The 60,948-nt window shown below is 36.1% G+C and overlaps 2 protein-coding genes across 2 annotated transcripts; one reads left to right on the top strand and one right to left on the bottom strand.

Moving 5' to 3' along the window:
• Positions 1 to 645: 645 nt before the first annotated feature.
• LOC130543070 (tyrosine-protein phosphatase non-receptor type 20-like) lies at positions 646 to 32,412 on the bottom strand. Its single transcript, XM_057308823.1, has 7 exons — positions 32,392 to 32,412; positions 31,583 to 31,616; positions 28,252 to 28,355; positions 21,287 to 21,384; positions 18,487 to 18,596; positions 14,562 to 14,564; positions 646 to 830 (listed from the first exon to the last, which is right to left on the bottom strand). The coding sequence occupies exons 1-7, from the start codon at positions 32,410 to 32,412 to the stop codon at positions 646 to 648; spliced, it is 555 nt and encodes a 184-aa protein (XP_057164806.1).
• Positions 8,118 to 8,459, top strand: LOC113243102 (activated RNA polymerase II transcriptional coactivator p15-like). Its single transcript, XM_044378036.2, has one exon. The coding sequence runs from the start codon at positions 8,118 to 8,120 to the stop codon at positions 8,457 to 8,459; it is 342 nt and encodes a 113-aa protein (XP_044233971.1).
• Positions 32,413 to 60,948: the final 28,536 nt, after the last annotated feature.

Below are 60,948 nucleotides of genomic sequence, written 5' to 3'. Positions count from 1 at the left end.
AAATAAGTGTCAATATAAATCAACAAGGAATCATTTGTCATACAAGAGATAAGCAAAGATCCAAAAATTTGACAGCACAAAATACTGGTTGTGTTTCTAGTAACTTGTTATAAGAGTACTCATATATATATATATATATGCATAGGCATATGAAGAGGGGTAACTGCTGTTCATAAATAACAAAGACTAGAACAATCTACATTTTCATCACAGGGGACTACTTAAAGAAAGGAAGGTCTTTATATAATTAACTATACTATGCAACACTTAAAAATAATGAGATAAAAAAAATGAGATAGAGCTATATGTACCAATAATATATTTGGAAATTATTTCCTATGTGAAATATTTCTTAAAAAAAAAAAAAAGGAAAGAAAGGGTAGAATAGTTAGTAAAGTATATGCCCATAGTTTTCTGGACATTTATATGACAAACTTAACAGTGGAAAGGGGGCCTAGGAACTCAAGAGAGAAAAACAAAGAGACTTTATCCATTTTATAACCTTTTATGCTATTTAATTTTTTTCTATATAAACCTATTACTTTAAAAACAAACTTAACATTTAAAAACAAAAACAAAGTACTCAATCTAAAAGAAAGGGGAAAAAAGGAAGAAAAAAAAACCCTCTATTAGTAGTGTGGAAAATCACATATAGACTTTTGTTAAGACCAAAATATTTACCAGAAATTCCTGGAGGATTTCATATTCTGCTACTTTTTTCTCAAGCACTTTAAAATAATCCCTGATGACTGATTGCTCATGAAAATTGAATAGTAATGGTCGAAACTGAGCCAACTGAGCTAGCTCCCTTTCAGAAACAATTTGTAGACCTAAGAAAAAGAAAAAATCATATTTTTAAAGAGTTACTCATATGTATGTGAAGGGAGATTTTATTTTGTCACGTTTTCTCTTAAGTGAAGGCACAGCCACTTAAGGATTAATGAAAATTTATTTTTCCAGAAGTGAAGTCTATTACTTTGAAAGAAAGAATCCTTGTTTTAGAAAAATCATGAACCTTGAAATTACACAAAATCCACTATTCTTAGAAAAAACTCTTCAGTGCTATAAATATAAAAGACGCTATAGACTGAGAAGTGTTCTGCTTTATAGTGTGAATTAAGTATATGTGCTGACAGTTATGCCAAGGCCAGCATCTACAAACAAGACTTGGATGGGAAAAAGTGAGAACTTTTGCCCTCCTCCAGACCAAGTATTTGAAAGTCCCTGGAGTCTGAGAGGAGAGGATATGGAGAGTATAACATCTCTTACTCTAAAACAGATCAAGCACACACATGCACATACCACACACAACACACATACACATACCCACCAAGGATAGAGAGGCTCCATATAATTAATAAGACTAAAAATATATATAATATGCAATATAATTATATATAATAAATATTTTGATATACATTATAGTTACACATGTATAACCAATAATAATAGAAGAGAATACATGCTATTTAATAGTACACACATTATTTTAATGATGATCTTTTAGGTCATGTTGACAGTCTAGATTCCAGATATCTGAAAATTTACAGATCATGTCCACTGACCAAAATGCAATAAATCTAGAAATCAATATTAAAAGAATATTTTTTAAATTTCAGAATTTTGAGGTAATGTGCTCAAGTGAAGCCAGTTCTCAAAATCTCTTTCCAAAGCCAACTAATATGAACAAAAATCAAGTTAATACTGGCAGAAAAAAATATACAAGAAGCAGTTCCACAAAAGGATGGGCATAAAAAAGACGGAAGTTTCTAAAAATATGCACAGCCCTGTAAAACTCTTCTTGTCTTGGAAACCTACTTAACCAAAAGCTCTCTATATGGGTGGGAGTAAGGGACTGTTGGTTGGGAAAGAAAGTCACAGAACTCCTAAAATTTCTCACAAATATCTCTAACCTTAGTATGAGAGGAGCTCTAGGAAGTCCAGAGAGGGAAATAAAATTCCACGAGAGTAGAAGGCATTTTGATCATTTTTGATCCCCAACAGAAAAACCCTTAGAGCTCCCCATGTGTTCCAGCCTTGCTGAAATAGAAGCTGAGAACAGGGAAGGAGGAGAGGAATGAAAAGGTAGAATGACAGTAATGGACACCGTCATTGTCTCCCCAACACTGATTCTACCCTGATGGTTAGTTAGGGCCATATGTGATCACTCCACGATAATTCCCTTGCCAGTGAATAATTCGGCAATATGTAGGTGATCTGAGCCAATGGGAAGTAAAGAGAAGTTTATTCAGGGCTTGTGGGCAAAAGAAGCAAGTCTCTCTCCCATCTCCGTCCACTGCCCAGACGTAAGTCCAGAAGTATAATTATGGCCCTGATTATTACAAGCAGCCCCGCCGTGACATAAAAGGAATGAAATGAATACAGCAAATATGAAAAAAAGAAAACATAAAAAAAACTCTATGATGTTAATGACATCACTGAGCAATTTGATCTTATTGAACTTGGAATACTGCCTACCTCTGTACTTCCACTATGGGAGAAAATATATTTCTTTATTGTTAACATCATTTTCGATTTGGTTTCTTTTTACTGTAGCCTGGCCAAGGATTCCAATCAAGGTGAATGAGTCAGGCTTCAGCTACAGGTCATGGCAATCATCACAGGAAGGGATTTTTGCAGAACGGCAGTTTACAGAGAGGGATTTTACCTAGCAATTTGGCGCTGACATCATTGGACAGGTTAGAAGAGCAGGTGCTTCCCCTCATCGTGGTACAAAAATAACACCACAAAATGGTCTGCCGCAAGAAGAGCTAGCTTTGCCGAAACGAGGAACCTGAGGGAGCTGGACACCACTGCTGTAATCACTAGCTCCTGGATGACACTACTTTAGCAACCACAGAGGAATTAGAAAGTCACCACAACAACTGCTGGCTCTAGTAATGTACCACCTTAGTTACAATGAGACACTAGGAATGCCATGCCTATTATGGTGTGTATCAGCAACATGGATGCTTCCGTTCACACTTCAGTCTTGGCTAAGTGCATAGGATTGGTCAAACCTATACTAACTCCCAGGATTTCTGGGAAATGTAATTTTTAGTTTTCTTGCCTGGACCATACAGAAAGACATGCAGGGAGGAGAATGTGATCAATGTTGTGTAAACCAGTCTATAACATCTGCAACACAACTCATCCACACCATTGAGTTTTCTGTTCTTTTCCCCAACCCTTCCACACACTTGTCATTATCCTCTCAGGCAAAATCCAGCCCTCAAAATGTAGTTTATAATGGAAGATAACTAATCAAACCAAATCAAATAGAATGGGAATCAACAAGAATTCATTCATGATGGGGCACCTGGGTGGCTCAGTCAGTTAAGCATCTGCTTTTGGCTCAGGTCATGATCCCAGGGGCCTGAGACTGAGTCCCACATCAGGCTCCCTGCTCTGCGGGGGGCCTGCTTCTCCCTCTGCCTGCCACTCACCCTGCTTGTGCATGCTCACTCTCTCTCTCTCTGTCAAATAAGTAAAATCTTTAAAAAAAAAAAGCATTCATGCTCTAACAGCAAAATCAAAGAGACGCAGAACTATACATGTTAGCGAACAAGATGGAAATAAAACACAAGATGAAGAAAAAAAATGAGTAAAGCAATATGGTATGCAAAAAAATTCTATCCATTATGAATGGAATATAACCTAAATTATAGATCTATCATCTGTAGGAAGAAGTAATAAGAATATAAATTATTATTTTTTTTTTTTGTAGGATCCACACCCAGCATGGAGCCCAATGCAGGGCTTGAACTCAGGACCCTGAGAACAAGACCTCAGGAGAGATCAAGAGTCAGATGTTTAACTGACTGAGCTACCCAGGTACCCTCAGAATATAAATTATTTTAAATGAGTTTAAAAGTAAGATTAAAAAAAAAAAACAGAATGACCTCTTACACGAGGTTCCCAGAGTAGTCAAATTCATAGATACAGAAAGTAGAATAGTGGTTGTCAAGGGTTGGGGGGAGGGAAAATGCGGAGTTAGTATTTAATGGGTACAGAGTTTCAGTTGAGGAAGAGGAAAGAGTTCTGGGAGATGGATGGTGGGGTTGGCTGCACAACAATAAAAATGTACTTAATACCACTGAACTGGTGAAGATGGTGAATTTCATGTTCTGTATATTTTACCACAATTTTTAAAAATGTCAATAAACCCAGATTCTTTGCATCACTGCAGTCTGTTACCCAGAGATCAGCTGCTGTTATAAGATTAGATTCTCCTCACACTCATGAGAAAATTGTCAACAGCAATCAGAGCCATGCATTTTCCTGCTTACAACCTCTCTCTTAATAAAGCAAAGAGAAAGTTTCCCAAGAGATTCCAACAAACCTTTACCTGAATTTCAGGCAAGGTGTGTATCTGAACCATAACCGGCAAAAGGGATAGGTTTATCCTCAGACCGATGAGGTTCACACCTTGAGTTGAGAGCAACTTCCCAACTTGCTTTGCTGTAACTCCATGGAAATGAGATGATGGGAGTGCTGAAGAATCAGCCACAGTGATCACTACTGTCACTACACAACATCTGCAGCAAACTCGACTCAAATGCAAAATCTGTGTGCAAAATTCAAGCCATTCTTCCAGCTCCTCCACAGCTGCCCCTCCCAGTGCTAGCAATAATCCCCCACATCTCGGTTCTGATGCCTCCCCATGTCTTACCCTACAGTAGTAGGGGAGGTCACATATTTGGGGGACAGGGCAGTAGATGGAGAAGGCATCAGAAAAGAGGCCACATTTACATTTGTATCAATATAACCTAAGAAGTACCTTGAAAACAGGGGTTCCTGCCTCCAACCCAAGAAATGCTGAATCGGAACCTTAAATACAAATTAAATTAAAAAAAAAAAAACAGAATGAGGTGAAAATAAGTTTATAGACCTAAGAAAATAAACGTCAAAAGTACATGATTATAGAATTAATAATTAAATCAAAAACTACAAGAAACAAAGTAGACAGCTGAACATGAGCTTATTCAAAAGACAAAGACATGAATACATAAATTAATGAAGAGAAGACAAGACAAAAAAAAAGATTGTGCATGTAAGGGCCTCATTAGAAGTTCAGAAGAAAAACTTACGATGGGGTAAGGAACTCAAGAAATCTTCCCCTCATGGTACAAGCTTGGAGAGGGAAGCAGCAGCTTCTGTAGGAAAGGTATAATGCCTCATTCAGTTCCTTTTTCTCTATCTCCCCTAAGGATCAAAAGCGTAAGAAGTTGGGAAAGGGGCAGCAAACCCTATTATCCACAAAGCACAGGTTAAGACACAATAGCATTGGGAACTGGGAGGGGAGAAAAGCATCCTCTGCTCAGCCCGTAACATATCCTCTACTCTTAAAGAAAGGACAGGTAATTAAGAAGGTACCATCCCTAAGAACCAGGGACACTGCACCTGCCTACAACTGATGCTGAACAAGGACAACAGAGAATGCACTCCCACCCCCAATTATGTTAGCAAGTAACATAATTACAAATAAGAGCACTCTATTGCTGGGGAATAAACAAGGTCATAGACAGGAACCTTCTCTGAGGTGCACGTGTAATCGGGAGATTTAAAGCAAAGGGTAGATATTGAAATAAACCCTCTGGCATTTTCCATTCTAAGCACAAGGTAACAATACAGGAATTTGAAGCTGGTGATACAGTAAGAGTAAGCACAGCAACATCAAAACCCAAACCCTGCTCAATTCCTGACGAAACTGACTCAACTCATCAGACTGAAGACCTACAAAAGAAAGAGGTATGTCTATTCCTATTTATCTCAGTCTCTTGAACGCAAGACATCCAGATTTCAACAAAGAAATTATATGCACACAAAGAAACAAGGAAAAAAAAAAAAAGTCAAGAGATAAAGCAATCAAAAGAACCAGACAGAGATATGACATAAATGTTAAAACTATCAGACAATTAATTTTAAATAACTAAGATCAAAGCTAAAGGCTTCAGTGGAAAAGTAGACAACATGCATAAACAAATGGGGAATTTCATCAGAGATATGGAAACCACAAAAAATCAAGCAGAAATCCTAAAATGGAAAAACATATAATAGAAATAAAGAATGCTATCAATGGGCTTATCTATAGGCTTGATACAGACAAGAAAAGACTCAGCAAACTTAAAAATAGGTCAATAGGTGTTACTCAAAGTGAAAGAGAAAAAAGAGTCAGGGAAGGCACAGAAGAGAAGATCCAAGAGCTACAGCCCAATATCACACAGACTAATATTCCTATAACTGGAATCCCAAAATAGAACAGAGAGAGGGCGAGGATGGGAATGGAACTGGGCAGAAGAAATATCTGAAATGACAATGGTTAGGAATTTTCCAAAATGAATGAAAGACGCCAAGCATCAGATACAAAAGCTCATCATAAACAATACAAGTCAGAAGACAACCCAGAATCCTATAACCAACAAAAATGTCTTTCAGAAAAAATGAAGAAGAAATAAACACTTTTACAGACAAATACTAAAGGTTCATTAGCAGCACACTTGCACCATAAGAAATGTTCAAGGAAGATCTTTAGGCAAAAGGAATATATTACAGAACAGGAAACTGGATCCACACAAAGATATGAAGACTTCTAAAGATTCCATAAATGTAGCTAAATATAAAATTCATTTTTTTGCTTAATTTTCACTTCTCTGTGGAGGGTAACTGGCTATCTAGAACAAAAGCAGTAAATATGTATTTCATAATTATTGTTATGTAAAATTAAAATGTTTGACAACAATTGCACAAAAAATGGATGGGAGAAATTAGGGAGACACTAACTGGAAGGTCCTTATACCACATGTGAAGTGATATAATGTTATTTGAAGATAGAAAAAACAGACTATGAGAAATTAAAGATGCATACTATAAATCCTAGGGTGACCAAGAGAACATTTTTAAAAGAGGTATAATTAATAAGCCAATTGGGAAAATAAAATGTAATTACAAAATAATCCAAGAGAAGGCAAAAAAAATAGGAAAAAAGATAAAGAATAGAAGAATAAATAGAAAACAATTAGAATGACGGTAGAGTTAAAAGATGGTAGATACAAATTCAAACAGTCTATATATACCCCAATTAAAATCAGAAACTGGGAGACTGGGTGAAAAAGCAAGACCCAACAATACAATGCCCACAAGAAACAACTTTAAATACAAAAATGTAGGCAAGTTAAAAGTAAAGGGATGGCAAAATACATACAATGGGAACACTAATCAAAAGAAGCTGGAGTGGCTATATTAATAGCAGAGAATATCAACAACAAAGTAGACTTCAGACCAAGAACATCGCCAGGTTTAAAAAGGTCATTACTGGGAAGAAGAGGGATGAATGAGGGGAACAAAGAGAATTTTAGAGCAGTAAAACTATTCTGTTTGACACTATAATGGTGGATACATGTCATTACACATTTGTCCCAACCCACAGAATTTACAACACCAACAGCGAACTCTAATATAAATTATGGATTCAGGGTGATAATATGTCGATGCAGATTCATCAATTGTCACAAATATAACACTCTGGTGGGGAAAACTGATAGCGGGGGAGGATACTCATATGTGAAGGCAGTGAGGATATGGGAAATTTCTGTACCTTCTGCTCAGTTTTGCTACAAACTTAAAGCTGCTCTAAAAATTAAACCTATTTTTTAAACAGACAATTACTAATGATAAAGGGGTCAAATCACAGAGAAGACATAACAATGCTAAATGTGTATGCACCTAACAGAATTTCAAAACACACGAAGAAAGAACTGATAGTGCTAAAATTAGAAAGAAAATTCATGATTATAACTGAAGACTTCACTCACAAATCAATGGAACAAGTACACAGAAATTCAGTAATGAACTGAACTGATTTAATTGACCTTTCCAACAACATTATAAAAGTTCTTCTCAAATGCACATGGAACCTTCAACAGATAGACCATATTCTAGGTCAAAAATCAAACCTTAACAAATTAAAAATAATTAATATAAATTATGCCCTTGGACCATAATGAGATTAAACTAAAAATCAATGACATATGTGGAAAATCTTCAAATATTAAGAAAGTTCAAAGCAGAGTTGCAAGTGAGCGATCAGAAGGCAATTCGTCTGCGAGAGTGGAGCAATGCCTAAACCAAAGGAACCTGTTCCTTCAAGCTCTTCCGGCAGTGATTCTGACAGTGAGGCTGACAAAAACTTAAGGAGGAAAAAGCAAGTTACTCCAGAAAAACCTGTGAAGAAGCAAAAGACTGGTGAAACTTCAAGAGCCCTGTCGTCCTCTAAGCACAGGAGCAGCAACAGAGATGATGACATGTTCCAGATTGGGAAAATGAGGTACGTCAGTGTTTGGGACTTTAAAGGGAAAGTCCTAATTGATATTAGAGAATATTGGATGGATCTAGAAGGTGAAATGAAACCTGGAAGAAAAGGTATTTCTTTAAATCCTGAGCAATGGAGCCAGCTATAGGAACAGGTTTTGGACAATGATGATGCAGTAAGAAAACTAAAATCAGCACCATGTGAAATCTGTACTGTCCTAGTTGTTTTAATCTGTCTTTTTACATTGGCTTTTGTTTTCTAAACGCTGTTTTCCAAGCTATTGTATATTTGGATTGCAGAACAATTTGTAAGATGAATACTTTTTTTAATGTGCATTCTTAAAAGTGCTCTGAGTGAAGCTCATTGTGAACTTTATTAGGAGGATTGCTTTGTGCCTGCCACTTAGCGTAAAATAAAATCAAGTAATACAAAAAAAAAAAAAAGAAGAAGAAGAAGAAGAAAGAAAGTTCAAAGCATATTTGTACATAACCCATGGATCAAAGAAGTCACAAGAGAAATCAGAGAATACTTTAAAAAAAAAAAAGAAAACAGACTTTAGATTTATGTTTATCCAAAGAAATAGTAGGAAGTACAGAGGGTTTCCATATATCCCCTGCTATAGTTTCCCCTATTACTAACATTTTACATTAGGATAGTACATTTGTTAGAACTAACAAACCAATATTAATACATTATTGTTAGCTGAAGTCCATAGATCATTCAGATTGCCTTAGGTTTTCCTTAATATCCTTTCACTGTTCCGGGATCCCATCTAGGAGTCCTTATTACCTTTAGTTCTCCTGTCTCCCTAGGCTTCGCTTGGCTGTGATGCTTTCTCAGACTTTCCCTGTGTTTGATGACCTTGGTGGTCTGAGGAGTAATAATCAGATATGTTCTAGGATGCCCCTCTAATGGAATTTGTTTGATGTTTTTCTCATGATTAGCCTAGGGTTATCAGTTTTGGGGAAGATTACAGAGGTAAAGCGCCATATTCATCACAATATATCAAGGGTACCTACTAGCCATGTGATGGATTATTATTGATATTGACCTACATGACCTGCTGTAGCTGTGTATCATGTTTCTCTACTATAAGGTTACTCTTTTTATCCCCCTTTCCATACTGTACTCTTTAGAAAAAAATCACTACATACAACCTTCACTTAAGGGGTGGGGAGCTTTGCTCCATCTACTTTAGAGTGGACTATCAACACAATTTATTTGGAATTTTCCTTCATGGGAGGTTTGTTTCTTCTCCCCATTTATTTACATATTCAATTATTTGTTTATATTACTATGGACTCACAGATATTTATTTTACACTTCGAGTTATAACCCAACGCTACATTGTGTTGGTGCTCAAATTTTTCCAACTGTGGCCAACGGGAATGAGAAAGCATTCTGAATTGAATGTAAATAAAAGCACATCAAAATTTAAGGGATATTGCTAAAGCAGTATTCATAGGGAGATCCGTTATATTAAATACTTATATTAGATCAGAAGAAAGAACTTATAGCAATGAAGAAATCAATAAAATCAATAGGAAAAATACTAAAAATACTAGTGAAACTAAAAGCTATTTCATGGAAAAGATTATAAAAAGACAAATAAAGGTTTCACTCATATGTGGAATTTAAGAAACAAAACAAAAAAGAGAAAAAAATAACAGACTCTTGAATAGAAAGCACAAACTAGTGGTTGACAGAAGGTGTATGGTGAAATAGATAAAGGTGCTTAAGAAGGACAAACTTCCAGTTACAAAATAAATAAGTTATGGAGATAAAAAGTAAGCATAAGGTATATAGTCCAATAAGATGGTAATAATGTTGTATGGAGACAGGTAGTGACTATACTTATTGTTGTGAGCACTGAGTAGTATATAGAACTGTTGAATCATTATATTGTACACCTGAAACTAATATAACATTGTATGTTAAGTATATTTCAATTAAAATAAAAATAAATAAAATTGCATTGAATTTTAAAAATTAATAAGTCTCTAACCAAACTGATCAAAAAACGAAAGAGAAAAAGCACACTTCACCAAATCAAGAATAAAAGAGAGGGCATCAATTCAGATATTACAGACATAACAGTTAATAAGGGAACATTATGAACAATTCTAATTCCATAAATCAGACAACTTATATGAATGAAACAAACTGCCAAAGCTCATTAATAGAGAGATGATCTAATAGTCCTTTATCAATTAAAAACACTGAAGATTGCTATAGGCTGAGTTGTGCCCCCCTAGAATTTTATGTTGAAGTCCTAATCTCATAACTCAAAATATGACTGCATTTGGAGACAGGATCTTTAAAGAGATTATTTGGGTATACCCTAACCCAATATGACTAGTGTCCTTATAAAAAAAAAGAATAGGACCCAGATACCACACAGGGAGAAGATGGCCATCTGCAAGCCAAGAAGAGAGGCCTCAGAGAAATCAAAGTTGCCAACACCTCGATCTTGGACTCTAGCCTGAGGAATTGTGAGAAAATAAATTTGTTGTGTAAGCCAATCAGTCACTAGCTTGACTAGCCAATCAGTCACTTTGTTATGAAAGCCCTAGAAAATGAATACAAATATGTATTTTAAAATTTTAAAACAATCACATTCCAAGACCAGATGGTTTCACTGAATTCTACCAAACATTTAAGAGAGCAATAATAACAATTTTGTACAAACTCTTCCAGAATATAAAATAGGAGGGAACACTTCCAAACTAATTTTATGAGGGCAACTTTACCCTGATACTCAAACCAGAAAAAGACATCACAAAAAAAGAAAACCACAGATCAATATCATCATTAACATAAATGTAAAAATCCTCAATAAAACACCAGCAAATCAAATCAAACAACATATAAAAAGGGTAATATACGAAGTTGGGCTTATCCCAGGAATACAAAGCAGGTTCAACATTTGAAAATCAACCATATCAACAGATCATAACTCACCATATCAACACACAAAAGAAGAAAAACTATGTGATCATCTCGGTAGATACAGAAAAAGCACTGAAAAAAAATTCAACATGCATTCATAATGAAAACTTTCAGGAAACTAGAACTAGAAAGAATTTCCTTAATATGATAAAAGACATTCACAAAAATCCTACAACTAACATTATAGTTAATGATGAAAAACAGAAGTTTTTCCCCTAAAATGGAGTCCACTCTCTCTATTCTTATTCAGCATTGTACCAAAGGTCCCAGCTAGTGCAGTAAGTTAAGAAAAAGAAATGAAAAGCATACACGTTAGAAAAGTTGAAAAATAAAACTGTATCTATTCACAGATAACATGAGTGTCTACATAGGCAAATTCCAAAAAAAGAATATATAAAAACACCCCTAGAATTAAGAGTGAATTTAATAAGGTAAAAGGATAAAAGGGCAATATAAAAAAATCAATCATATTTCTATATACCAGCTGTGAACAATGGAAGTTAAAGTATTTATTTTATTATTTATTTATTTATTTAAGATTTTCTTTATTTGAGAGAGAAAGCAAGAGAAGAGAGCACAGAGGGAGAGGGAGAAGCAGACTCCCCACTGAGCTGAGAGCCTGACTCAGGACCTGATCCCAGGACCCCAAGATCATGACCTGGGCCAAAGGCAGCCGCTTAACCAACTGAGCCACCCAGAAGCCCCAAAGTATTTTTTAAAGTCCCCTTTATAATAGCACCAAAACATAGAAGATACTCAGATAAAAATCTAACAAAATATATACAAGATCTGTATGTTTAAAACTATGAAACGCTAATTACTGATGAAAGAAATCAAAGCAGACCTAAACAGAGTGAGAAATGCTTCCATCAGGAAACACAACAATGATCCCATTGAGTTAGAAGTTGAGAATGCCACCAGGCCATTTTAGGTTCCTCATGCTTACTGAACTGATAGGCAAAGATGGGTTACTATATTGCTCAATAAAACTAATTCTAAATATCAAGGAGAAATTGGGTATCTACTAAATAGTAGGGATAAGAAGGAGTATGTCTAGAATGCAGGTGATCTTCTAGAGTGCCTTTACAGTGATTAAAGTCAATGTAAAACTATAACAACGAAATTTAGACATGACTGCTACTAGCTTAGACCTTTTAGGAATGAAGGATTGTGTCACCCTACCAGACAAGGAACCACAACCAACTCAGGTGCTTGCTGAGGTCAAAGAGAATATGGAATAGGTAGAAGAAGGCAGTTCTACCAGATGCAACCTTGCGACCAGTTGCACAAATGAGGATGTAATAGTTACAATTTTATATCTGATTTTGTATAAATATCTGATTTTATATATATATATATATATATATATATATGACATATATATGTGTAGGCATTATAGATATATATATCATATACATTCAAATATATAAGTTAGCCAAATATTTTTGTTTTCTTTTACAGTTTATTAAAGGGGAGTATTAATCAGCTGAAGAAGAAAGACATCAATCAAAGACCAAAAAGGGGATTTTTATATCCTCTTTTGAGGACAGGGTGAGAGCGTGTTTTCAGTTGCCCACAGGTTAACTGTATGATCATAGATGGAAGAATAATGTTTTTATTTGGAGATTAGGTATTTTTTTTATCTTTGTCAAAACCATTTTTTAAATTTATTTTTATAATTATGATATGTTAGTCACCATACAGTACATCATTAGTTTTTGGTATAGTGTTCCATGATTCATTGTTTGCGTATAACACCCAGTGCTCCATGCAATACCTCCGGTGAAGGGTATTAAGGAGGGCACGTATTGCATGGAGATCAGGTATGGTTTAAAGAGATGTGTATGGGTGCCAAGTTGACAAAAGATGGACTGTGGCCACTCTGCAATATGTCAACATGACTAGGCTGAACTACTTCTCCAAGAACTCTATTTCCCAAATGTTTGCAGTTAAGATGGCTGACAAAAGAGGTTCTTATGTGAGACTTTAGAAGGTGAACCTTCCAAATAGCCATTTTGTAGTTCACACATACGATAGCTGACCTCCTGACACACTTCATTCTTTACACAGAGGGAAAAACTTAGTATCACAAAATGCCAATATTTCCCAAATGAATATAAGTGTCATGCCACTCTAATCTGAATTTCAAAAGGGTTTACATGGGTATACATGTACCCCGATGTTTATAGAAGCATTATCAACAACAGCCAAATTATGTAAAGAGCCCAATGTATATCGACTGATGAATGGATAAAGAAGATTGATAAAGAAGATGTGTGTGTGTGTGTGTGTGTGTGTGAGTGTGTATATATATATATATGTACATATATATATGTACATATATGTACATATATATATATATACATATATACATATATATATATATATATACACACTGGAATATTACTCAGCCATATTAAAAAGAATGAAATCTTGCCATTTGCAATGAAGTGGATGGAACTAGAGAGTATGATGCTAAGAGAAGTCAGTGAGAGAAAGGCAAATGCCATATGATTTCACTCACATGTGGAATTTAAGAAACAAAACAAAAGAACATGGAGGGAGAAACAGACTCCTAACTATGTAAAACAAACTGAGGGCTCCTGGAAGGGAGGTGGGTGCAGGGATGGGTTAAACAGGTGATGGGTATTAAGGAGAGCATTTCTTGTGATGAGTGCTGGGTGTTGTATGTAATTGATGAATCACTAAATTCTACAACTGAAATTAATATTACACTGTATGTTAACTAAGTAGAATTTAAACAAAAATTTGGGGAAAGAAAAAAACAAAAGGATTTACATGGGAATGAACAAGATAACTTAAAACACCATAGGTAGCAATAGCCCAAATAGCCTGTAAAATTTTTTGATTGAATTATAATTGACATACAATATCCTATTAGTTTCAGGAGTATAGTAATTTGATATCTTTATATATTATGAGATAATCCCCGTAATAAGTCTATTTACCATCTGTCACCAAAGTTATTACAATATTATTGCCTACATTCCCTATAGCTTTATATTATATCCCCATGATTTGTTTATTACTGGAAGTCTGTACCTCTTAATCCCCTTTACATTTATTTCTTAAAAATTAAGGGGAAGATTTGCCTTTCTAGATATTACTTACAACTACTATAAACAAAACAGAATAATATGTCCACAAGAACAAACAAGACAATCAGTGGAAAAGTTTGGAGAACAGAAAAGGATCCAAACAGTTTTGGGAATTTAATATGTGATAAATGTATATTTAAATTTAACTGGGAAAATGGCTTAGTGAATGGTGCTGGTATAACTGTCTAGTCCATTTCCTACAGGTCTACCATACTAAGCAATTAACAGCAGAGATTAGTGATCTAAGTAAAAATGAATGAATGAATGAATGAATGAATGAATGAATGGAAATTCTGGGAGAAATTTAAGAGAGTATTTGTACATTCCTCCAGTAAAGAACTTTCTAAACATTCTAGAAACCCACAATGGTTATGAAGGTCTCCCTTCTTAGGTATGGTGCAGGAGAAGAATTTGTATTTGTCAGACAGACAAGATGTTAGGACTTCCAAAACGTAAAGAGCTGCTACAAAATAGTAAGAAAAAAAAATGGCAAAGGATACAAATATGCAAATGAAAGAGGCTAATAAACAAACAATAAAATATTCGTTCTCATAAGCCATCAGGATAATGTGAGTTACAGTAACAAAGAACTGCTATTTTTCATTCATCAGATTGGCAAAAGTTGGGAAAAGGGTTATCTAGTGATGGTAAAAATATGGGAAGCTGGACCCTTCAAAACAGCTAGAGCAAGAATAAATCACTCTAACCTCTGGAAAGGAGTCTGATATTACCTATTAAAATACAAAATGAATATATACCTTGACTTACCAAGGGAATCTAAAAAAAAAAAAAAAGCACTAGTACATAGGAAATATGTATAAGAATACATGTTGCAGATTAGTAATGGGAAAAAAGTCAACAGGAGAATGGGTTAATATATAGTTATTTCCATAAGATGGAAGAGAAGAATTCAGATAAAACAGCTTAATACTTTGCTGAAGGCTGAAAGTGGCCTAGTGTGACAGCACAGAATTTCAGGAAGCTACACATACTAGAGAGTTTGCAACACCCTTGCAGACTCAACAGGTCTCTAATAAGTACTCATAAAAAAACCTGAACACGGAGATAGAAATGGAAGGAATCCCTCCCTCAGTGGCACAGGCTTAGAGAAGAGTCACAGCCACTGTGGAAAATGCATAAAGCCCTATTTGGACCTATCCCCTCCCCAGACAACAAAAGTCTTCCATTGAAGGAGGACTAGCAGCAAACCCTGCTGTGCACAGGTGAAGAACCAATGCAGCTGGAAAAGGCTAAAGAAAAACATTCTACTCCTGGAGGAAAGGCAGGAAACTGTCCTGAGCTCAGGATCCTATAGCGATACTATCCCCAGTCTCCTACCACTAAGCAAGGAACAGGAAACCTCCCACAGGAAACCTGCCAAAAATACAAAGCAGAATCTGAATGTCATAATGGGGAGAGACAGCATCACTGACAAAGCTGCTCTCCCCACAACCAGGAACAGAAAATCTGCCAAAGGGCGAGACTGGACTATGACCACAAAGAACTCTGCCCTCCTGCCCAGGCCAGCCAGCACCAGGCTACCACTAGAGCAGGGGCATGAGTGTGGGGAAGAGCCCTTCTGAACCACAGGTACACAGAGAAGGATTAAAGCTAAGGATGGAACAGGAATGTGAAGAGAAACTCTCTAGCATTGCAGTTGCCACCCTAAGTACAATTTAAATCTTGAGAAATTTTAAAGTCAATAGTTCACTGTAGGTAATGACAGCAACACAAAAGCAAAATCCAGCTCATGTCCCAAACACGCTAAATCAAGAATCTACACTAATGGCCTAGCAGAGGAACAGGCATGACTATTTCCAGGCATAAATTCTACTTACCTCAATCTCTACTTTTCTATACCCAACATCAACAGCCTATCAAAATTTACAAGGCATACAAGAAGCAGCAGCAGCAATAACAAAATCACTGTCAAAGAAACAAGGCAATTCTAAAGAAAAAAACTTAGAAATGACCCATGTGTTAAAATCATGAGAAAGGGAATTCTAAATAACTATGATTAATATGTTTAAGCTCTTATGGAAAAGGTGGACAAAATGCATGAACAGACAGGGAATTTGAAAAGAGATGGAAACTGTAAGATAAAGTCAAATGGAAGTTTTCTCAATAAAAAACTTTGTAAGATGGGCACCTGGGTGGCTCAGTCTGCCTTCAGCTCAGGTCATGATCTCAGGAGGTCCTGGGATTGAGCCCCATACAGGGCTCCCGCTCAGCCAGGAGCCCACTTCTCCCTCTCCGTCTGCTCCTCCCCCATACTCGTGCTGGCTTGCAAGCACACTCTCTCTCAAATAAATAAATAAATAAATAAATACTTTGTAAGAGAGCTAAAGAATGTTTTCAAATGGGCTCATTTGTTAGTGAACAAACAAAGCTGAGGAAAGAGTCAATAAATTTGCAGATGAATTGATAAAAATTATCTTAAACCAAAACACAAAGAGAAAAGAGTAGGAGGAAAAAAGATAAAATGCATACAGTTACAGCCCCTTTGGAAAACAGTCTATCAGTTACATGCTTATGACTCAAAAATCCCACTCCTAGATAGATTTACCTTAAAAAAAATGGAAATGTAGATTTACACAAAACCAGTATGTGAATGTTTGCAGTGCTTTTATCCTTAATTGTCAAACTGTGGAAACACCTAAATGTCCCTCAACTGCTGTATGGATAAACAAACTGGTATAGCCATACAATAGAACACTAATCAGAAAAAAATAAATAAATATCATTAAAAGCAATGGTGGAAACAAATATCAACGGCACTCAAAAAGCAACATATTTATGATTCTATTTATACGACACTTTGGAAAAGACAAAACTAACAAGAACAAAAACAGATTACTGGTTGCCAGGTGCTGGTGCTGGGGTGAGGGGATGACTGACTACAAAGGAGCATACGAGAAATATGAAGGGTGAAGGAAATGCACTGTATCTCAATGGTGGTGGCAGACCTTTGTCTATCTCCCAGAACTGTATGATAAAAGGATGAATTTTACCATATGTAATTATAAATCAATATTTAAAAAGTATTTTCTTGTAAACTATTTTTGTGTCAGACCTGTATTTTAATAATTACACAGTGTGACACTGCCTTAATTAGATTTGACATTTTCCAAATTTATTTATTTATTTATTTATTTATTTTTTTTTTTTTTTGTCCAAATTTAAAAGCATCATTAAAGAAGAGGATTCTGGCACTTGATCTAAGGTTGAAATGCATGATCTCTATAATCCTCTCTAGCTACAAGGTTTTTGAGGTATGGGATTCCCCAACCTCACACACACAAATTTTACATATATAGAAATTTATGTTTTTATATTTATAATTTTTATACTTTATATATGTATAAATCTATATATGTTCATGATTATATTTATATTTATATTATACACAAATGTAAATAGATAAATACACAAATTTTTGAATATTCTTCAGTATTATTTTTTATTCATATCTATATTTTCTTTTTTTCCTTACAATATATGATTATGTGTAATCAAAAAAAGTTTTTATTTTCCTTATAAAGTATATACTGTGCAACAAATTAAAATGAAGAAAATGAGGAAGCAGGTCATATGCAAGTCTATACAAATCTGTAATTCCTAGTATAAGAAAATATAAATAGCTCATTTTATTAAACTGACATGTTTGATATATTAAAATATTTTTAAAACAGGAGAAATTTGCCCTGACAAAGGTGGGGTATGGAGCATTTTCTTCATTCTTTTTTTTTTTTTTAAGATTTTATTTATTTATTTGACAGAGAGAGAGACAGCCAGAGAGAGAGGGAACACAAGCAGGGGGAGTGGGAGAGGAAGAAGCAGGCTCCCAGTGGAGGAGCCTGATGCGGGGCTCAATCCCAGAATGCTGGGATCACGCCCTGAGCCGAAGGCAGACGCTTAACCACTGAGCCACCCAGGCACCCCCATTTTCTTCATTCTTAAAAAAAAAAATCCTAGGAAACCATGCTTTCCCCATCTAAAAAAGTTTTCCTAGCTCTTTCCTGCATTCATATTAGAAATTTCTTTGTTCATACCTCTGAAATATAGCCTCTTAAAGAATGTGCTAATAGAAATAGGATGCAGTCCTACCGGAAAGCGGAGAATGGATGGTCTGGGACGGGCCTGCAAGCTCTTCATCCTCACTGCTCCACTTATCTCTTAGAAAGGAGCTACCGGGGGCAAATATGCTCTCACTCTCACTAGAAAGAAATTTATGTATTTGTTCATTGTTTCAAAGAATATATACATTTATGAATGAATCTTTGATAATCTAGATTAATTATTCAGTTGACATTCATCTCCATTCTAGTTCAGCTATGTGCTTCTGTTGTCAGCCCCTGGAGCTGGCCCACCTCCACAGAGATCATTCCCAAGTCCCAACGTCTGATCACAATACTCTATCTCTTCTCACATTTGCCTGGCTTGCAAACTAGCCATCTTGGATCAACTAGGCTCCTTTACCTCAGCTGTGGGAAAAAAGTACTGAGGTCACTGGGGTTTCTGATATCAACAGAAAGCCATCCAGAAAACACAGGTATGCCCCTGTCGAGTTTCTTCTACCTTTCTTCCATGGCAGCTAATTCTGAACCACCATCCTCATGTAGACCCTATCTTAATTCTCTGCCTTTGTAAAAATGTAGCCCTTCTAGAAAATATAAGCCAGAAAGCAAGAACATGTTCAACTTACTTTTTTTTTTTTTTTTTTTTTTAAGATTTTATTTATTTATGTGACAGAGAGACAGCCAGCGAGAGAGGGAACACAGCAGAGGGAGTGGGAGAGGAAGAAGCAGGCTCACAGCGGAGGAGCCTGATGTGGGACTCGATCCCGGAACGCCAGGATCACGCCCTGAGCCGAAGGCAGACGCTTTTAACGACTGCGCTACCCAGGCGCCCCCTCAACTTACTTTTTTAAAATGTGTACTTAGATACATCAACATTTTCAATTATTCCTTACTTTCTCCCTGATCAGAATTAATCCTTCCACATTCAACTCTGTGCCTTCTGTCTCCTAGACATTTTCTCTAAAATTATTTTTTCTTATATATATAATCTCCCCCATGTATAAACTCTTCCATAACATAAGAATACTTGATTCTCCCTGATCTTAAAAACAGAAACCCTTTTCAACTTTCTCTTAACAAATTTTTCTTTCCAATACTAGCCACACTCTCTTTCTGTTCCTGTCCAGCTTTTCACTACCCCACTGACTTGTTGCACTTTCATCTGCAACCCCACTTAACAAAAGCCTCCTAATGTGATTTCTGGTTCTAATCTCCAACGTCTAGAGAAAACTCTCCCTAAATTCAAATTCCATTCTCCCACCCACCAACTTCAGGAAAAACCCAGGTCCCTCACAGTTTAAGTTACTGGCAATCTGGCCCCTTCCTACTTTTCCATCGTCATCCGTACTAATCTCTTTTGTGCATCTTATGCTTTAACCTTAACAAAACAAATGCCTTTTTCTTTTGCTTCTGTGAGTCATTTCAAGTTTCTTATTCTTTCTCCTTCTCATCCTTTTTTGGATTACTATAAATATCTAATTGTTCCCCATTTCTTGCCAGATATCATCCACCTTGCTACCCGCAATCCTCTTCCTAGATGGGTAGACAGACATATGCATGAATACAACAAGAAAAATTCCATCTGTACTTCCTTTTAATTCTAACAAACTGACTAAAATATGTACTCTTTGGTCTCATGCATATCAAGTTCCTTCACAGTCTGGCCCACATTATATTTTTGGCTCTACCTCATCCTCTCGAGTTTCTGGGCATTCCAATTCACAGGTACCCTACAGCTCTTAACACATAACATTTCTCACCATTAATAAGGTATTTTCACAACTTCTTATCTTTGTACAAACTTCTTCCCCAAGTTTGAAATTTTCTTCCCTTCCTTTTCCCCTGCTCTTCTAGATTTCCACTTAAGATCCTAAATCCAACCTAAATATTTATTCAAAGAAGCTGGTGAAAAAACTCCCCCCATGCATATTTCTGTCTTCTGCATTCACAATCCTTGGACTTTGGCTCTATAATAATACTTACTACATTGTATTTAAATTTGTCTTTTACATACCTGTTTCCCTAATTAAACTATAAAGGGCAAGAACTATGTAATATTTTGCATTTGTATATAGTGCTTAGTATATAATTAGCATCTAATAATTGGTATATACTATTAGCATATAATAGGATCTCAAAATGCCTTTTGAATTATTTATTTGTTCACTTAATGCACTTTTGAAAGTTGTATATTCAAGCTTTATATTATACACATTATTATGCGATGCTATTCCAGTGACTACAGTTAATGTTACTTATAAATCTCAATGGAAATATGGCTCATTAAAATGTTCTCTTCTTTGATATGATTTTGCATGCAACACCTAAATTTGAACATTTTATAAGCATGAATGCTATTGTTTCTTTTGTTTTTCTAATGGAAATTTACTTTTCTCGTGGTTCTTTAAATGTTTTCATATATAGTACCAAGAATTCACCATGCTAACAGTTCTACTGTTTCTAGCACAGTATTTCCTTTCTTGGAAATCTATATAATTTCTAGTAGAATTAATTGTGTCCTGTGCTTTACCTTACCTCAAGTATACTGCCCTCTCCAAAGCTCCCAACACATTTACAAAGACTCTGGAACTGTATAATTGTTGAGATGACAGAGAAATTCTTTAGGGGTATCTTCTTCTTGTGTTAATACCATATTTATGACATCATAAATACAACCCATTTCTAGCCAAATCAAGTTGTACTTACTACAAAGAGTTATATCTTGAGAAACTAATCAAACATTTGAGGGCCGTTATTCACTGTCTCCACTGAGAGGGCTACAAGCATGAATGAACAGAAAGCTCACTAAATAAGCATATTGGTTATACCTTTCCGAAGCATCTTTAAAAAAATCATCGTAATTACTGTGTTGGAAATTCTGAACAGAGAGGTTTACCTTCTCTGAGCTATCTGCATTTTTCAAAACCTACAGAAATAAGAAAGAAAAGAAAATTATGGCTATGATTTTAGGAATGTATAGTTTAAAAGAAATATGATTTCTATAGCTTAAGAAGAGCAATAAAGTCTTCAATAATAGAATTAAAATTAAATTAGAATTAAATTAAATTAAATTAGAATTAAAACCACAATCACAGTGATTTCTATTGAAATGTATTGCTCCCTATTAAATATTTTACAATCTGTCAAAACAGAGTATAAAGTACTATGCACACACAAATGAATTTTTATTGAATCACCCAAGTTATTTTCCAAAAGTTGGCAAAAATAAGCTTCATTTTTGATTTAAAAAAAAAAATTATCCCTGTAGCTCAGAGAAGACTCTCATCGTGAATGCTTATCACATTTGGTTTACTAGGAATACAAAATTCTTAGCACTATATTTATCTTTATTTTAGTGCTTATATAATCTAATCCAGTAATTCTGTCTCTGCCATGAGATTTTGCTGTCCCCATAGACTTCAGTCCCATAGACTTCAGTCCATTCTGTTGCATTCAGAGCCCTGTATAATTTTTAAAAATTGAGTGTAATTAGAGGGAGAAATCACATTAAAACAAAGATTCAGTAATTCTGCTTCAATTAATCAATTCATTTGACAATTCTTTTCTGAGGACCTAGAATGCACAGATAACTGCTCAAAGTGCTATGGATGAAACAGTGAACGAGAGAGGGGTGTGCTCTGCCCTTGCGGAGCATGTGTATGCTCGGGAGAAAGAAAATACACAGGCAAACATACAAGTTACAGCTGGTGTGTTAATGCAATAACCAAGTATGGTGATATATAACTGCCATGTAGCTAAAAGATAAAAGGAAGAGCTAAGCAAAGAGAAAGGGAAGCATCCCGAGCAAAAGAAACAGCAGATCCAAAGTCCAGGCAGCCTTCCATGGTCTGCCTCTGCCTAACTGACCACTCTCATCTCATACCTACTTCTCATGCCACATCTCAAGCCATAGCCTATTCCATGTCTTTCCATCTCTTCTGAAGTGTCTTTGACACTGATTGTGTAGAACTTCTTAATCTTTCCCCTCTTGCTAATATGTTTACATGTGTGCATGCATGTGTTTTGCTTATTCTATGAAACTTCTTAGACCTGGAATACCTTTTGTGGGAATACCTACAGCCATCATTTCAGAACATGGACCCAAACACAATCAATTTTGGAAACAAGCATGTTAATGGAAAGATGTAAACAACTACCCAGCACTCTTACCAAGCCTATTCATTTGGTTAATAAGTCAAAACATAACTTAACTGTTTTTAGCCTAATATGAATAAGGATTGCTTGAAATATAAAGTTAACTTATATTTTAGCAGTAGTTTGCTAAATATATTAAATTCTGGTGGATTAGCTAATTGCCATTTTGAATAATATATAAAACATAAAACGTCCTTTCTTGTGGTGAACATACCCTAATATACAGAGTTGCTACATCACCATGTTGGACACCAAAAACTAATGTAACATTATGTCTCAACTATACTCAAATGAAAATAAGTAGAAAAATAAAAATCCAAATAAAAAAATAATTAAAAGTCCTTCCCTACGCAAGTAAGAAAAATACCAACTCTCAAATATTTTTAAAACTTTTTCAACATTTGCTTTCAATATTTTGGGATTTAATTCACCTAAAATCAGTTTCAGTGTAAAGTGTACCCTGCCCACTCTGCTCAACCACCAACAGTGATCTTGTATTCAACTGGACATTCACAAGATCCAGGAGGCCACACTCGGTACCAGATGAGCTTTGCAAAGGATACAGGTGAAGAGCCACAACATGTCAGCAGGACAGCTTGCCCTCATCAGGAACCCTAACAGCATTCTAGTGTAAGCTTAGGTGTCATGCAATGAGACCACATGGGTGTGTACCTAAGTCCCTCTGGCTTAGAAACCTCAAGCTACACAGGAACCAGTATTTCTTCTGATAATTCATGAACCTAACTTCGGGCTTACACCAAGGGGATTCCCACATTCATTCCATTTGTACTCTTTTTTTTTTTTTTTAAGATTTTATTTATTTATTTGACAGAGATAGAGACAGCCAGCGAGAGAGGGAACACAAGCAGGGGGAGTGGGAGAGGAAGAAGCAGGCTCCCAGCGGAAGAGCCTGACGTGGGGCTCGATCCCAGAACGTCGGGATCACGCCCTGAGCCGAAGGCAGACGCTTAACGACTGAGCCACCCAGGCGCCCCGCACTCCATTTGTACTCTTAACAAGACATTATTGTCCTGGTCATAATCCTCCCAGCCTAGGGGTCATTTTTACCATAATCAATGCCACCTGGTAACACAGCTGATAGTCCACCTTTATCAGGTTTTCAGAGAAACAGGGTTCTGGAAGGCTAACACAAGATCATTTCCTCAATGGGAAGAAGAAAAGGTTCTGTCAATTCTTTTAATAGACAGGTCAATTCCAACTGAATTTACTCACAGGTAGTAATGCATTTTATTTGCCCTATTGAAATAACCAATTGTACCACACCATTAATTGAGCAGACCACTGTAGAAATCTACAACATCACCTGTCACATAAAAAGTTCCAGGGGCGCCTGGATGGCTCAGATGGTTAAGTGTCTGCCTTTGGCTCAAGTCATGATCTCAAGGGTCCTGGGATCGAGCCCCGCGTTGGGCTCCCTACTCAGCAGAGAGTCTGCTTCTCCCTCTCCCTCTGCCTCTCCCCCTGCTTGTGCTCTCTCTCTTAAATGAATAAATAAAATTAAAAAAAAAAAAAGTTCCCATAGGTGTATGGGTCTTTTTCTGGAATTTCTATGCAGTTTCATTGGTTTTATTTGCCACTTCCTCTTGTATTACCTCATTTCTTTAATTCCTATATAGCTTTATAATAAGCCTTGACAACCTGCAGTGCCAGTGGCCTCTCCACCACATATATACTCTTGCTTCCTTTCCTAATACTGTCTTGCCTATTCTTGACCTCCTGTTTTCCCAAAAGTTTTTTAATCAGCTGATCAAATCACACACACACACACACACACACACACACACACAACTTTGAAAATTTTACTGAAATTAAGTTAAACTCATTTTGTAGTTTAAATTAGGGATATCTAGGACACCTGGGTGGCTCAGGTGGTTGGGCATCCGACTCTTGATATTGACTCAGGTCATAATCTCAGGGTCCTGGGATTGAGCCCCACATCCAGCTCCACGCTCAGTGGGGAGTCTGTAGGAGAGTCTCTCCCTCCCTCTTCCTTTCCCTCTGCCCCTCCTCCCACTCTCTCTTTTCTTTAAAATAAATAAATAAATCTCTAAAAAGATAAATAAATAAATTAGGGATAATTGTTTGTTCATTTATTAAGACTTATTATCCATTAATATGATATAGCTATATAACAAAATATTTTTAAATATTCTCAAGAACAGTACTTCATATCTTTTCTTAGATTGACTCCTACATACTTTATAGCTGGTACCATTGTACATATAGTGGTATAATCTATTATGGTAGATAATTTGATATTTGGTATACATGTGCTAACTACTGCACAATGAGAAAACCACACATTTTTATATACAGTAATTTTATATTTATTCTATTGTAAATATTTTAAATTTCCACTATGACTTCTTCTTTGACCCATGAGTTTTGAGTATGTCTTTAATTTCCAAATGTGTGTTTTATCTACTTGTGGTTGACTTCCAATAGAATTCCTTATGTCAGAGGCCACAGTCAGTACTATAAAGATTATTTAAAATTGGCTGAGATGTATTTTGATTTGGTACATGGTAAATTTTTATAAGTGGTCCATGTATGCTTGAAAAGAATGTATGTTCTCTAACTTTTGGATGTTCTATAGATATGTTTGTTCTATCTATCTGGCTAATTTTTTTTATAATTTCTATACTCTTTTAACTATTGTCTATTCTTTTAATAAAAGAGATCTTTTTAAATTGTCCACTATCACAGTGAATTTAATCAATTCTTTCTTGTAATTCTGTCCAATACTGATTTATATATTCTGGTGCTTATAAATTTAGAATTTTATATCTTCCTTGTGAACTAAACCTTTTAGTATTATATAGTGACCTGTAAAGCCTAATACTTTATGCTTTTAAGTCTTTTGGTCTGATATTACTATAGCTACATTAGTTCTCTTTTGTTAGTGTTGCTCTGTGTATTTTAATTCTTTTACTTTAAAACATCAAGGGAAGGGACACCTGGGTGGCTCAGTTAGTTAAGCACCTGCCTTCAGCTCAGGTCATGATCCCAGGGGCCTGGGATCGAGTCCTGCACTGGGCTGCTTGCTTAGCCAGGAGCCTGCCTCTCCCTCTGCCTGCCACTCCCCCTGCTTGTGCTCTCTCTCTCACACACAAATAAATAAGCAAAATCTTTTTAAAAAAATTAAATCTTTATTTTTTTAAAAGATTTTATTTATTAATTTGAGAGAGACAGAGTGAGAGAGAGAGCATGAGAAAGGGGAGGGTCAGAGAGAGAAGACACTCCCTGTTGAGCAGAGAGCCCGGATGGGGGACTTGACCCCAGGACTCCAGAATCATGACCTAAGCTGAAGGCAAGTCGCTTAACTGACTGAGCCACACAGGTGCCCAAGAATTTAAATCTTAAAAAAAAAAAAAAATCAAGGGAAAATGTCCCTCAAAGATTTCTTCTCTTTAAACTACACAGATGACCACCAAATTGAATGAGTTCTACAGAGCTGGCCTTGTCCTGAAAACTAGTTTATCAACCCTAATTGGTAAAACAAATTCTTAAACATTAATTTCAGGAGAATTAAAAAGGAATGTGAAAATTGTGAATGAAATGGGATGGAGGAAAAGAAAGAGAACAGTACTATTGCACCAACATAATCCCACTCATCTCCAACAAGACATGTTTAAAAACCCATTTTCTTACAACTCACTTACTAAGAAAAAGTGACATCACCTGGGTGAGAATTCTTACCATAATTTAAACCTGAGACATTTCAAGTCACACTTCAAAATCAACTTGATTACATTTATCCAAGAAGCAAACTGTTTTAGATGGCTGCAATTCAAATTAAAGGCTCACTTAGGACTAATACGTCTTTGAGTGAAATGTGATTTGGCTAACAACGCTAAGAAGGCACAAGGAGAAATATACCAAATTACCAAGATGTCAGGTCTTTTTGGAGATTGCTCACTGAATCAAATTAATGTCAAATTAAAGAAAGGGCCAGATAACTTTTTCCAAGGAACCTAAGTTAGGTTTTTTGTACTGCATATGCCAAGGATATATGAGGACAAAGTGAAAGCAGTAATACTAGGAGATAGGAGCCTCGTTTCTAGTCTTTGCTGTGATTGAAGAGCTGTATGATCACAGCCAAATCATATCAGCTCTCTGGGACTTAGTTTCTTCATCTCTAAAATGAGTGTTGGAATAAAAATGTCTTGACCTAGCTTCCAAATCTAATCATCTACAAGTCTGAGTCTAGATAATTTCTAGGGATAGCATCATAACTGAAAGGGCATCAAATGGCTATAACATCAAATTAATTCATGAAATGTTAAGAAAAGCAAATTCTGGTAAAATCAGCTGGTTTTCCCAACATGTTACTCTAAAAACCATCCAGAAATGTTCTCTAAGATACTCTTTTCTAAAATGAAACTTTAAAGCATATCAAAATTCATCCTAGAAGGGTCAAGCCATAAAATATAGGGGAAAACAAACAAAATAAAACGTATTTAGTTCTAGAAGGGACTCAAATATGGTTATAAAAAGGATCTACTCAGGACATTTTATGAAAGTGCTCACTTTGAAATTATCTCTCCCTCAACTATAAAATCATTCTGATCAGAGAAAAGTATCAACAGTGGGGCTGAGAGCCCAGCAGTACATTAAGAATTAAAGACTGCCAGCCAGAGATGTGATGGTAGGTGGCCTCGATGCAGCCACCTTACACGTCACACAAGAATGCACAGATTCCTATATGAGAGAACGACCAAACCACAGCATTGTTTTTCAAAGCAGCAGCATTACTGTCAGTCCTGGGTGGAGAGGGAGCCAAACTAGAAAGCGGGAGAAGCGGAGACTGTTCTTGGTGCTTACTTTGATCTCTGGTAACGCTGGAACTTACAGAGTGTGAGTCTGAGGACAGCAACATGATGGCAATCCCAAAATCCAGTAGGTAAGAGGAAAAATGCAAACCACCCACATGATGAAAATGTATTTCTCTTTTTGTGCTCTAATCCTGGCAGCTATCTCCACAAGGAAGGAGACACATGTCACGGTGAAAGTGTTTGCCCCAGATTTTTCCCAACCCTCTACCTTTCCATAGTTTGGAGACACTGCAGCATACTGTCTCTATCAATTAAAAATTCCATCAATCGGGGCACCTGGGTGGCACAGCGGTTAAAGCGTCTGCCTTCGGCTCAGGGCGTGATCCTGGCATTATGGGATCGAGCCCCACATCAGGCTCCTCCACTATGAGCCTGTTTCTTCCTCTCCCACTCCCCCTGCTGTGTTCCCTCTCTCGCTGGCTGTCTCTATATCTGTCAAATAAATAAACAAAATCTTTAAAAAAAAATTCCATCAATCAATATATCTAAAGGTGTTTGAAATTTTATATGAAATTCATTTTGTATCTGTATTAGTAGCACAAAATGAAATCGATGCCAAAATAAGTAAAATTTCCAGAATAGTATCAAGAGGTTTTCTTTAGAGTTGCAAAGAGTTCCACTCTTTCAAATTGCTATTTTGGTCGTCTTCAACATCAGAGGGGCAGAGAACTGAGAATCACTGTACTAAGGAGAACAAAATAGACCCCTATGCCTTAGAGAGCTTACTCCGTGATTAGACAGGAGCCACAATCATTTAACAAAGATCCCTCTTCTAGTTGTACCTCATGGGTCACTGATCTAGGTGTCTTTTCCTCACTTGATGAAGGCAAAGTCTCCCTGGAAGTCACGTCATTCGAACCACATTCACGTTCCTCCTCATCTTTTCCTGAAAAAGGGAAGGGAAGAATTGATCAAATGCAAAGGGTTACACAGAGAAAGGCTGTGCCTTAATGAGAAAACCCAAGCTACACAAGGGGAATGTTCACCTACTTTTCCTATTGTACGGTCATTTCACCTTTATCTCCTATATTAATCACTTTTCTCCCTGCTTTAAAAAAATAACATAGGAAACATGAGACTTCTTCTAGGATCATCCTCAGAAAGTTAATTTTTGAGCAGTCCCTTTGTTCCTACTTCTGTATTACTCTCAGGTAAATCCTAAATATATACAACTTCCAGAATCTATGCATTGGGTATCACAGAAGATAATTCTTCTGTCTTTTAGGGTCTACTTCTTAGATAAAGAACAATGTGTTACATAAGTCTCACTTTAAATTCTTGAATTATTAACAATAAATTAGCAATATGTTAACTTCTTAGATAAAGAACAATGTGTTACATAAGTCTCACTTTAAATTCTTGAATTATTAATAATAAATAAATTAGCAATATGTTAATGTATGCAGAAAGTCACTTCAGGCTTTATTGAGAATATAATATGAATCCTCCCTAGGAAAGTCGCTGCTGGCTTTATTACAGGATCATTGCTAATTACCCGTGTTACTTTCACTGCACAGAATATTTCAGATAGAAGCCAAAGGAGATATTTTTCTCCGATCTTAGAACTGAGCATTCAGAGTACTGTTTCCCATATCATGGCAGCCCTAAATATTATGATTTAGAAGTTTTGTGACATATCATAATATAAAATCAACAGTACAAATATAGTAAGAAATACAGTAAGCATGTACTTTGGAAACGAAAAGGGTCATTCGCTAATGTGTTAGAAAGGACAAATAGAAATTATGAACTATTAGAACACGAGTTAATTTTGTATGTATATATTATGAAATATCAACGAAAAAACAACATATCAAAACTAACGTGAAAGGTAGCTAAAGCAGTGTTTAAAGCGGAAATGCATACTTTCAAATACATTTATAACAAAAGCAGAAAAAAACAGACAAAAATGAGTTTTATATTCAATCATAAAGGCCAAGTAAAACTGAGGAAACCCCCAAAAAAGTAGAAAGTAAGACATCATAAAGAAATACAGCAAATAGAAAGTAATTTAAAACAATAGATCAACAAAATCAAAGACTAGTTCTTTGAAAAAGGATAAAAATACGCAAACCTCTTTCACTACTCAATTTAATTAACATTAAGAAGGAAAAAGAGCACAGCCACGGACCCAACTATCATTTTTAGAAGTAAGTAACTTTAGACAAATTTGATGAAAGGGAAACTTTTACAGAGAATTATAAATCATCAAAATCTACCCAAGAATATATAGAAAGCATGAGTAGTATAATAAGCATTTAAAAAGTTAAACCAATAATTAAAAATCTCATCCCCAGGAGGTAACAGACATCTGGGCCCAAAGAGGCTTCCAGATGAGATTTTATCAAACTTTTAATGAATAAAATCTTTTTTATACAACTATTTCAGAGAATTTTTTAAAATGTAAAATTATCTGATTTATACTAAAAGTTTAATAAAGTCCTTACTTACATGAAAACAAAACATGTAAAATACAAGAAAAATTATAAGCCAAACTTAAAAATGGACATTGATGCAAAAATCCTAAGTACAATATTACTAAATGGTGCAATGGAAGAAACATGTACACTAAGTTAGATTTATCAAAAGATTTTAAATTATGCTCAGTATCATAAAAATCTATCAGTGTAACTGTTATACAATAAATGTCAACTAAAGGACAGATCATATTATCACCTGAACATATAAAGAAAAAAAATGGGCAGAAGATATGAACAGACACTTTTCCAATGAAGACATACAAATGGCTAACAGACACATGAAAAAATGTTCAAAATCATTAGCCATCAGGGAAATTCAAATCAAAACCACATTGAGACACCACCTTACACCAGTTAGAATGGCAAAAATTGACAAGGCAGGAAACAACAAATGTTGGAGAGGATGTGGAGAAAGGGGATCCCTCTTATGTTGTTGGTGGGAATGCAAGTTGGTACAGCCACTCTGGAAAACAGTGTGGAGGTCCCTTAAAAAGTTAAAAACTGAGCTACCCTATGATCCAGCAATTGCACTACTGGGTATTTACCCCAAAGATACAGACATAGTGAAGAGAAGGGCCATATGCACACCAATGTTCATAGCAGCATTGTCCACAATAGCTAAATCGTGGAAGGAGCCGAGATGCCCTTCAACAGATGACTGCATTAAGAAGATGTGGTCCATATATACAATGGAATATTACTCAGCCATCAAAAAGAATGATTTCTCAACATTTGCTGCAACATGGACGGGACTGGAGGAGATAATGCCAAGCGAAATAAGTCAAGCAGAGAAAGACAATTATCATATGGTTTCACTCATTTATGGAACATAAGAAGTAGGAAGATTGGTAGGAGAAGAAAGGGAAGAAGAAAGGGGATGCACTGGGTGTTATACGCAAGTAATGAATCATGGAAATTTACATCAAAAACTAGGGATGCAATGTATGGTGACTAGCATAATATAATAAAAAAATATTTAAAAAAAAACCCTAAAGGATGGGATGTGTGAAAGGACAGGACATAGGAGTCAACCTGAAAGACCTTCCAAGGGCCAGGGCTAGAACAATTTGAACACTAAAGTAAGTAACAATTAGATTATAATGAAGTATAAAATAAATATAAATGAGTCCGTACTCATATAACCAAGTAATCAAATAAATAAGTAGGGTAGGAGAGACAAAACTTCTTTACAGAAAAATCCCCCCAAATGTATATATACTCCCTCCCCCAACAGGTAGAGCTTAATTCTTCCTCACTTCCCCACCCAGGAGGGCAGGCTAGACTTAGTGACTAGTTCTAAAGAGTGAGAAAAGGGAAATACAGTAACTTTACAGCAGAGAAAACACCTCTGGCAAATACTACCTTAACCAAATGATAACCATTAACAGTGTCAGTGGTGTCACGTGGGTGTCATGTGCCTCCTGATATGATGTGACAAGAAGAGCACTTCACTTCAGTGGTATTCCTCCCCCAAACCTGTAATTCTAGTTTAATAATTAAAAAAAAAAATCAGACACTGTAAATTGGGAGCCATTCTACAGGATACCTGGCCACTAGTCAGCCTGTCAAGGTTACAAAAAACAAAGGAAGACGGAGAAACTGTCACAGACCAAAAGAAACTGGGGAGACATACCAACTAAATGCAATGTGATATCCTGCATTGGATCCTGGAATAGAAGAGAACATGAATGGGGGAAAAAATGGTGACATTCAAATAAAGTCTGGGATTTAGTTAATACTCATATACCAAGGCCAGTTTCTTTAAGGTCAGTTTTGACAAATGTACCTGGTAATATATGACGCTAACAGGGGAAACTGGACGAGGGGTATTGCAGATGTTCTGTACTATCTTCACAATCTGTCTATAAATCAAAGATTATTCTAAAATAGAAGTTTTTATGCTAACAAAATTGACAATTTAGTGAAATAAATTTCTTCAAAGACGCGAATTCTTTTTTTTCTCTTCCAAAAGATGAATTTTATTGTAAGTAGTTTCTCAAAATATTTTTATAATAATTTTTTATTATGTTACCATACAGTACATCCTTAGTTTTTGATGTAGTGTTCCATGATTCATTATTTGCGTATAACACCCAGTGCTCCATGCAATATATGCCCTCCTTAATACCCATCACCGGCCTATCCCAGTCCCCCACCCCCCTCCCCTCTGAAGCCCTCAGTTTGTTTCCCAGAGTCTCTCATGGTTCATTCCCCCTTCTGTTTACCCCCCCTCCATTCTCCCCTTCCTTCTCCTACCGATCTTCCTGCTATTTCTTATTCTTTTTTAAATTTTTGGATATGCGCATTTTGATAGAATATAGTCCTTCTGATCCATTGGTTTTAACAGAATGCTCCTTATTTCAGTTTCATCTGAGGTCTCCTCATGGTTAAATTCAGATTATTCATTCACATAGGTGAGGCTTCTTTCTCAGCGTTTCATACCTGAAAGCTTACATTGTCCATCTCTCCCTCATTAGTTACATTAATTTTGTCCACTGATTTAAGTCCAATTTTTCTCCTATAAAATATTTTTATTTTATCCTATCTTGCAATTAATGCACAATCTATAGAGAGACACTCTGTGACCACACACATCCTGCTCTTCACTGAAATTTTCATCTAGACTTAGCATTCATTGTTGCTTTTTGCGTGATTCAGTCTTTTGTAATGGGTACAAAAGGGTAATTTTCCAATGCTAGCACTCCCTCCACTTTTTTTTTATTGTGGTAGGAAACATATAACATAAAATAACCATCTAACCATTTTTAAGTATACAGTTCAGTAGTGTTAACTATATGCATATTGTTGTGAAACAGATCTCCAGAACTTTTTCATCTTGCAAATCTGAAACTTAATACCCATTAAACAACTCCATTTTTCCCACTCCCCCCAGCACCTGGTAACCACTGTTCTACTTTCTGTTTCTAAGAATTTGATCACTTTAAATACCTCACATACATGGAATCATACAATATTTTTTTTGTGACTGGCTTATTTTACTTAGCGTAATATCCTCAAGGTTCATCCATGTTGTAGCAATGTGACAGGATTTCCTTCCTTTTCAAGGTTGAATAATATTCCATTGCATGAATATACCACATATTGTTTAGCCACTCATCCACTGATCAATTCCCAGTTTTATTCAGATATAATCAACATGCAGCATTGTATATGTTTAAGATGTACCACATAATGATTTGACTTATGTAAATCATGAAATGATTATCAAATCAGTTTAGTTACTATTCATTACCTCATATAGATTCTCTTAACAAATTTCATATATACCATACACTAGTGCTAACCGATAGACATCATGTTGTACATGACATCCATAGCACATGCTTATCTTATAACTGGAAGTTCATACCTTTTGGCTATCTTCATCCAATCCCCCCCCAACATATCCCCCCTCTTCTGGTAACCACAAATCTGATCTCTTTCTCTATGATTTTGTTTTGTTTTTCGTTTTTTTCAGATTCCACATATAAGTGAGACCATAAAGTACTGTCTTTCTCTCTCTGATTTATTTCACTTGGCACAATGCCCTCAGGGTCCATCCATGTTGTTGCAAATAGCAGGATTTCCTTCTTTGTTATGACTGAATAACACTCCTGTGTGTGTGTATGTGTGTGTGTGTAGCTTCATTTTTTTACATATGAATATTTAATTTTCCTACTACCATTTAAGAGATAAGAGACTGTCTTATCTCCATTGAGTATTCTTAGCTCCCATGTCAAATATTGTTGACCATATGCATGAGTTTATTTCTGGGCTCTCAGTTCTGTTCCATTGGACTATATATCTGTTTTTTATGCCAGTACCAAACTGTTTTGATTACTACAGCTTTATAATATAGCTTGAAATACAAAGCGTGGTGGTCTTTTGTGGTGCCATATAAATTTTAGGATTTTTTTTCTACTTCTGTAAAAAATACCATTAGAATGTCAATAGGGATTACACTGAATTTGTAGACAACTTTGGCTAGTACACACATTTTTAACAATTTTAATTCTTCCAGTCCATGAACATGGGATAACTTTCCACTCATTTGTGTCTCCTTTGATTTCTTTCATCTGTGTAAAGACACAAATTTTAAACACAGACACAACAAGAAATAGAAAATCCAAATAAAGAAGTTGAAAATTTGGGTCAAAATCTTGCAAAAGACATACAAACTCTAGGGCTCTTTGACTTCACTTATACCAAGTATTTCAAGAATAAATAACACCAATTCCACACAAAGTATTCCAGAAAACAAAGGAAGACAGAATACTTTTCAAAAACATTTTATGATACCAGAATTACCCTGCTATCAAAAATAGACATAAGTATTAAAACACCAATACACCTCATGAACATATTTTTAAAGAAAAGTCTTTCAATACCTGGCCCTGGTTCAATTAAATATCCATACTCAAAACTCATTCCAGAAGGATCATAGATCTAAATTTGCTAAGTAAAACAATAAGCTTTTAGAGGAAAATATCTTCATGACCTTGAGAAAGTGATTATTTCTTAAATAAACACTAGCCATAAAGAAAAACACTGAAAAACTGGACTTCCTTAAAATTAAGATTTCTCTTCATCAAAAGATACCATTATATAATAAAAAGGCAGTGGTGCCTGGCTGGCTCAGTTGGAAGAGCATGTGAGTCTTGACTTCAGGGTCATGAGTTTGAGCCCCACGTGGGGTGTAGAGATTACATACATACATATGTACATACGTACGTAACTTAAAAAAAAAAAAAGGAAAGGCAAAAGGCAAACTGTAAAGTGGGAAAAGATATTTGCAATACATATATCCTATAATAAGCTCATTTAAATTATATATAAAGAACTTCTACAAATGAATAGGAATAAAATCAGACTACTCAATAGAAAAATGAGAAAAGTATTTGAAAAGATATAACAGATAAAAGAATAGATAAGGGAGGATATCCAAGTGGCCAGTACTCATGAAAAAGTGCCCAATTTCACTAGTCAACAGGGAAATAAAAATTAAAAGCAAAATGTAATGTTACTATACAGCTGCAGTAATGTAATGTTACTAGTTTGACAAAATGAAAAATACAAATAAGTTCTGACAAGGATGTGGAGCAACTGAAACTTTCAAACACTGCTGGTAGATTAAGTACTTTGGAAAACTGGTAGGTAACAACTACTCGACCTTAACAGATGCATACTTTATGAACCAGTAATTTCACTCCTATGTATATCCCCAACATAATCAAGTATATATATTCATCAAAAGACATTTACAGGGGTGTCTGTAGTAGTACCATTTGCAATAAATACTAGTAACACTGTGTTTACCTAAAATAGAGTGGATAAATAAACTGTAGAATATTCATTGAATAGAACATTACTCAGCAGGAAGAATGAACAAACCACAACTACATACAGCAACATGTTTGAATCTCACAAATATAACATTAAAGAAGTCAGACTCAAAAGAGTACATAAAATGTGATCCCATTTACATAAAGTTCAAAAACATGCAAAATTAAACTATGGTATTAGAAGTAAGGGTAGTAGTCCTCCTTTGAGAAAGGGAAGTGATTGAAAGGGGACTCAAAAGGTACAGTAGGATTCTGAGGGCTTCAGAGGGGAGGGGGGTAGGGGAATGGGATAGGCTGGTGATGGGTATTAAGGAGGGCACGTGTTGCATGGTGCGCTGGGTGCTGTACGCAACTAATGAATCATGGAACTTTACATCGAAAACTAGGGATGTAGTGTATGGTGACTAACATAATATAATCAAAAAAAAAAGATACAGTAGGATTCTGATAATGTCCTGCTTCTTGATCTGAGCGCTGGTTACACAAGGTGCAATCCCTTTGTGAAAATTCATTGGCGCTATTACACTCATGAGTACTTTACTACATGTGTATAATATAAGGGGATGGTATTTTATTGTATTTCAATAAAAACACAAGAAAATAAAAGATAAGCTAGAACCTGGGAGATCTTTGACTTATATATTCAAGATAACATTACAGAATACACAATTTTTTTTAAAAAAGCAAAAACAAAAAGAAGACAAGAACAGAAAATTCAGATGACATGGAAATAGCCTAATATATAAAACAGATAACCTTGCCAGCATTCAGGAAAGCATACATTAAAATAGTGTGATACCACTTTAACTCATCAGGTGGGAAAAATTATTAAAATGGATAAAATTCACTATTGATGAGGGTTTAGTGAAATAGGCTAAAAGGAAAGTAAATTGAAATAGTATAAAATGTGCATAAAATTTAACCAGAAATTCCTCCTCTATGTATCTTTCATACAGAAATACTTACACACGTAAAAACTGATCAAAGAACAGGATGTTTATAGTAGTACCATTTGGGACAGTAAAAATTGGTGAAAAAAACAAAATGTCCTTCAGTTTTGGGACAATTAATAAATTAAGATATTCATAAAATGTAAATCTAAGAGACTGTCCTGAATTCCCCTGATTTCTATCCCACTGCCCTTTCAAAAGCTTTCAAACTTGATAAAACTCTACCAAGTCAAAACAGTTTGTGAGGTATAACACAATTAGTTATAAATAAGAATCAAATAACCAAAATTGCAAGTCATATATTTATATCAGAAGTAAAGTTATTACTTTAGTAATATCATTTTGTTAAGATGGCTGGCTGACTGAAAAGGTTATGGTTTCGATGCCCTGTAAAACATTAATCAGTTTTATTTCTAATTCAGCAAACTTATTTCAAAATGCCTTTCCTAACAGGCAGTACATACCTTGTTCCTCAAAATGCTCTTTCAACCAGCACTACTCCCTGATTATTTAATGAATTGAATAAATTATTTGAGACAGGGTTTTTCTATATTTCTAAGGGTTTTCCTCTAATACAATGTAGCTAAATGAAGTGACACTTGAATGCAGAGTGATTTTTCAAGAATATATGATTTTGACCTTTAGAATAAAAAGGGATTGTGTCTACTTGTCTACAATGCTTTTGAGAATTTTATCAAATCAGAAGCTTTCAAAATTTGATTTGAATAAATGAAGAACCTTCAAGTTTACTAGACCTTGTACTTTTTAAATACCCTTCTTTAAAGAAATGCAGGGTTCTGTTAAGAACTTCTTTAAAACACAAACAAAAATCTGCTGGATTTACTGACCCACAATTTGTGCCTATACAGACAGCTTCCTCTCTACTAATTTATATATATAATGACATTTATTGTCAAAATCACATCCCATGGTCTAGTCAGACTTAATAGTTAGCAATCTTTGAACGAGATTTCCTTATATGATTCTACTCAAACTTGTATAGGCTTGTCTCGGACAATCACCATTTAAGCACGGACTAGCACAAGCCATGAACAAGTTCGGCCAGTCTCCCTGTGTAACCTTCGACCCCACTCCTGCGCTCCAGAGCACCACAGAATGAGTCCCTTCACCACAGCTCTTGGCACACTGGCTCACAGGTGTAACATCTACTGTTAGGTTCTCTTCTCCAGAGTTGACATCTCTAGTTCTTTATTCCACTCCCTTCAATTCCTTTCTTATTCTACATTGAAAATAAATGTGATGACACTTCATGTCTAAGAAACCCTTTCTTCTGATTTCCAACTGAGATAATTTGATAAGCTAATAATATTCGAGAGCACTTTTTTTTTTTTAACCTGTGACTTGTTTTATTCTCCCTCACTGGAAACATTCAGGATTTTCTCCCTGTGTTTGTAAATTTCACAATAATGTTCCTAGATGTGCTGCCTCTTTTGCCTTTCATTTTGCTGGTACTTGAACTCACTCTCAAATCTAGAAACACATGTCCTTCCATCTAGAAATTCTGCTTCAGTAAGTAGCTCCTCAGTCACTGTTTTTTTCCTTAATTCCTATCAGTTACATACAGGCTATCGTGGATTCATCTTCTAATCTTATCTTTTTTCTATTTTCTTTTTTTATTTATTTTTTATTTTTTAATAATAATTTTTTATTATATTATGTTAGTCACCATACAGTACATCCCTAGTTTTTGATGTAAAGTTCGATGATTCATTAGTTGTGTATAACACCCAGTGCACCATGCAATATGTGCCCTCCTTACCACCTATCACCAGTCTATCCCATTCCCCACCCCCCTGCCCTCTGAAGCCCTCAGTTTGTTTCCCAGAGTCCATAGTCTCTCATGCTTCATTCCCTCTTCTGATTACCTGCATTTTTTTAATGTTTTTTTATTATATTATGTTAGTCACCATACAGTACATCCCTGGTTTCTGATATAAAGTTCAATGATTCATTAGTTGAGTATAACACCCAGTGCACCATGCAATACGTGCCCTCCTTACTACCCATCACCAGTCTATCCCATTCCCCCACCCCCCTCCCCTCTGAAGCCCTCAGTTTGTTTCTCAGAGTCCATAGTCTCTCATGCTTTTTTCTATTTTCTATCTCTTTATCCCATTTTCTGAAAAACAGATCTAACTTTATATTCAATTCTGATATTTATTTCTGCTAACTGTTGCTTTATTTCTCAGAGCTCTTTTTGCTTATTGAACAGCCCTGGTTTTGATCATCCTGTTCCTGTTTCTTGGGGCAGTATTGTTTCTTAGTTCTCTATGCATATTAATTACGGTATTTACTTATTTGTTTTCTACCTGCATTGTCTCTGAATTCATTTTTTCCCCCATTTGTTTGTTTTACTCAAAGGCTTTCCTTAGATATCTGGTCACCTTTGGCTATTCATTCATGCGTAACACTGAGATATTAAGAAGGCAATTAGGAGCTGTGTGTGTGGCCATATGGCTCTTTGACTACTAGTAGTCCTTGTTAATATGAAAATTCAAAGACAGAGGGAGACACACACATTGTCCTTTAATTGAGAACTTTCCAAAGTATGTCAATCTTTTCTCAGGCCAACCAATTTCTCCAGGGAGAAATCCTCTGATTCCCTGCCTGGGGAGTTTATAAACCTAGCTGCCAGCCTTGTTGAGAGCTGAATGGAAGAAAAAAGGACAGTTGAGGGGAAGGAGGGAGGAAGAGTCTTAACCTTGTATTAATTGCAGACTTTAACTACTTCCCCATTTTCAGGCTAGCAGACCACTCCCACTCCCAGCTCAGTCAACCTCCGATCCAAAACAACTCCTCCAGCTTCATCTCTACAGAGTAAACCTCCTGTCATCTGCCAAGGTGAGAGAACAGTTATCTTGCTGCTCAAGCTAACAGAAGAAACCTAGGTGTCTAAAAAGTTCCAAGACAGACTTTAAAAACAATTATCCTGTTTCACTCAGCACTTTCAATTCTTGAACATTTCATCGTTCCAATGCAGAGATCTGATAGTTTCTAATTGGCAGCTTCTCCTACCCCATCCATTTCTGGCAGTTGGGTTTCTTCTCTGCTCTGCTAAAGGCACTGCCCATCTCTTTTCCATTTTCCAAAATGGTTAGCCTTTTTCATCTACTAATGTCTCCTCTCCTGTCAAGATGTCTTTGTGGATTCCTTCCTTCACTTTCTCTTCATTAGAATTTCCAGAGGGAGCATACACGAAAGCATGTGCTCGATCTACCATGTTTCAGTGCAAGGATCACTCAGGTTCTTGTCTCCTAAATATATTTTAAGCACAGCTTACCTTGGTCATACTCAGAGATGAACTTTTTAACATAATAAACAAAAAACATTAATTTTATTCTTACTATATTTTACCTTTAGTTCCTTTTCCAAATCTGCTGAGATTACTATAGCACCTTTCTGATATGACTATTATAGGATTACCATTTGTATTACAATTTGCCTGCATACAAATTTCTACAGTATATTGTAATCTCCTTGGAGAGACCATGCTTTCTCTACTTCCACTTCCAACCCAGAATACAGTGCCCAAGCCAAAACATGCACTAGATAAATGTCTATAGAACAATGAATTTTGCTATTAATTGTCATTTTGAGGTCCATCTTATTACATGTTTCTCTAGCAATAAGAGTACTTCTCCCAGGATTGGACAAATGCAAGGTGTTGGGCAACATGGAAAGCTTTTCTCTTAGGGTGTTGGGAGAGTGTCCTTCCATCATGGATTCTAGATTAGTCGACTCAAATGGTATTGTCTTAAAACCATGAAAATCCCTTGGCCAGAAGACGAGTCCAAATCAGAATCAAAGAAGGAAAGTAACAGGTCAAAACTGGAGAAGGAGTACTAGGCATCAGTTGAAGGACTGAAATATGAAGTGGAAAGCTAGAAGAGCAGGAATAAGTCATACAAGGCATATAAGGCCATAAATTAATGAGGCCCATGAAAAATAAAGACATCAGAGATTCATTTTTATGAGTGCTCATGTGTGGCTTAGGGGCAGCCATGAATGTTTAAAAGCACCAAGATGGACAGAACACCCCTTGTCCCACCCTACTCATTCCTAGATTCCTTAGCTTTGGGATAAGGTAAGGTGTCCCTTTTTTGCCCAGTCTGAGATCCTGTCCCTAAGAAAGTCTAAGCCTCAAGTTTCCATGAACTCCTTTGGTGTCCAGCCATTCTCCTCGGCTCAGGCCCTGGAGCACGCCTTAGAGAAGGCTGTTTGTAGAGCATGTCCTGAAAGTCCTGGTGCATGGCAATATCCATGAGCACACGGGAATGGTCAGGAACAATAAGAGACAGGGAGAATGTGAATGAATGAAGTTATGGTAGTAGAGGGGCGGTGACCTTTATTACTTCAGTGATTCAGGAAGAATCCAGAATGTGGTTTCTTGAAGTTTCACATAATAGAGATTTCATGAGAGTTGAGCAAGTCTAGTTTGCCTGTGGTATTTTCTCAATGGTGAGCAATGCTCTATCAGCTGAGGCCTAATAGCATCCCCTGGTGTATTTATATCCTATAAATCTTTCTTGTGGATGGAGACTCCTCGACCAGTGGCCAGAGTCAGGATGGTTCTAGATAGAGGAGAACCAGGAGGGAAGGACACAATTACTATAAAAGATGTGTGGACTGATTTCATAGCCTGCTGTATATTAATTCAGCATCTGGGAGCTATGAAGCCTGTCACTGTACCCACACAAGGCATAGAACCAAAAGTACTTTCCAGTGACTCCTCTAAATACCCCATCTGGCTTCCTGATAGGTGGGCATGAACTCAGAGGCCTTAAAAACAAGATACAAATGTTGCCCTTTCTCAGACACATGGGTGGGAAGGTGAGAAAGAAATATCTCTTAAGAAAAAGTGGGGTTGACTACAAGAACTAAAGGTGAACTACATAAAGAACCCAGTGTTGTGTTTTGGCATAGACAAACTTTACTATAATGAGAATTGTGTTCTCTTCCAGGATACTAAGGAACTAACAGAGAGTAGCATAAACCCTGGGCTAGCTAGCTCAGGTCCTACATGGTTCTGTATAATTCAAATTCTATTGGACCTGATGCAATAAGATGACTAGAAATTTCAGGTTACTGTAGCTAAGTTTTAAGGAGCCTAAAACATGAAGAAGGCTGAGGATCTTCACATAGACTTTGCCAACAGGACATCTAAGTGACTAGTTCACTAGTTAAACCAGTAAATGAATCTCCTGAGTATTCTATCACTTTCAGAATCATAAAAGGATGACTTCTGACACCAGCAAGCACAGCTAAGTTCAAGCACCTATCTCACTTTACAATGGGATTCCAGGGGAGACTTTAGGGCCATCAAGTGCTCCAAGCGAAGAACTTCCTGGGGTTTGGTGGTTTGGGTCATACTAATGTTAGGGTGGCCAAGAGGAAGAGCATTCACCCTATCAGGATGAGGATAGCTTCTTGACCCAGGGCTGCTCTAGACTACTCCAGCTAGAAGCTGGTTTAACCTGTCGTGTTCTTAGTGAAACTCAGCTCTTAAAGATCATTTCATCCTCTCCTAAGGGCTCACAAATGATCTGTTTGGTAATAGAAATCTGCCATAAATAAAAACTGCTAATCTGTCATTTCTTAAAGGACAACATATTGTAGAAACTACAGATCAGTAGTACCTCATCTATTCTCTGCTTTCTTCCACCAGGAAAAGCAGCTCTGAAATAATGTTTAACTTAACAAACATTATTAAACATCTACAATATACAAAGCACTGAGTGTGCTTACGCGAAGAGGAAAAAGACACAAACTTTATCATCCAGAAGTTTGTCCTTCAATAGGGAAGTATAAAAATAACTATAACGTGAGACAATAAAACAAGTACTCTAGAAAGGATATAAATAAAGGCTTAAGGAAGCCCAGAAAAGAAAATACAAATTCCAGCTGGAATCCCATGAAAACTATAATGCTTCTAGTAAGTGATTTGGGGACTGGCTCAAGATTTTAATTCATTTAAAGTAACTTGGTTCTTGCTCTGCCTGCCTGTCTCTCTTACCGTGGACTTTAAATCCATCTGTATGTTTTGCAAAGCATACTCTTTCCTTGAGAAAAGAGACCATTCACTAGGTGGCAATAAAGAACAAAGCTATAAATGACCATATTTATTTAGATTCTAAAAAGTTCTGCCAATAAAATGCGACAATTGCTACTTTCATTATAATTTCTTTTAAGGAAACCAACCCAGTTTGGTCACTTGCATAGTAATTGCAAAGGTCTTAAGTAAATGGGTGCCTCAACCACCCTTTTGTGTACTGTTTTTGTCCTTTTCACAAAACCTAAAATAAAGGAATGAAGTGTTTGGGACATAAAATAGGAAAGAAACTGATTTAAAATTATATTTAAAAAGACTCCAGTAAAAACGTATAATTTGATCAGATTCTTAAGCAGACTAAGACATGGCCTCTTCTGAAGACCAGGGATTTTGGTGTCAGAAGACCTTGGTTTGCTGCTGGTTTGGCCACTTTCTAGCTTCAACCACAGGCAAGTTACACATCCTACGTGCCTCAGCTTCTACATCTGTAAACTGGGGTAATAATTAGAATGCCTTTTTGTAGAGCATTTGTGATTAAACAATGTAATAAATGTGGGAAAAAAAAGATTCTTAAGCAGAAGCTCAGAAGATAACTAATGGAACTGTGCATAGTTATCTCAAAAAGGGAAAAGCAACAAGCAGATTTTTAAAAAAATCAAGTTACACAAAATGAAATAAATAGTCCTGAACAGTAATCATAGAAATGGAAGAAAAAAGGAGGCTCAAGATAGCATTTCATAACAACTAAATTACCTTCTTGCTGTGATAACACCAAAGGAAGGTTATAGTACAACTGGTACACTGCCAGTAATAGGATTAACCTTTTCTGGAAAGTAACGTGGCAATAGAGAATAAAAGCAATACAAAATTCAGACCCATTAGCTCAAGGATTCCAACCCTGAAAATTTATCCAGCAGAAAGAATTTAACCCAAGAATAAAATCGGTAAGCATTAACATGTTGTTGGTAGTAATGTCCATAATGGAAGGGGAAAAAAAACTGGAAACCACATATGTGCTCAGATAAGTAGTATCACAATGAGAAAGCAAGCTGCTTCCGGGTCTTTCAGGATGTACACAGGACCAGAAGGACTTCTGGAGTCAGAGCTGCAAGACCAGAGAAGCAGCCCAGCAAGGACGACCCACTGTAGAGCTCTGGCTTAGCCCTCTGAGGGAGGGAGCAACACTGAGGGCACAGAGGGAGGAGAGAAGAGGTTGCAGCTGAGCTGCACTTGGAAAGAAGGAGGAAAGGTGTAAAAGACACGCTGAAAAGTGATGGCAAGCTACTAATGTTGGAGACAAGACAATGACAGTATGGGTCGACTGGAGACAGTGACATCTCATTAGAACACTGTTGGCATTATGTACAGAAAGCCACCTTCTTTGTGTGTTTGTACTTGTTTGTATTTTCCAGATTCTCTGCAATAAATAATATATTTATCATTATATATAATTATATATTACATGTTATATATGTAACATATTATTATTTACATAATTAGAAAAAATGTTATTTGGAAAGAGTAAAATAAAACACAAGAATCTAATCCTTGCTACTCTGTGACAGCTTGTCAGATGCACAAAATCTTGTGTTCCCGCACAGACCCAGTAAATCAGAATCTGCAGGTTAACAAACCCACAGGTGGTTCCCACATATATTTATAGTCTGAGCAGCCCTGTTCTGGTTCCTTCTTCTCCTCACACCCCCCCAAAGTATGCGAGGCACGAGAATTTACCAGACTCTGCTTCGGCCTTCCTGTATGAAGACATGTTGTCCCCATGCCCGGATGAGGTGGGTAAAACGCTTCTGTAGGTACTGAGCCTTGTGCGCCGAGAGTCAGGCAAAAGGTCTGATTGATATCTTGGGGCCAGCACACAATTGCTGTTCACCTGGTCGAACACACAATGCAAAGGAATTTCTATTAGACAACTTGAGTTTTCACAGCTTTAATAGATTATTACTGACATTTAGTCAGTAACTGTATCTCAGTGATCTAACTCTCTTAATGCCACACTTATGCTAAACTAGGGGATTCAACACTGAATGGAAAAGAGCTAACTACAGAGCCTGTCTTCAAGCAGTTCATGTTCAATCTATCAAAAATCATCAGATAGAATAAGCATTTTTTTTTCTTTTCTAACCTTTGCCAAACAGGCCTATAAAATCATGTTATGTTGTTCCCACTGGTTAAAACCTAGAATATTTTTTGTCTGGCAACCTCTCCATTAGCTACCTGCAAATGATATTGGATTACTATAATCTGAATTTAAAAGTTAATGTTTCATGTTCATGGATTGGAAGAATAAACATTGTTAAAATGTCTACCCTGCCCAGAGCAATTTACACTTTCAGTGCCATCCCTATTAAAATACCATCGGCATTTTTCAAAGAGCTGGAACAAACAATCCTAAAATTTGTATGGAACCAGAAAAGACCCCAAATCGCCAAGGGAATGATGGAAAAAAAAAAAAAAAAGCTGGGGGCATCACGTTGCCTGACTTCAAGCTATATTACAAAGCTGTGATCACCAAGACAGCATGGTATTGGCACAAAAACAGACACATAGACCAATGGAACAGAATAGAGACTCCAGAAATGGAACCTCAACTCTATGATCAACTCATCTTTGACAATCATGAAAAAATATCCAATGGAAAAAAGACAGCCTCTTCAATAAGTGGTGCTGAGAAAATGGGACAGCTACATATAGAAGAATGAAACTGGACCATTCCCTTACACCATACAAAAAGATAAACTCAAAATGGACGAAAGACGTTGATGTGAGACAGAAATATATCAAAATCCTAGAGAAGAACATGGGCAGTAACCTATTCGACATCAGCCACAGTGACTTCTTTCAAGACACGTCTCCAAAGGCAAGGGAAACAAAAGCGAAAATGAACTTTTGGGACTTCATCAAGATAAAAGGCTTCTGCACAGCAAAGGAAATAGTCGACAAAACTAAGAGGCAACCCATGGAATGGGAGAAGATATTTGCAAATGACGTTACAGAAAAAGGGCTGATATCCAAGATCTAGAAAGAACTTCTCAAACTCAACACTCAAAAAACTAATAACCCAGTCAAAAAATGGGCAGAAGACATGAACAGACACTTCTCCAAAAAAGACATACAAATCCCTAAAAGACACATGAAAAAATGCTCAACATCACTAGCCATCAGGGAAATACAAATTAAAACCACAATGAGATACCACCTTACACCAATCAGAATGGAAAAATTAACAGGAAACAACAATTGTTGAAGAGGATGTGGAGAAAGGGGAACCCTCTTATACTTTTGGTGGGAATGCAAGCTGGTACAGCCACTCTGGAAAACAGTATGGAGGTTGCTCAAGATGTTAAAAATAGAGCTACCCTACGACCAAGCAATTGCACTACTATGTATTTACCCCAAAGATACAGATGTAGTAAAAAGAAGGGGCACCTGCACCCCAATGTTCATAGCAGCAATGTCCACAATAGCCTAACTGTGGAAGGAGCTGAGATGCCCTTCAACAGATGAATGGATAAAGAAGATGTGGTACACATATACAATGGAATATTAATCAGCCATCAGAAAAGATGAATACCCACCATTTGTATCGACATGGATGGAACTGGAGGGGATTATGCTAAGTGAAGAAAGTCGAGCAGAGAAAGACAATTTCACTCATATGTGGAATATAAGCAATAGCGCGGAGGACCATAGGGGAAGGGAGGGAAATCTGAAGGGGGAGAAATCAGAGAGGGAGACGAACCATGAGAGACCATGGACCCCGGGAAACAAAGTGAGGGTTTTAGAGGGGAGGGGGTAACAGGGTGATGGGTATTAAGGAGGGAACATGTTGTGATGTGCGCTGGGTCTTATACGTAACTAATGAATCACTGAACGCTAAATCAAAAACTAATGATGTACTATACAGTGGCTAACTGAACATAATAAAAAAATAAAAGTTAATATTTTGAAACATACATATCTTAAAACTTTGAGAAATAGGATGTTAAGAAAGATTATTTAAAACATGGATGTAAGGCAAAAATGTAGGTTACATGTCTTTTTAACGTTATATGAGGACGATATTTAACAGGCCCTCCCAAGGATTATTCAGTTATGTAAAGAATTGTACCTACAGATCTTTGACCAGTAGGGATACAAATAATTTCTGATAGGAAATATAACATCAAAGATTATCAAGTATTGCCCTGTCAGAAATTAAACCAGACTTTCTAAATCTAACCTAGCGTTCTTATTCTAATATTCATTCCAAATGCCTATAAAAATCTGGATCTACAAATGCTCTCTGAACCACCTTTGCCATCTTCCTGGTTCCTTTACTAGTCAATAAATTAAATAAAGTCTCTAACATGGCTTCATCTCAAATTTTAATGCATCACACTTTCAATTTTTTTAAATGCTACTTTGTCGATGGGGAAAAAATATCTTTTCTTTTTAAAAAGACAGCGGTGGCCTCGTGACTGGTACTGTAGTCTTGGGCTTCAGTGGTGAGCCTTCCCTGGAAGCAGACCTGAGAAGTTAACGACCTCACTGGTAACTAAGAACCACTAAGAATAATGCCCAACGTTCTGTCTCCCAAATACATGAACTAAAAATATTTAAAATGATACAACCTTAATTAAAAACAAATAAAATGAATTTTCTTTAGAAATTTTGTTAGATAATTTCAAGATACTCCTTGATAACTGGAGATACTTCTACTTAAATTCCAGGTTTTAAATACGCTACATGCTGCATTCTACCAAATAAACATATGAATTGTGCCTACACTGTATAAATGATGTGGTGTATGCTGAACACCTGATTTCTTTATGGGCATCTGGAATTTTAGTGACCACCATCAGACACACAAATACTGTGTGCCTCCATGACTGACCCCCAAGAAAGACCCTCAGCTCCTAGCCTCAGGTGAGCTTCCTTGGTAGACAACATTTCATGCAAGTTGTCATAACTTGTTGCTGGGGGAATTAAGTACATTCTGTGTGACCTAAGAGAGAACTCTGAAAAGCTTGCAACTGGTTTCCACCTGCAAAGGACTGAATGTTTGTGCCCCTCCAAAATTCACATGTTGAAACCCTAATCCCAATGTGATGTTATATGGAGATGGGGCCTTTGGGAGGTAATTAAGATCATGTGAGTGGAGCTCCCATGAATGGGATTGTGCCCTTATAAGAAGACCAGAGAGCCAGGTAGCTCTCTTTCCACCATGTGAGGATACAACAATAAGATGGCAGTCTGCAACCTGGAAGAGAGTTCTCACCAAAACATGACCAGGCTGGAACCCCAATCTTGGACTCTGAGCATCCAAAACTGTGAGAAATAAATGTCTGCTGTTTAGCTGCTTCGTTTATGGTATTTTGTTGTAGTGGCATGAAGTCACTAAAAGGAAAACTGGTACTGAGAAGTGGGGGTGCTGCTCTAACAAATACTTCGTGCAGAAGCAGCCTTGGGACTGGGTAATCGGTAGAGATTGCAAGAGTTTGAGGTCATGCTAGAAAAGGCCTAGACTGCCATGAAAGGACACTTACAGGCAATTCTGGCTAAGAGCTCAAGAAGAAAAGAGGACAGCTACAGACAAAGTTTCCATTTTCTTAGAGAGCACCTAAGTGGCCATGAACAGAATTTTGGTAGAAATATGGATGGTAAAGGTGATTTTGATAAGATCTCAAACTAAAATGAGGAAGAGGTCACCACACAATGTTAAAGGATCAAGTGGAAAAGGAAGATAACATGTATAGGCAGGTGTAAAATACCAGTAGAGTGACAGAAACTACTTTAAAAAATCAAATGGAAATACTAGAAATAAAAAACTATCAGAGATAAAGGATTTCCTAGATGGCGCTATTAGAAAACTGAACACTGCTGAAGAAAACAATTGTAAGCTTGAAAATAGGTAAATAGGAATTATCCAAAATGAAACAAGCAGATGAGTGAAAATCAGAAGATCATTCAAAGTTATGGGACATTAGCAAATGGCCTAATTTCTGTATAATGGGAGTCACCAAAAGAGAGAATAACTGAGAAATTTCCATACTTAATATGTGATAAGAAATCACAAATCAAAGAAACACTCAGAACCCCAAGTGGAGGGAGGGAGGGTATATGGATTGCACACATCATAATGCAAGTGCTAGAAAACAAAGAAATTAAGAAAATCTTGGAGGTATCTAGAAAAAAAGAAAACTTATAGGCAATTCCTTAGCAGAAATGATTCAAGCCAGAAGACAATAGAATGACATCTTTAAAGTGCTAAAATTCTGTCATCCCAGAATTTCATTTCCACCACAAATATCTTTCAATTATGAGGTCAAAAAGAAAGAAAAAAGAAAGAAAATATAGAAATACAAAGAAAAACTATAGAAAAGTACAGAAAAATAAAGAAAAAAGAAAAAAAAGAACCTGACAAAATTCAGTGTCAGCATACTAGCACTAAAAGAAATGTTAAATGAAGTTCTTCTAGAAGAATATGACACAAATTTCCATGATACACATGGAAATTTGAAGCTACACCCAAAAAAATGTGAAAAATACCAGAAATGGTAAAAAAATAAAGGATTTTTTAATCTCGTCAACAGATAATCATGACTTCTGGTTTAGGTTCAACATGCAAAGAGCTAGGAAGTCATCACTCCCATCCTCACAAGTAAAAGGCTAAAGAAAGTAAAAACCAATGACTTTTCTTAGATCTACCAAAGAACTGAGGTATCAGAGCAAATCACCACCCCAAACCTCGAGAGATAGGCAAATACAGAGAAGCACAGCTGAGATCAGCTACCTACAACAGAAGGTATCAGAGCCAGTAAGGAGTAGGAAGAATTAAACAGTAAGTTTTACAAAGTGCTAGAGGCTGAGTATGGACTACTTTGAAAGTGAAAAGGCCCTGAAGTGAAGGTAGCCAGAAGATACAGACTTGCAATTATAAAATAAATAAGCCCTAGAGATGTAATGTACAGCAGGCGACCAGAGTTAATATACCATATATTTGAAAATTGCTCAGAGAGTAGGTCTGGTAAGTTCTTACCACAAGAAAAAAATTACAATTATGTGGTGATGGATGTCATTTAGTCTTACTGTGATGATTTCTCAATATATACAAATATTGAATCATTATGCTGTTCACCCGAAATTAATATGTTATAAGCCAATTACATCAATTCTTAAAAAATGGGCAAAAGACAGAAACTCACCCAAAAGACGTAAAGAAATTGCCAGTAAGCACGTGAAAAGATCACAACATGATTAAGTAACAGAAAAATGCAAAATAAAACTGCAATAAGATACTCCCCCACCACTAGAAAGCCCAAAATTAAAAAGGCTAAAAATTGGAAGTGTTGACAATGATTTGGACAAATTATAAGTGTTGGCAATGATTTGGACAAATTACGTATTCTCGTGTATAGCTGGAGAGTGTAAAATGACACAAATGCTTTTAAATCAAGTGTGACAGTTTCTTTTTACATTAAACATGTACTTACCACAGAAGCAGTACATTCCCTCTTAGATAGTTACTAAGAGAAATTCATTAAGTGAAATGAAAATTTAGATGCACACAGACTTGTTCATCAATGTTCATAGCAGAGCTTTTCATAATAATTTCAACCTTAAAACAGTCCAGATGCCCCTCATTGGATGAAGGTATAATCATATAATAAAATGATATATGTTCCAAAATAAAAAGGAGTGAAGTGGGGAAGAAAAACCCAAAAACTGAGGGTCCATACTTAAGGGGCCCCAATATTTACGTGGATTTTAGCTCCAGAAACTCTACCAGGTTCTCATGAGGAAAAGTATTTTAAAAAATACTCCTGTGTTTTAGATGAGGGAGGGGCGAACAGAGTAACCATCTGGCATTGTCCCTAAAGCATTCCCCAGGATAAAGGCCTGCACTCCAAGGAAAAGTACTTGAGCCTTATGTGACCTGGAGGAAGAGCAACTGGCAACTCTAGCTTCCTCTAGCCATCTGTCTTATATAAAGAGGAATAAAAAAGAGACTAAAAAACACTTCGGAAAGTCATATTCCAACGACTAAGGCCCACCAAAAAATGAGATTTAATCATAAGATTTTACAATGCTTTTCTTCCTCAAACCCTACCATATCAATGAGGCTTCAATATGTTAGCAGTTGATTATAACTGAAAAAGTCGCAAGTTGCAAGTCACAAACTCTACTTAAGGAGTAATTCATAGGAAGACCCAAAGACATTAAAGGTAGGGAAAGATTTAAAAAAAAAAAAGGGGGGGGAAATTAGAAGAAACTGCAATCCCTGGCACCTACAGCTAGAGTAATCATTAGACAGAGCCCAGCTCCTAGCCAGAATGACAAAAAGCCTAACTACCTACCTCAGTTCCTATTACTCAAATACTATGGCTTTCAAAAAAATTACAAAACATTCTAAACATGTAAAAGAAAAACCCCACCATCTGAGGAGACAAAGCAAATATAAGAACTACATTCAGATATGACACACATATTGAAATTATCAAGCAAGGATTTAAAATAACTAAGAGCTCTGGCCAAAAAAAAAAAAAAAAAAAAAAGTAAATAATGTGCAAAAACAGACGGGTAATGTACACAAAGAGATGGAAACTCTAAAAAGAATAAAAAGGAAATGCTCAAAGCTGAAAACATTATAACATAAATGAAGAATGCTTTTGATAAACTCATCAGTAGACTGGACGTGGCTGCAGAAAGAATCAGTGGAGGTTGAAGATATGTCGACGGAAACTTCTCAAACTAAAAAAGAGAAAAAAGAAAAGGGGGGGCGGGTGGGGGAACAGAACAAAATGTATAATAACTATTGGACAATCCAAAAAGTGTAACATATGTATGATGGGAATGCCACAAGGAGAATAAAGGAAAGAAGGGAGGGAGGGTGGGAAAAAGAAAAGGAAGGAAGGAGCAGACATACCTGAAGTAAAAGTAATCAAGAATGTCCCAAAATTAATAACAGACACCAGACCACAGATCCAAGAGGCTCAGAAAACACCAAAGAGGATAAATACCCAAAGCATATCATATCCAAACTGCAGAAAACCAAAGACAAAGAAAAAACCTTGAAAGAAGCGAGAAGGAGGTAAAAATACCTTACCTATAGAGGAACAAGGATAAGAATTACGTCAGATTTCTCATCAGAAACCATACAAACAAGACTATAGAGTGGAGTATTTAAATGTTGAAAGAAAAAAAACCCCAAATTTAGAATTCTGTATCCAGTGAAATTATCTTTCCAATGTGAAGGAGAAACAGACTTTCTCAAACAAACAAAAACTGGGAGACTTTGCCACTAGCAGATCTTCTTTGCAGGAAATTTTAAAGAAGTTCTTCAAAGAAAAGGAAAAAGTCAGAAACTAAGACATACATTAACAAAGGGCATCACAGAAAGAATAAATGAAGGTGAAATAGAATTGTTTATTTTTCTTATTCTTAATTGACCTAGTAACTTTCCAAAGTAATAATAGCAACAATGTACTGGATGATTACAGCATATGGATAAATGGAATGAATGACAACAATGTAAGGGATAAGAAGGGAAAAATGGGACTGCTGTGTAATAAGATAATGGAGTACCCATGAAACAGCATGTTATTTGAATGTGAACTCATATTTATTATAAATGTATACTGCAAACACTAGGGTGACCACTAAAAAAATAAAAATTTTCTAAATAATAGGAGAGAAAATGATTTACCATAAATGACTGATCACAAAATGATCAATTAAAATCAGAAAAGGCGAAAAATGGGGGAAGATCAAGAAACAAAGAACAAGCACAACAAATAGAAAACAGTTACAAACATGGTAGACATTAACTCCACTACATTATTATCACTTTAAATGTGAATAGTCTAATAAATATACTTACATGTCAGTAGATTTTTTAAAAGACCCAAATACAAGTTATCTACAAGAATCCCACTTTATGGGCACCCCGGTGGCTCAGTCAGTTAAGCGTCTGACTCTTGATTTCGGCTCAGGTCATGATCTTAGGGTCATGAGATCAAGCCCCGCTCAGGCTCTGCGCTGGGTGTGGAACCTCCTGAAGATTCTCTCTCTCCCTCTCCTTCTGTCCCTCTCACCCCAGAAAAAAGAATCCCACTTTAAATATGAAGACAAAGATAAATTTTTTAGAAAGGGAAAGAAATAGATATAGCATGCTAACACTAATTGAAAGAAAGCTAGAGTATCTATATTAATCTCAGGCAAAGTAGACTCCAGAACAAGGAAAATTATCAGGGACAAGGAGTGGCACTACATAATGATAAGTTGTCCATTTTCCAAGATGACATAATAATCCTTAACATGTATGCATCTAACAAAAGTGGCAAAATATATGAAGCAAAAAGTAATAAAACTACAAAGAAAAATGAACAAATCCACTATTTTAGTTATAGACCTCATCACCCTTCTATCAGTAGTTGACAGATTCAGTAAGCAGAAAATCAGTAAGGACACAGTTGAACTGATCAACACCAGAAATCAACTATATCTAATTGACATTTAATTATTTATTAAATACTTCCTTCAACAACAGCAGAATAAACACTCTTCTCAAGCTTACATGGAACATTCACAAAGACAGGTCACATCTCAAGCCATAAGACACACTAAAATAAATTTGAAAGAGTACAAATATGTTTTCAGACCATGGTGAAAATAAATTAGAATAATAGGAGGATAGCTGGGGATTAAACAACATGTGATTAGATAACACAGAGGTCAAAGTCTCAAGAGAAATTTAAAAATATTTTGAAATAAATGAAAATGGAAATACAACTTATCAGAATTTGTAGATATAGCAAAAGCAGTACTTAGAAAGAAATTTAAAGTACTAAGTACATATATTAGAAAAAGGAAGATAAAATCAACAACTAAGCTTCTACCTCAGGAAATTAAAGAGGAGCAATGTAAACCTAAAATAAGCAAAGAAAAATAATAAAGATTAGAGCAGAAATAAATGAAATTGATAACAGCAAATCAACAGAGAAAATCAACAAAACCAAAAACTGGTTCTTTGCAAAGATAAATAAAATTAATAAACTTAAACTAAAACCTGGATAACCAAGAAAAAAAGTGAGATGATAACAATTACTAATATCAGAAATAAAAAGGGACCATCACTACTGATTCTATGGACATTCAAAGGATAATAGAGGAATACTATCATGTCCCTCAAATTTGATAACTTAAAGAGACCAATTATTTATAAAACATAAACAACCAATATTCACAAAAGAAAAAATAGATCATGTGAATTGGCCTATGTTTATTAAAGAAATTAACTCATTAAAAAATATATCAATTCTCTCCAATCTCTTCCACAAAACAGAATCATACAGAACACTTCCTAACTCATTCTATGAAGCCAATGTTGCCCTAACATCAAAACCAGATAAAGACATTTAAAAGAAAAGAAAAAAAAAAAAACTATAGGTTAAAATCACTCATGAACACAGATATAAAAATCCTCAACAAAAATAATAGCAATTTAATCCAATAATATATACATATAATTATACACCATGACCAGCAAAATTTATTCCAGGTATGCAAGGTTGGTTCAACACTTGAAAACCAACTGATGTAATGCAACAAAACAGGCTAAGGAAGAAAAATTATATTAATATATCAATATACACAGAAAAAACATTTAACAAAAATCCAAATACATTCACGATAAAAACTCTCAGGAAACTAGGATTAGAGGAGGGGAACTTCCTCAACTTGATAAAGAACACCTACAAAAAATCTACAGGTAACTTAATGATGATAAACTGGATGCTTTCTTTTAAGATGGGGAACAAGGCAAGGATGTCCTCCCTCACCACTCCTACTCAAGATCAAATTATAGAAGTCCTACCTAATGCATAAGACAAGAAAGGGAAATGAAAGATACACAGATTGGAAAGAAAAAAATAAAACTGTCTTTCATCTCCAACGACATGATTGTCTAAAGAGAAAATCCCAAAGAATCAACAACAATAAAAGAACTCCTGGAACTAATAAGCAATTATAGCAAGGCTGAAGGGTACAAAGTTAATACGCAAATGTCAATTCCTTTCCTATATACCGGCAATGTACAAATGGAAGTGGAAATAAAAAACACATCAGACATTAGCTTCACCCAAAATGATGTACATAGGTATAAATCTAACAAAATATGTACTGAATATATAGGAGGAACAATACAAAACTGATGAAAGGAAAGATCTAAATAAATGAAGAAATATTCCATATCCAATATTCCATGGATAGAAAGATTCAAAACTGTTGAGATCTCAATTCTTCCAAATGTGTTTTATGGAGTCAATGCAATCTCAATCCAAATCCCAGCAAGTTATTTTGTAGTTACCAATAAACTCTTTCTAAAGCATATGTGAAAAGGTAAAAGATTTGAAATAGGCAACACAATACTAAAGAACAAGTTAGAGCACTGACACTACAGGATTTCAAGACTTACTATTATAAAGCTACAGTAATCAATACAGCATGGCACTGGTGAAAAAACAGACAAAGAGATCCATTGAGAGCCCAGACATAGACCCACACAAAGTCAGCCAACCAATCCTTGAGAAAAGAGCAAATGCAATTCAGTGGAGAAAGAATATTCTTTTTGACAAATGGCACTGAAACAACTGGACATCCATAATTTAAAAAAAAAAAATCTAGACCTTACACTTACAAAAATTAACTCAAAACGGATTATAGGTCTAAATGTAAAACACAAAACTATAAAACTTCTAAAAGGTAACTGTATTGGTGCCCAAGGGCTACCATGACCAAGTATCACAAACTGGGTGGCTTGAAAAAAAAAAGAACTCTTAAAAAGCTCAACAATTTAAAAAAATTTTTAAATGGGCAGAAGATATAAACTTACACCTCACCAAAGAATATATGGAGATGGCAAATAAGCATATGAAAAGATGCTCAACATCATCTGTCATTAGAGAGCTCCAAGTTACAAGATGTTACTACATACCTATTAGAAAGGCTAAAATCAAAAAAACTGACCAAACCAAATGCTGTTAAGAATGGAGATTCATTGCTGGGAATGCAAAATGGTATAGCCACTCTGGAAGACAATTTAACACATTTTATAAAGCTAAACATAGTATTGCCATATGATCTAGCAATTGTACTCCTAGGTATTCACACAACTGATTTTAAATTTATATCCACAGAAAACCCTGTGTACAAATGTTGATAGCTGCTTTATTCACAATCATCAGAAACGGGGGGGGGGGGGGGCTGGAGACAACCAAAATGTACTTCAGTGGTTGAGTGGATAAACAAACTGTGGGACATCCACACAATGTAATATTATTTGGTGATAAAAAGAAATGAGCTATCAAGCTATAAATAGATATGGAGGAACCTTAAGTGAATGTTGCTAAGAAAAAGAAGCCAGTCTGAAAGGCCACACTCTGGATGATTTCAACTATGTTACAAGTCCTCTATCAGATACATACTTTGCAAACAACATCTCCAAGTGTGAGGCTTGTTTTTATTTTCTTAACAGTATCTTTCACAGAAGTTTTTAACTTTAATAAAAACTACATTATCAAGCTTTTCTTTCATGGTGATCCACAGATGACTCCTTTTGGTGTTGTATTTGAATACTGATTGCCAAAACCAAGGTCACCTATATTTTCTCCTATGTGATAGTTGTGAGCAAACTGTATCCCCTAAAAAGATATTTTGAAGTCCTAACCCCTAGTACCTGTGAATGTAAACTTAATTTGGAAATAGGCTATTTGCAGACATAATCAAGTTAAGATGAGGTCCTAATGCAATGACTGATGTCCTTTTGAGATAAGAGAAATTTGGACACAGACGCAGAAGAAGAAATCCATGTGATAACAAAGGCAAAAACTGGAGTGATGTGTCTAGAAGACAAGAACAGCAAGGATTGCTGGCAACCTAAGTTAGGAAGAAGCAAGGAAAAATATTCTTCCGTAGAGACTTCAGAGAGAACATGGCCTTGTGACAAAATTTCAAAATTTTCCTCCAGAACTGCGTAAGAATACATTTGTTTTGTTTTGTTTTAAAGCCATCCACTCTGCAGCACTATGTTACAGCATCCCTGAGAAACTAGTACATATGCTGGTATCAGAAAGTACAGTGTTGCTGTAACAGATACAAAAAAAAAAAAAATTCAGAAGTGGCTTCAGAATTAGGTAATGGGTAGAGGATGTAAGAGTTCTGAGGCACATGTTAGAAAAAGCCTAGATTACCTTGAAAAGACTGTTGGTAGGAATATGGACATTAAAGGCGATTCTGTGAGGGGCCAGAGAGAAAGAAGGGAAAGGTGAAAAAAGCATCTATAATCTTAGAGAACACATATACTGTCAAGAACAGAATGTTGCTAGCAATAAAACTTTAAAGATTCTTCTGGCAAGGCCTCAAAAGGAAATAATGAATATATTACTGAATACTGGAAGAAAAGTAATCATTGTCACAAAATGGCAGAAACTGGCTGAATTATGTTCTACTGTTGGCTGGAAAGTAAAACTTAAAACTACAGTTGACCCTTGAACAAAGTGGAGGTGAGGGGCACAGACCCCTCATGTAGTAAAAATCCACCTGTAACTTTGACTTCCCAAAAACTTAACTACTAAAAGCCTACTGTGGACTGGAAGCCTTACCAAAAACACAAAGAGTCAATTAATACATCATATGTATATGTATCATATACTGTATTCTTACAATAAAGTACGCTACAGAAAATAAAATATTATTTAAAAACCACAAAGAAGAGAAAATACATTTACAGTACTATACTGTTATTTATCCAAAAAAAAATTTTTTTGATACCGATATGTGGATCCATGTAGTTCAAACCTATGCTGTTCGAGGGTCAACTGTAATGAACTCAGCTATTTAGCTAAAGAGACTTCTAAGCAAAGTGTGGAAGATGTGACCATGGTTTCTCCTTGATGCCTGCAGCAAAATTTAAGAGGAAAGAAATAAACTGAAGAAGGAGTTGTTAAGCAAAAAGGAACCAGCACTTGATGACTTGGAATATTCTCAACCTATCCAATATATCATGCTCTGGAAATAAGAATAAGGGTATGGTTGGACAAACTTCAGCGAGAGCATGGCCCTGCTCACACCTTGACTTCAGACTTCTAGCTTCCAGAACTGTGAGAAAATATATATGTTAAGACACTAAGCACAAAACACAAAAGAAAAAATTGATAATTAGACTCATAAAAATTTAAAAATCCTGCTCTTCAAAAGATAACATTAAGAAAATATAAAGATAAGCCACAGGCTGGAAGAAATACCTATCTGAAAAAGGACTTCTATTCCAAACATATAAAAACCCTTATAACTCAACAAGAAGACAAACAACCCAAGTTTTTTTTAAATGAGCAAAATATCTGAACAGACATTTCACCAAAGAAAAACTATGGATAGTAAATAAACTTACGAAAAAATGCTCAACACCATTCGTCAATAGAAAATACAAAAGAAAATAATAACGAGATTCCACTACATACCAGTTAGAATGGCTGAAATGAAACACACATGCACACAAACAATGCTAAATAGTTCTGGCAAAAATGTGGAGCAACTGGAACTCTCATGCATGGCTGTCAGGATCACATTTTCATTCCCTTGCTTTATTTTCTTAAAAGCACTCTTCATTACCTTAAAGTTTACTTATGTATGTAAGTCTATATGCATCTGCTCACACGTGTACTATCTATCTTCCTCAATATAAGTACCATAGTGGCTTGGTCTGTCTTGTCACCACTGTGTCACCTCAGCACCAAGACGAATGGCACAAAGTAGGCATTCAATACATACGTATTCAAAGGAGCAGAAAGAAATGATACGAAGGTAAATAAATTTGTGAAGGCAAGGAATCTAGTCATAGCAGTCCACAGATGGGCAAACTGCTGGTGTAAAAGAAAATAAATTTAGACCACCGGGATTGTGCACATTAGAATTATCTGGAGAGCTCTGCAAAATACCGGTTTCAGACCACACCAAACGAATGAAATCAGAATCTAAGAATGAGACTCAAGTTTTGATCATTAAGTTCTCCAGGTGATCCCAGTGTGCAGGCAAGACTGAAAACTACTGAGGAAATGGAACTTTGGCTGTGGAGCTGTACACACTTGGGTGAAAATCTTGGCAAACTGCTTAACCTCCCTCAGCCCCAAAAATCTCATCTACAAAATGGAAATAATACACACCTCCCAAAGATTGAGATTATACACAAAGCTCTTAGTAAATGTTAATTTGCCTCTCCACGGCAAACTTGATGAAATTTTCATTGCACAGTATGATAAATGCTCATTCAATCATCAATTCATACCTTCTATTGCTACCTGATTACTGAATTGAACATTTGCATTGGAGAAGTTCAGAAATGCTAACGGTTTTCACTGTCCTGATGATAAGATGCTGCCTGAAGCTATGTCTATTTTAAATCTATGAGTAACTACACTTTGAAGGGAAATCTAGCTGATTATTTATACCCAGATGTAGGTTAGAATCGACCAAAGCTTTTTTTAAAATAACCAATACTGATGTCCAGACCTTGTGCAAGCCAATTAAATCAGAATCTCTGGGGTAGGTCCAGAGGTACCAGTATTCTTTAAAAAGCTAATTGATCTGTGATCCTAAAACACAGTCAGTGCTGAAAAACACCTGATTTGCACTAATGACATCCAATGCTAACTGCACATCTAAGTCATTCGTGGAGCTCTCAAAAAATATTGATTCCAGATGCCACATCACTAAGTTATGATGGCCATAACTCAGCGATTCAGAATCTGTGCACATGGAGCCCGGTATTTTGCAAAGCGTCATAAAACCTCCCCCTGGTGATTCTGACAGAAACCCACAGGGAACCATTACTTTATATCATGCATTTACTCTCCCTATTATGTACCAGCAAAGATCATTTAGAACTTTCACTGGCCTTCCATGCCAAGCCTGCCTAGTTGCTTTTAATCAGTAACTGATACAACACATCACAGAAAGTCAGAATTGTACAGATCTTTTCAGAACATTTTACTGTGTGGACTACTGACCCACATCATTTACCACACTCTGTGCCCAGCAACAGCTATGCAGGCCGCTGGTCTTTCTCACCAAATCCCATGAAGCTGCCGATTTGGGAAAGACAAAATGGAATACCCAGGCTTTATCTCCCTTTAAGTGGTATACAATACCGGGACGAAGGAAATTAACCTCACTGGTCAGATGAGTCTGAGTGAAATCTAAGTCGTTTTCTGCACCTAGAGGCAAATTGTTATATTTGCTTCCCACGGAGAGATAATAAAATCTAAGGAAAGGCAATCCCTGAATTAGGAGCATTAATAGAGTGCCCTGCAATTTTCAAACTCCGCTAAACACAGTAGCATAGCCAGGCCCTTAGAGAATGATTTTAGGGGAGTCAATCAATCAGTACACATGTCACCCTGGCTGCACTACCAGGCAGATGATAATAGCATTTAAATAACCAGGCATTATTTTAAGCTTATTAAATACATTAACTCATGTGATCCTCACAATAACTCTACCAAGCAATTACTATTAGGACTCCCATTTCATAGATTAAAAAAAAAAAACACACAAATGTACACAGAAGTTAAATGATTGGAACAAAGACACAGAGTTGGTAACTGGCAGTTTTTGAACCCAGGCAATTTGCTTCAGTCTGTTACCCTGTCTAGTACACTACAGTGTAGATGAATGATGGCCAAGCAGTCTCAAAAAAATTTTTTTTAAAGTTAGTCCGCAGCAGAAACTGGAGATCAGACTGTGTGTACTATGGGTAAGTTACTTAACCTCTCTGCACCATTTTTGCACCTGAAAAATAGAGATAATGACAGTACCTGCCTCACTTGAGTTGGGGTGAGGATTAAACAAAACAATGCATGTGACGTACTTAGAACAGTACTTGGCATTTTTAAGAGCTGTGGGTGTCGGCCCATATTATTATTTGTACCACAACTCAGCACAAGTGGTCAGGGAGAAATGACAACCTATTAAACTGAAAATCTCTTCTGGTGGTCTTAGAACTGTAGATTCTGTAAATCCCCAGTACCTTAAATCCAATATGAAACGCAAAATAGAAGATTTTCACAAGAACTTTACAACTGCCACTGTGACAAAGCCCCAGCCCATCCAGTCCAAGAATGAATTAGTCTCACAATAAGAGCCCCATTTGCCACAGTTTGGCCTTTTTAGCCAACATCCCCAATTATCAAGCTGTGTAAATATAACCACACCAAGAGCCAGACTTCCAAAGAGCCACAAACAGTGGACTCAGGGTTGATTAGAGAAGACCCTGTCAGGTGATAAAGGTCAGCCCCCCTCAGTTACATTTGCATAAACAAAAGAAAAATGAAATGAGAATTCAAACAAAAATAGGTAACATTCATCATGTGCTTGCCACTTATTAAATGGTTTCCATATATGACCTCATTTAATCCTCAAAACACACTTCCAGGGTCTAACATTCCCAGAGAAAACCACACAGCCCCACTAGCTGATCTCACGTTAAATTCATGACTACACATCTCACTCAAACAGGTATTCAACACTGCCTGACAGTCCAACCCATTTCCCTAGTTAGTTCACTCTTCCACTCTCCAGAAGGATG

This window comes from Ursus arctos, unplaced genomic scaffold (assembly GCF_023065955.2).
Source record: "Ursus arctos isolate Adak ecotype North America unplaced genomic scaffold, UrsArc2.0 scaffold_7, whole genome shotgun sequence".
NCBI classification, from domain to species: domain Eukaryota; kingdom Metazoa; phylum Chordata; class Mammalia; order Carnivora; family Ursidae; genus Ursus; species Ursus arctos.
The sequence above is the reverse complement of the archived record's forward strand: the minus strand, read 5'-3'. Positions and strand labels throughout refer to the sequence as shown.

Bases quoted from the DNA above. Each gene is read 5' to 3' on its own strand.
- LOC130543070 (XM_057308823.1), bottom strand. From the start codon at position 32,412: ATGGACAATGTAAGCTTTCAG. The intron at 28,356-31,582 runs GTATGTCTCCCC...TCCCTTTTTCAG, and splicing joins TATCACATTGCATTTAGTTG to GAAAAGATGAGGAGGAACGT. The intron at 18,597-21,286 runs GTATAACCAATA...ATTTCTTTCTAG, and splicing joins TTTAAAGATGCTTCGGAAAG to TGAGAGTGAGAGCATATTTG.
- LOC113243102 (XM_044378036.2), top strand. From the start codon at position 8,118: ATGCCTAAACCAAAGGAACCTGTTCCTTCAAGCTCTTCCGGCAGTGAT.